At 42.4% G+C, this 72,089-nt stretch overlaps 5 protein-coding genes across 5 annotated transcripts in view; 2 read left to right on the top strand and 3 right to left on the bottom strand.

Moving 5' to 3' along the window:
* The first annotated feature begins 21,259 nt into the window (after positions 1-21,259).
* LOC308304519 (replication protein A 32 kDa subunit-B-like) lies at positions 21,260-23,805 on the top strand. Its single transcript, XM_080749130.1, has 5 exons — positions 21,260-21,350; positions 22,015-22,102; positions 22,665-22,759; positions 22,918-23,011; positions 23,716-23,805. Exons 1-5 carry the CDS (start codon positions 21,304-21,306, stop codon positions 23,728-23,730), a joined length of 339 nt encoding a protein of 112 aa, XP_080605256.1. The 5' UTR covers positions 21,260-21,303; the 3' UTR covers positions 23,731-23,805.
* A 6,937-nt stretch (positions 23,806-30,742) lies between these two features.
* On the bottom strand, positions 30,743-34,689 carry LOC308304169 (transport and Golgi organization protein 6 homolog; the record flags this gene model as incomplete). The annotated part of the gene is made up of 2 exons (XM_080748728.1): positions 30,743-33,934; positions 34,564-34,689. The coding sequence occupies 2 exons, from the start codon at positions 34,687-34,689 to the stop codon at positions 30,743-30,745; spliced, it is 3,318 nt and encodes a 1,105-aa protein (XP_080604854.1).
* A 215-nt stretch (positions 34,690-34,904) lies between these two features.
* On the top strand, positions 34,905-36,293 carry LOC308304168 (ruvB-like 2; the record flags this gene model as incomplete). The annotated part of the gene is made up of 1 exon (XM_080748727.1): positions 34,905-36,293. The coding sequence occupies one exon, from the start codon at positions 34,905-34,907 to the stop codon at positions 36,291-36,293; it is 1,389 nt and encodes a 462-aa protein (XP_080604853.1).
* A 3,031-nt stretch (positions 36,294-39,324) lies between these two features.
* tbl2 (transducin beta like 2) lies at positions 39,325-54,253 on the bottom strand. Its single transcript, XM_080749108.1, has 7 exons — positions 54,030-54,253; positions 49,594-49,709; positions 47,577-47,761; positions 45,840-45,991; positions 45,119-45,245; positions 42,853-43,005; positions 39,325-41,468 (listed from the first exon to the last, which is right to left on the bottom strand). The coding sequence occupies exons 1-7, from the start codon at positions 54,160-54,162 to the stop codon at positions 41,000-41,002; spliced, it is 1,335 nt and encodes a 444-aa protein (XP_080605234.1). The 5' UTR covers positions 54,163-54,253; the 3' UTR covers positions 39,325-40,999.
* Positions 54,254-63,896: 9,643 nt separating this feature from the next.
* The window catches only part of LOC308304260 (G protein-activated inward rectifier potassium channel 2-like), a gene marked incomplete at both ends in the record, with an annotated part of 9,798 nt that continues 1,605 nt past the window's right edge, over positions 63,897-72,089 (bottom strand). The window contains one exon of the mRNA XM_080748826.1: positions 63,897-64,237. Within this exon, the coding sequence (XP_080604952.1) occupies positions 63,897-64,237 (341 nt within the window). The remainder of the gene's footprint in view (positions 64,238-72,089) is intronic.

Here is a 72,089-nt window from a genome sequence, read left to right as displayed (position 1 = left end):
CGCTGTGACCCCTACTGTCTCACAGTGTTCCCCAGTCCCCGGGACCCTTACCTGCCCCCCGTTCCCGTCCTGTCTTTACAAGAGTTAACACTTGGTGCTGTTTAGGCATGTATTATTGCACCTATTATTAGCCCCAGGCTACGGCATGCGGCTCATGATATCTGAGCATCTGAACACATTTATGTCAATATCTGGTTATGGTTTCGCACTGGCTACCACAATACAAAATATATATGTAGGCTATTAGCCTATATGGGTCTATAAGATATGCTACACCTAAATAGCGGTTGTGTGAAACTGGCGAATATTATGGAGGACGAAAAATGACTTTATTCAAAATAAATAAATGAATAAATAAATGAATAAATAAATACAGAAATGCAAAAATAAATAAATGAATGTGTAAAGAAATGTAAAAATATATAATTAAATGTATATATTTATGTGAAAATGTATTTATTTATATATATATTTATGTATTTATTTATTTATTCATGTATTTATTTATATTTTTATTTATTTATTGATTTGTGTATATATTTATTTATTTATTTATTTGTGTATATATTTATTTTTTTATGTATTTGTTTGCATATTTCCTTATTTTTATATTTTTTTTCCTCATTTATTTATTTATTCTTTTATTTTTGTATTCTTTTATTTATTCTTTTATTTATTCCTGTATTTCTTGAACCATATGCTAATAGCCTTTCAGGCTTTAGCAATCAAACCCAGAGTGATCAAAGCCACACATGCCACAATAGCTATGAGGAGATTTCAGTTCCAGATTTCCATTCGCATTCGACTCTGGGGCCTCGGCCTCGGACCGCAGAGTGGCACACGCTCGGGGACCACCTCCAGGGACCCCTGGCGATATGATTGTGGACCTGGGGATAATACTTTGGAGAACTGGGCGGGCCACCGCTTCACTCCTATGCGACTTTGGGGCCTCGGCCTGGGACTGCAGAGTGGCACATGCTCGGGGACCACCTCCAGGGACCCCCGGAGCTCCAGGAATCCCCTGGTGCCGCCGCCAAACAAATGCTAAATTTACCAAATGACCTCCCCAACAGGGCTGCTCACGGGGAATTCCCAGGGACCACCGACTCCTGGTGCTCCTCCACTAGGGGCCGCAAGTCTAAATCTCCAAAAATTAATACATAAATACAACAATGAAATAAAGAAATAACAAAATGTTGCAGCAGTGATCCAAAAAAATACATGTTCTATAGATCTATGGAGTCATCCATATGTTTTACAGATCTACAGGACCATCCCCATGTTAGCAGATCTATGCAGTCATCATATGTTTTACAGATCTACAGGCACATCCTCATGTTCTATAGATCTATGGAGTCATCCATATGTTTTCAGATCTACAGGCCCATCCCCATGTTCTATAGATCTACAGTATGGAGTCATCCATATGTTTTCAGATCTACAGGCCCATGTTCTAAAGATCTACATGTATGGCCCCACATATTTTACAAATCTAAAGGCCCATCCCTATGTCTTTCAGTTCTATGATGTTCTATAGATCTATGGACCAAATATGATGCGTTGTGAGCTTGTTGTAGATCTGCTATTAACTAGAAAGGTGCCATTCTGGGAAATTGCAAGGGTGGTTGCACTGATGCAAGTCGCGAGGATTCCACTGGGAACTGAATTCCGTCTTTGCATTTCTATAATCTTACAATAAATGCGAGAAGTCTCTGCGTGCGTGCATGTCTGTATGTAATCCGCGTATCCCGTTCGTCCCACCGGCTTCAGATTCGGCACGCGCGTTCCACGCTGTGGCGCGGAGTGCAGTGCCGGGCCTCGACCCGACCCGATGCGCGGTTATCCGAAACCGGCGCAAAACGTTCGGAATCTCCTTATGCAGAGCTGATTGTTGAAATCAGGCTGTTCCGGAGGGAATCAGCTGACTCATTGTGACATCACTTCATAAAAGGCTCTGACATCACGTACGCCACATGAGTCAACAAAAAATCTCTGTGAGTGTGTATGTATGTAATCTGCGTATCTCAAGAACCTTTCGTCCCACCGGCATAAAATGGGCATAAAATGGATGCAGACAGATACAGATTTCTCCATATATGAGCATAAATGGACACAGGCAAACAGAAGGTCAAAACGGGTCCTACAGAGATCTCCATATATGGGCATAAATGGACACAGGCAATCAGATGGTCAAAACGGGTCCTACAGAGATCACCATATATGGGCATAAAATGGACGCAGACAGACAGATATCTCCATATATGGGCATAAAATGGACGCAGACAGACAGATATCTCCATATATGGGCATAAATGGACACAGGCAAACAGATGAGCATAAATGGACACAGGCAAGCAGATGGTCCAAACGGGTCCTACACAGATCTCCATATATGGTGCATAAAATGGACGCAGACAGACAGATATCTCCATATATGGGCATAAATGGACACACGCAAACAGATGGTCAAAACAGATCCTATGACAACAGGTATAATGGGGTTTGCATTAAAGGGCGGGGCATTCATTCCCTATTTACATTGTTCCCGAGTTGGCCAGGGCGCCGACTAGACGCTCGGCCGTCCAGAGCTTCTAGTTATATTAAACCAGTAAGACTCCCTAATCGGGAGATAAGCGACCGTTGGTCGCTTATCTCCACAAATAGGCCAAAAGTTTGTTTTACCAATTATCAAGACATACGGGCAGTTGACAGTTTGCCATGGTTACTCATTGAAGTTGAATCTCCATATATGGAGATAACCTACGCATCACACTAAGTCTGACCTCACCAGCCCATATTTGGGCATGAGCAACTTATGTATCCATATATGGAGATATGATGACATCACACAGTCCTCAGCCGATGATGTGGCGTGATGTCATACAATACACAAACGAGCCCTACAGTATAAAGGGGCAATTCTTGCCAGGAAAGAAGCATTTCTTCAACTCAGACCTTATCGCCAGGGTTGGCTTATAGCAGCTGTCGGTAGATAATGCCGGTCTTATATAAGGGTCATTTGTGTACGGTGTGATTTGCCATGGTTACTCATTGAAGTTGAATCTCCATATATGGAGATAACCTACGCATCACACTAAGTCTGACCTCACCAGCCCATATTTGGGCATGAGCAACTTATGTCTCCATATATGGAGATATGATGACATCACACAGTCCTCAGCCGATGATGTGGCGTGATGTCATACAATACACAAACGAGCCCAGATATGAGCAGGGCAAAGGTGTGACGTGTGACGTGTGACGTGACGGACGTGACGGACGGCCGGTGGAGGTTTTGATACTAAACTGCGACCTTACGGTCGCAATAATACTCTTATTGCGAGTTTTACAGGGATGGTCCTGTAAAACTACATTTCATGACTAAAATCCCCTATAACGATCTATAGATCTATAGGACATATGGGATGGGCCTTTAGATCTGTAAAATGTATGGATGGGACCATAGATCTTTAGAACATATTGATGGATCAATAGATCTGTAAAACATATGGATGGGACCATATACACTTATGGATTGACCCATAGATCTGTAGAACATGGGGATGGGCCTGTAGATATGTAAAACATATGGATTACTCCATAGATCTATAGAATGTATGGGTATATTTGTAGATCTGTATGATATAGGGATGGACCTAGGAATGCGCTCATAGATCTGTTAAACATATGTATGTGCCTGTAGATCTGTAGAACATAGGGATAGGCCTTTATATCTGTAAAACACATGGATGACTCCATAGATCTATAGAACAAGGGATGGGCCTGTAGATCTGTAAAACATATGGATGACTCCATAGATCTATAGAACATGGGGCTGGGCCTGTAGATCTGTAAAACATATGGATGACTCCATAGATCTATAGAACATGTATTTTTTTGGATCACTGCTGCAACATTTTGTTATTTCTTTATTTCATTGTTGTATTTATGTATTAATTTTTGGAGATTTAGACTTCCATAGGCAGTGGCCAATCCTGCAGTGGCGGGGGTCCTCCACTAGGGGTCGCGACCCCTAGTGGAGGAGCACCAGGAGTCGGTGGTCCCTGGGAATTCCCCATGAGCAGCCCTGTTGGGGTGGTCATTTGGTAATTTTTGCATTTTTTGGCAGCGGCGCCAGGGGGTCCCTGGGGGTCCCTGGAGCTCCGGGGGTCCCTGGAGGTGGTCCCCGAGCATGTGCCACTCTGCAGTCCCAGGCCGAGGCCCCAAAGTCGCATAGGAGTGAAGCGGTGGCCCGCCCAGTTCTCCAAAGCATTATCCCCAGGTCCACAATCATATCGCCAGGGGTCCCTGGAGGTGGTCCCCGAGCGTGTGCCACTCTGCGGTCCGAGGCCGAGGCCCCAGAGTCGAATGCGAATGGAAATCTGGAACTGAAATCTCCTCATAGCTATTGTGGCATGTGTGGCTTTGATCACTCTGGGTTTGATTGCTAAAGCCTGAAAGGCTATTAGCATATGGTTCAAGAAATACAGGAATAAATAAAAGAATAAATAAAAGAATACAAAAATAAAAGAATAAATAAATAAATGAGGAAAAAAATATAAAAATAAGGAAATATGCAAACAAATACACAAATAAATAAATAAATAAATATATACACAAATCAATAAATAAAAATATAAATAAATAAATGAATAAATAAATAAATACATAAATATATATATAAATAAATACATTTTCACATAAATATATACATTTAATTATATATTTTTACATTTCTTTACACATTTATGTATTTATTTTTGCATTTCTGTATTTATTTATTCATTTATTTATTCATTTATTTATTTTGAATAAAGTCATTTTTCGTCCTCCATATGTTTGATGGACACTTCACTGCGTCTGCGCATCGCGCATTTCTTGTTGATTGTATTTTCATTTCATGTATGCTTCACTGTTTGAGTACTGTACAAGTTTATTGATTGTTGTTTTATTATTTGTGTGAACCTATGTAGTTCTCACGGCATGTTTGGAGGAGAAGAGAGGAGGAGAAATAAAACTGCCCGTTTTCATAAAGAACCGACGCCGACCTGTGTTTGTCGTGAAGGGAGCTACAGTGAGAACTCACACCGCGGGTGACAACGCAACGAAGATCCAGCATTCAGCTAAGCAAAGCCCACAAAGTAGGTGTCGGCATAACGACAAGCAACGGTGATAGACTGTGTTAAAAGCGCAACGTTTCAAGCTAAAGCCAAGAAGTTCTCTGCCACAATCCTCAAGTTAAGGTGGTGTGAGAAGTGGTTAAACTTGGAAAGTGCAACAAGGACTCAGATCTATTTTCCCTGCTTAGTTTAGCCTTCACGTTTGGGACAATTCTAATGCGCTGGTAGACTAGTTGTCACATTGCATAAGGTTTAAGAAGAAAATCATATAAAGGTTAACAGAGTTTATAAGAGTTATAAAAAGAAGAGACATTCAAGTTGATATTAATGTGATATTGTGTTTCTAAACTAAAGGGTTTAAAGTCGTTTTGTATTTCATGATAAACAAGTTAAAGAGAAATTAATTGGTATTTTCAACAAGGTTTAAGAAGTTAAAGGACAACAAGCTCATTTTATTTTGATTTAAAGTAAAGGTTTAAAGGATAACTCATTTGGCTCTTAGTCACAACCTGGCTCTTAGGCCATGACAAATTGAGGAGGACACGAGGTAGTGGGTTTTAAAGTATAACAATAATTTATTAACAACTGGATTAAATCATATGTACAAGAGTTTGGAGGTGTGTTAGTCAGTAATCAGTAGTGTCAGCAATGCATGGATGTGTGGTAAGTGTAGTGTGGGGTGTTGTAAGGTGTGTAAACCAAGCATAAGGAGAAACAATAGGTGCTGTCGTCATGAGAGGGAGAGGAGGAATGAGGGTGCCATGCAGGCTTTTATAGGGCTCCAGGGAGTACTGGCCAGGTACTCCCAATGCCCCTATCAGCCACCTCATTGGCCGACACCCGAAGGCTCTGTGGGGAGAAGCAGAAGTACAGAGTTCCACCAGCTGAATTCCAATCCGAAGGGTTTGCACTTTGAAGTGCGCATTTGAAGGGCTATGACGTCACTGGTCACAGATCTACAAGCTCACAATGCGTCGCAACGCAACGCATTGTGAGCTTGTAGATTGCTATTTGGCGCGGCCCAGTGACGTCATAGCCCTTCAAATGCGCACTTCAAAGTGCAAACCCTTCGGATAGGAATTCAGCTATAGGCTAACACAATGCCCAGTGTGATCCATGCGTGATCCATGCGTGCTACCGCTGAACATGCTGCCTTAACATCCAAGTTGGACTGCACATCCGGTGGGCGGGATTCACAAACATGAAATGGCTTCAGTAAGTTAACATCACATAATAGGGTGGGTTACCTCCGCTGAGGAGTAAAAAACAAATAGTTTAAGTCAGACATTTTCTTAACCACTGTATGAGGATCTGTAAATTTGGCTTGAGATGGTGAGCCTGTGATGGGCAACAGTGCCAACACACGATCACCACGGCTGGAAACTCTCTGCTCAGTGCGGCCGTCTAAATAAGGTCTGTGCCAAAATCCATTTACATAGCCAATTAAGTTGCGACGAGGCTCTACCGCCTTCCACTGGTTACTCAAAATGACTAATGACTAATATAGTACAGTAAAGTACAGAAAGGTACTGTGTTTTTAGACATTCCGGAAGTTGCGGCCGCATAGGAAAACATTACTGCCTCCCCTGGTCACGTGGTATATACACAAGTTACACAACGGGGAAAACACAGAACCGGCTGATCTTTTGAGCGATATAAAGTCTTCATTTCACCCCAGTGCTTCGAGTTTCTTCCACGATAAAGAAGTAAAACGATTATATTTTAACAGAGGCCCGTCACTTTTTGGATAGAGTGTTGATCAAAGGTAAGAAGTGATCGCTAACGGCGGATCGTCGATCCAGCAACAGGATTCCGGCATGCAACCAGTTAGTAACATAAAAATAGACATCCCAATAAAAACCTGGCTAAAAATACTGGACTCTGTGATAGAACCAATTTCCCTCTATGGTTGCGAGATCTGGGGACCAGCCGCAAACCAAGACCTTGAAAAATGGGACAAACATCAAATAGAGACCTCAAATAGAATTCTCAGAATTCAGCGCACAACACAAAATAATGCATGCAGGGCAGAATTAGGACGATACCCTCTCATAATCAAAATAAAAAAGAGAGCATTCAAATTTTATAACCACTTAAAAGAAAGTGACCCAGATACACTTCATAACAAGGCACTCACACACAGAGAAACCCTAGAGAGATGCCCCCTCAGCCAACTGGTCCGGGAACTCTGTACACAAACACAAGCAGAGCCACCAGACAGACAATTCACTGGACTAAACCAAATTATAAAACAGCAGAAAGAAAGCTACCTGACACATTGGAGAGAAGCAACCCAAAAGCAGAGCAAACTAGAATGCTATTTGGCCCTAAACAGAGAATACACCATGGCAGAATACCTGAGCAAGGTGGCCGACCCAAAACAAAGAAAAAGCTTGACTAGGTACAGACTCAGTGAGCACAGTCTTGCAATCGAGAAAGGACGTCACAGGCATACCTGGCTCCCTAGAGAAGACAGACTTTGCACCCACTGCACACAAAATGAAGTGGAAACTGAGCTACACTTTCTAACCACCTGTCCGCTGTACCAAGACATCAGAGACACATACTTCCCACAGATCATAACCACCCAAGGAGAGTTTGAAAATATGACCAATGATGAAAAACTCCCATACCTGCTGGGTGAAGTAAAACAATGTGCAAACACAGCAGCAAGATTCGTGAGCTGCTGTGATAAGAGAAGGATATCAAATGGAACCCAACCACCTTAAAAACCATTGTATATATCCCTGCTCTGCCTGCACGTTACCGTGATGCATGAAAACTGTTTTCACCTGTACATATTTTGTTCTGATTGTATTGTATTGTGTACACTTCTGCTTTGGCAATGTAAACGTATGTTTTCTCATGCCAATAAAGCCCTTTGAATTGAATTGAATTGAATTGAATAGTAGGAACCCCATCTCGGAGCTGCGTAGCAGTGGAGTGAGGGGTTCCGAAAGGAGCTAAGAGGCACTGAGGTTCGAGGGAAAAACAGCAAACAATGAGACAAACACAGACACAAAGTTATTCTGTCTGTCTGTGTGTTGTAGGACCCCAATGGAAACAAGACCGAAACTAAAAGCAGTGCTCTTCCGAGCACAGGTCTCGGTGCTACTGTATAATAGGCCAATGTAAATAGGGGGCATATGTTCTTCAACTTAGACCTTTCATGGCAATCGGACGCTGCATGCATGATTTGAGGCATTGTGTTCCAAAAATGTGTTTTGCTAAAGTCTACCTGCTGGTGGCGCTATAACAGGCCAATGTGAAAAGGGTAGCATTTGTTCCTTGACATAGTGGGAATATGTGTGGCAAATTTCACCGTAATCGCAAGCTGCGTTGATGATTTGAGGCATTTTGTTCAAAAACGGAGCAATCCTGCAAACTTTGGAAGCTAATATTAGCCAATCAGGATGGGATATGAAATATCAGACGGATCAGACTTGATCACATGACTATAGCGATACTGTGTACTGATTTGTGTTATTTTTGGAGAAAATCTGAAGGAGTAATATCCAAAAATGTGTTTTACATAAGTCGGCCCAAAGGTGGCGCTATAAAAGGCTGATGTGAAAAATGCAGTGAAACGGTTTTTCCTTGGCCTCTAGGGAGTGCGTGTACAAAGTTTGACACTGATCGGTGGAGTTATAGGTAAAAACACAAATTGGCCTGTTATTGCGCCACCATGGGGCTGATTTGAACATTTTGACGTGGCATTTCTTCCTCTGCCTAGTGGGAATGTGTGTGTGCGATTTCATGATAATTGCACTTTGCGTTTGTGATTTGAGGCATTTTGTTCAAAACGGCTCAATCCTACAAACTTTGGAAGCCAATCTTAGCCAATCAGGATGGAATATGCAAAATCGGACAGATCCATGTCGTCACATCACATGACTGTCGTGATACTGCCTACCGATTTGTAGGATTTTTGGACAAAATCTGTAAGAGTAGTGTACAGAAATGTGTTTTGCGAACATCGGCCTCATAGTCGCGCTAGAACAGGCCCATTTGAAAAATGGCGGTCAGAGGTTCTGATTTGGCATCCAGGGAGTGTGTGTGCTCATTTTAGCAGCGACCGGGCCAACGGCGACTGAGATTAGGTGGTAACAAACTGCGAGGACGCACAGACGGACGAGGGGAAAACATACTCTCCCCCATGCCTTCGGCTGGTGGAGACAATTCACCCTTTGTTAGGCTCCTGGTTGGTCCCTGACTGACCAACCAGCAGGCTCTATCTGCCTTGTCCTGCCCTGGTTCCGCCTTTTTTATGTTGAATTAGCTAAAACATAATTTTTTGAGAAATAAAAACATTTAAAAGCATGCTGATTCACTATGCTGCCACTGAGCAGCTCCAATTGACTGAAACAAAGTTTGAAATTAGAATTGAGCACACAGAATAACAATATGAAGCAACTGAATTAACATGGCAGTGGATGGAATGTCCCACTGAATGTCCCTCCAAGACACAGCAACCAATGGGTGTGGAGAGGGGCAGGACAATGGGCGGGACTTGACAAAAGGTGAATTACTTTTTTTGGTGTAGGCTAAAGTGGTTGACTGTACTCGTGCTGTTTTACATTTCTGTCTAAATATTCAATCAATTAAAAGGTTATTACTTATTGTAGGCCTAAATCGCTCTAGATTAAGAGTGTCTGTTAAATGCCTAAATTGTAAACTGTAGTTCCAAAATGGAAATCATTTATAATAATGAAAAACGACATGGATAAATCGTAAACATTACAAACGGATATCATATGTAGGCTACTACCCATAGGACCAAGACTATCAGAGGTAGGCTGTTTTATCCAGTGAATGTTACTTGTAAAAATCGATAAAAGTAAAACACATGATCCAGGCTAAGTGCAATTGTGCGCGCTCATTAAAGAGGAAGACCACCCATTTTCAATATTGAACTATGTCATTAATATACCTTAGAGGAGTTGTGTGGAAATAGAAAAAAAGTTCCCCCTCTTCTGTGTTGCCTAGAACTGGAGGATTGATTTTGGGGTTTGTATTGTAAATTACAACTTGATGACATCACACATTGTACTTTACAATACAAACCCCAACATCAATCCTTCAGTTCTAGGCAACACATAAGGGGGGGAACTTTTTTTCTATTTCCACACAACTCCTCTAAGTTATATTAATGACATATTCCAATATTGAAAATGGGTGGTCTTCCCCTTTAAACTGTACTTTTATTGTGCTTTTCTGTTTGCAAACTGTATCAATTGCAAAATATATCTCCCATATGTTTAACCACAAGCTCTATATGCTCTTATATGCAAGGGTTTCTTTCCTAAATTGACTATAATAGTCAATTGACTTTTTAATATTAACAAAATGGATTGACTGCATTACTGATGATTATTTACCACTAACCTCATCATATCCCACAACACTATCGATGTTGGTGAAAAATAGAATTGATATTTCACTTTGTCAATATCACTCAGCCCTAATATCACCACCAATGTCTTGATTATGCTGGACGTGTACGGAATCGCGTGCAATATCCTGGAAAGATATCCCTTGAAAATAGTACCCTTGCATTGCCACTTGCCAGACATCACATTGTATCCGGATGAGGGTCTGGCAACGCGAGGCTATGAAAATAGAGGCAGGGAAGGTTGTCAAGGATTGACATGATAATGATGTCGGGGGGGGGGTCTAGTAGCCGATCTACAAGCTGACAAAGTGCGTTCATTCTCATTATCACAGGCCTGTGTAGTGTCACATCATGGCTGCCAACAGGCTGAAGGAAAATGACAAGAAGGTGAGTACGTTGGACTCTCTGTAACTTCCGCCACTATAAAGTTGATGTTTCTTAATACTGTTGCATTCCAGTGAATTACACTAACCTCACAAAGATTCCTTGCATGTCCAAAACGGGTGGAGAAGTGTAACCGTGCAAAACGTACCTGGTGATAATTCTGCTTCTCTCCATAGGTTCTGAGTTTGATAATGGGTTATCAAGGTGCTGAGGGCATCAGCATTGAAACCCTGAAGTTTAAACTTTATCCCATGGATATTCATCATGTCATATGGTAAGACCCGCTCCTCTCCTACATTATTATTATTGTTTTACATTTGGCACTGAATTAGTCAGCTCAGCTCACAGGAACCAGAAATGCCGTACAGCTGTCTCTATAAGGACACTGCTGGCTCAAGTTTAGTGAAGCTGTTTTCTCCCTTTTCTGTGAGAGAACTTAACAGATTCGTTTAGTTACACCTTTCCACTGAACCCAGTGAAGTTGCTGGTCAACGAGGGACACATCTGTTCCACCATCGACAAGATGCACTACGTATCCACACACTTCAAGTACCAACACAAGTCGTTGTCAACAGATGTGCACGATCATGTAATGAAATATAATCTTTTTACATGGCTGTGAACTTGGTTGTCTGCTGTACCCATCTCCTGTCCATACAATTTAGCTTTGTAACTATTTCTGGGGCAGTTATTGGAATACCTGTTGCCCCTACTAAATAAAGTAGTATATGTATATATATATAACTATGAAGCTGGTTCCTTCATGTTTAAAGATATACGTACCCAGTGCAATTCTTTATCATTGATACTGTCATTAGGCCTATGTAGTGTACCAATCTCACAGAGGGCAAAACATACCTGGCATTGGCGATAAAAAATAATTCAGATTCTCTCCCAAGGTGCTGAGTTGGATAACGTGCTTTCAAGATGCCGAGGCGGGCGTCAGCCTACAGGACATGAAGCAGGGACTGGAACCGTATGGCATGGGATTGTATGCCATCAGGTATGACCTTACCTCTTCACTTTTTTACCGAAGCAGCCGTTCGCACCGCCCCTTTGCGATGGTTCGCGCCACGCTCGGTCGTGCGTCGTCTCGTCTTTGCATTCACTTTGTATGTATCGTGCAGCTCGAACCATCCAGGTTTGGACACAGCTTAAGACTTTTGGTAAAGCTGATTGTGGTTTGATTTTGTTCACTTCCCTGTGAGTGCACTTTAGACACTTCAGATACACTCTATCTAAATAGTATGCATCTGCATCATCATCTTTCCTATGTCTTCTGACAGGATAGCAGTGCAGTTCCTGTTCAACGAAGGATACATCCATTACACAACAGATCCGGAACACTACAGGTCGACAGACATCATCAACCATGTAATGTTTTGTACTTTGTTTAACTTGGTTTCCTGCTGCACCTATCTGAAATATCTGTAAAGGATTCTTATTATTGGTGTCCTGGGTGTGGCATGTGCAAAATATACTTGGCAGTAACAATAATTCTGAATCGCTCCTAAGGTGCTGCGTTTGATAAAGTGTTGTCAAGATGCCAAGGGCATCAGCCTTCAGGACCTGAGCCAGGGTCTTTCCCAGTGTATGCATGGATGGATGAATATGTCTTTCCTCAGGTAAAACCCTCTCTTCTTCTTCATTAGTTTTGTTCCATTTTCTGTGAGAGCACTTCCAGAATGGCTTTGTTCAGGTACACACTATGATATCCGAATGTTATGCATTACATTTCCACTGTCCTTTTGACAGGCAAGCAGTAGAGTTCCTGCTCAATGAGGGACTCATCTTTTCCTCCATTGACGGGCGTCACTACAAATTGACAGACACCATCAGCAAAGTAATGCAAAGCATAATCAGTTCATAATCATAATCATTGGACTGTCCACTGTGCCTACTAAATCAATAAAGTTAACTTAATGTTCAACAATATTCCCCGGGACAATTCTTTGTCATTATATTTTGAGGAGAATATCTGGAATAACTGTAAATGTTACTGTAGCTCTCACCTTACAAAAACACACAACTAACATATGCTAAACATACCTGACATTAAAAACAATTCTGATTCTTTACTAAGGTGCTGAGTTTGATAAAGAGTTGTCACCAGCATGAGGGCATTACTCTACGGGACCTAAAGGAAAGACTAAAAGGCACGAGGTTGTCTGTCCTCAGGTAAGACTCCTCTCCGACTTATTTGAATTGTTTCAACATTGGACTCAGTTTTGCAGTTTAGTTCAGTAAAACACAATTTAAATATTATGCACCACCTTTGCACTGAACTCCCGACAGGCAAGCAGTGGAGTTCCTGTGCAACGAGGGACACATCTTTTCCGAAATCGATGGAAACGGCATATCGAGTGACATCACTTATCACCACATGTCAACAGACACCCACTTTGTATGTTATCGTATTGAAGTGTACTTTTCTATTTTCACATGACTGTAAACTTGGTTGTCTGCTGTACCCATCTCCTGTCTATTTCCATGTCATTCCTCCTGACTATTTCTTGTATGTGTAACACTACCAGGCAATGACATGAGTCCTGCTTCTCTCCTAAGGTGCTGATGGCGATAAGGATGGCTGGTGATGTTGAGGGCATCAGCCTTCAGGACCTGGAGGTGGAACGTGGGGAAACAAGTTTCCAAGACATCTGGTAAGACCCTTTGCTCTCCATCATTGTTATTATTATTTAATAATTAGTTTTTAATCTAGTTTTTAATCTATGAAAGTCGTGGTGGTTTTTGGCACTATGATTTTCTCTAAAGCCTTAATATCTGTCTTAAGGCCAAAACTTGCTTGAAACATACAGCAAATTCCTTGTGAAAATAGCCCATCTACAAACTCACAACTCTTTGGATATCAAAGCGTTGTGGGTTTTTAGTAGACATCACATTTCTCTATTGGTAAATTGTTTGTGAACCACTGATCTAGAGTAGTGTTAGTGAAACAGGGGGCTTAGTTTCATGGCCGAAGGCAAGAGTTTATGCTTTTCAACAGACCATCAGGCTGGCCAAAGCTCTAGCTCAATTGATAGTGTGGAAGCCAAGCCTGTAAGTCTGAAGGTGAAGGGTTCAATTCCTGTCCCTGGCCATGGGTTGAGGTGCAAATGAGTGGGGTTCCTATCCCCTAATTGCTCCCCTGCTTTAACCAGTGAAAAATAGCAGATATACAAGCTCACAGCGCGGCACCGAGTGCCGCGCTGCGAGCTTGTAGATCTGCTATTTTTGAAAAAAAGTCGTGAAAATGTGTGAAAATCTTTGAATATATGTATTTTCAAAGCGAACGTTTGTAACTCAAATTTTGCTTCCGGGTGGTCCCTGGAACTAGATATTCTGAGATGGGGGTCCGTGGCCAAATGCATATCATTTTGGGGGTCCTTCACATGAAAAATTATGAGAACCACTGACATAGTAGTCTCTCAAGAACAGACTAACTGAGCTCCAGTTAAGTGAAAGGGACCTTTTCTTTGACGATGGCTGGCCAGATTGCTGACACAGAAACATAGAAGGATTCAAAAGACACTTATAGAATCGGGTCAAAATTGAAATTTTCACGATTTTTCAAAAATAGCAGATCGGCACCGAGTGCTGCGCTGCGAGCTTGTATATCTGCTATTTTTCAATATTTAAAGCATAAAATATTGCGTCATAATGTGTTCAGGCCTAAATGGGTTATAAGGCCAATTAGAATACTACAATCCCTCTCTGTTGACTAGAAAGTAAAAACATTGCAAACTTTTGTCATGACTCTTGAAATCCACATTATAAGCAACAAATAACTCTCTTCATGTTCATGTTAATTGCAAGGGAGGCTTTGTCTCAATTTGTTCTGTTTCTATGGCTTATTGTGCATATCGCGTTTTGCATATTGCCAATCCTGTATTGCATTCCGTCGGCCCCATATCGCTGCTTGCAGCTATATATGTGTTTTGTGTTCTTTCTGTGAAGAGCACTTAGGTACACACTATCCAAATATTATACATCACATTTCCACTGAACTCTGACAGGAAAGCAGTGGAGTACCTGAGCAACGAGGGATACATCTATTCCACCATCGACCAGTATCACTACACGCCGACAGACATCATCAACAAAGTAATTTTTTTGGATCATATCGAAATGTACATCTAATTTCCACATGGCTGTTAACTTGGTCGGCCATAGTACTGATAAAATATGTGATTATTATACATGTTTCTTGATGCTAAACCAACCTCACGATGACAAGTCCTTGTAAGTGTGCTAACATTCCTGGCAATATCGATGATTCTGAATCTCTCCTATAAGGTGCTGAGTTTCACAAAGAGTTGTCAGGATATAGAGGGCATCAGCCAGGGCCTGGAGCAGAGATTTTTCGACGGGTGGCTTGACATGCCTGACATCGAGTAAGACCCTCTCCTCTCCTACATTTTGTTGTCTACACTAGTCTCTGAATGAGACGGCTCAGCTCACAGGAGCCCTGTAACCAGAAATGTCATGCAGCTGTCTCCATATATGGACAATGCTGAAGCAAGTTAGCTCCCTGGTCCCATGTGTCAGACAGGGCCATCAATACACAACTAGTAAATCTGATTGTGCTTGGTTTTGTTCTCTTTTCTGTGAGAGCACTTAATACTGCCATATTTTTTAATCAATTTACTCAGATTAATCGGATTACTGCCAAGCCTTGGGCGAGTATTGTCGTCCCTGACTGACGATGGACTGATCTTTTCCACCATTGACGAGTCTCACTACAAATTGACAGACACCATCAACAATGTAAGGTTTTGCATCTTTTCGAAATGTACTTTGTATTTTCACATGGCTGTATACTTGTTTGCCTGCTGTAGAAATGTATCTACACTACACCTACAATTTATCACAAATTTTGGCAAAAAATTAAGCTGGTTTCTTCAGGTTCAGCAATATTACACAGGACATTTGTTTTTGTATATATGATTAAAATATATGTAAATAATTGTTTCATAATACTGCAGTAAGGGCGAGTGCCAAAGTCCGGTACTATATTCGGATATATACCGGCCGGCCGGTACATTCGGCCGGCCGGCCGGTACATTCGGCCGGCTGGCCGAATATACCGGCCGGCCGAATATAGCACCGGCCGTCTGAATTTGCTAGCGGCCGTCCAAGGTACTACCGGCCGGACTTTGGCACTCGCCCTCTCTCTAATACTGTGACTGTCACTATCCAGTTTAATCAAAATGATATCAAATTAACAGACTAATTCCTCCTATGTGTAAAACTTACCTAATAAATATTTTGTTCTCTCTTAAGGTGCTGAGCTTGATAAAGAATTGTAACGTTTTTGAGGGCATCAGCCTTCAGGACCTGAAGCAAGGACTTAATGGCATAAGTATGCCCGCCGTCTGGTAAGACCCTATTGTATCTTCTTCTACATTATTCATATTTCTTCTTGAAAATGAGTCGGGTCCCTAACCAAAAATCTTATACAGCCGTCTATATACAGTCAATGCCGTAGCACAGAGTTCCCCGATTAGTTTTCCCCAAGGGCCGAATTATGTCTAGGGTACCTAGGCCGAGGGCCACGACATTGCAGGGGGCGATGGTGGCGTTCCCGCTACTCCAGCGACAGTTCAGATGTCGTCGTTGTCAGGTGAAAATCTTGTATGTCCAAAACCGTTCGTTTTGCATTTATCATTTTAAAAATGATTTAAAGTAGTGAAAACAGCCGATCTACAAGCACACAATGCCTCGCACCGCGAGGCGTTGTGTGCTTGTAGATCTGCTGTTTTCACTACTTTTGTGCGACGGCCTTTGCGAGGGCTTTACTTTGCGAAAGAACGTACACATTTGGAGACACGAGGTTTCCACCCGAGAATGATGATATACTAGTGTTGTTGCTGCTCTTTTACCACCATTATTACTGGGGTTGGTGGGGGCCAGACAGTAGCCCCCCGCAGGGCGCAAATGGCCCGCGGGCCGCCTATTGGGGAACCCTGCCGTAGCATAATGTTTGATCCATTAGTGATTTCGTAGACTTTTAGTAAAGCTGATTGTAATTATATTCTTTATGTACTATGCACTATTATGCATCACCTTTCCACTCTCCTCTGACAGGCAAGCAGTGGTGTTCCTGAAGGAGGAAGGATGCATCTATTCTACCATCAACCACCACTACAAGTGTTCTACACTTCAAGAAGTAAAGTAGTAATTTGTCACATACCAATAAGTAAAACAAGTTTTTGTTTTGTTTTGTGATAAAACTATGGGGGCACGGTGGTGTCAGGCAGTAACACTGTCGCCTCACAGCTGGAAGGTCCTGGGTTCGATTGCCACTGGGGATGCTGTGGGCGCTGGGTTATTACATTAGACAATTGACACTGAGTGAAAAAAATGGTTTACAAAAATTGCCGGATAAAACGTTTAGATAACATTATTCTTTATTTTTTACTCATTTGGTTGAAACCTTGCCAATACTGTATTTGGAGATGACCAGTGGTGTAATGGTGATTTATTTTTTGGTGGTATGGTATTGTAATTTTAAATTACTGGCCAAAGGCCAGAAATAAACTAGAAAAGCTGCGTGCTAACGCTACTGTATAAGACTTAAGTGAAGGACAGATACAGACCCACAGCCGATTTCTTAAGGTTCACTAATTTCACAGTTGTTTTTATTTTAATGTTTTGAGGAAAATATTTGTAAATAATTGTACACATTTCTTACTGTTGTTATCCAGGACAATGACATGGCTGCGAGCCCAAATGCTAAGGTGAGTGGAAACATCAGCACCTACATGAAGAAAAGAACTCCATTAACCAATAATGTTTGCTTGAGCTACTTGTAGGGCTAGCTAGGGATACCATAGACATTTATTAGATGCTGGGGTCACAATGATGAATCAGTTATTAGTTTCAACATAGGATGAATATAGAATTTTGATTGTACGACCTACGGTTCACGAGTTATAAGCTCAAATGTATAGTGGCCTGTTATAGCGCCACCATGAGGTAGATTTGCAAAGATTGATGCTCGATCAGTCTGGCCGTGTCCAAGATTAAATTTACACAGACCCACACATGGACGGACACACTTAGAAACGGATAATTACTGTAAATGTTTCTTAATACTGTCATTATCCAGTATAATGTACTCCCCCTCCTTATTTGTGAAAAACATTCCTGGCAATAAAATAATTCTTGTTCTCTCGTAAGGTGCTGAGTTTGATAAAGAGTTGTCAAGATGCTGAGGGCATCAGCCTTCAGAGCCTGGAGGAAAGGATAGGTGACATGAGTTTGCCTGTCATCTGGTGAGACCCTCTCCTCTCCTACATTATCTCTAAATGAGTTGTGTAAGCGCAAAATGACCCCTGTAACCAGAAATGTCATACAGTGGACTCTGTACGGACAGTGCTGGTGCAAGATGTTTGGTCCCCCCGGGAGCTATGTGTCCTAGCATAGCCAGCAGTATTACATTTCAGAACGGGTACACATTATTGTGTATCATTATTTTATGCTTTAACTATCGGTGCCGCGCTGCGAGCTTGTAGATGTGCTATTTTTAAAAATCTTGAAAATTGGAATTTTGACCCGATTCTATAAGTGTCTTTTGAATCCTTCTAAGAAACATAGGTTTGAAAAACCTATGTTTCTATGTCAGCAATCTGGCTAGCCATCGTCAAAGAAAAGGTCCTTTTCACTTAACTCTTCCCACGCTTTGAACGTTAACGTTCGCCCCATTTTTTACAGAACCTCGATGCCAATACGGCGCTCGTTCGGTTCGTTCGTCTGATGACTGTAAGCTGATGAGGGGTCGCGGGGCCGTCTACTGTAAACACATTTTCCGCGGTGATGGTGTAAAAAATCCATTATGCGTTAGATCAACGGAGAACAATTCACTTCCTTGTTGATTTCCTCCGGCTGTAAGGCTCTGTGGCCAGTGACTGGTCTTCTTCTTCTTCAACACATAACAGGCAAATTCACATTCATTCTCGCATGACGCCGCCCTCTGCTGCCTGGCAGACCAAAGTGCACTATTGCACAACCAAAAAAAATAAAAATAAATAAATAAATGTCTGTCTGTCTATCTACTATAACGTCGCAAAGGTAAGCCGCTTTTTGATGGCGCCAGACCCAATAAATAAATAAATAATCTGGCAGTAGGAGAGTTAACTGGAGCTCAGTTAGTCTGTTCTTGAGAGACTACTATGTCAGTGGTTCTCAAACTTTGTCACGGACCCCCATCTCAAAATATTTATTTCCAGGGACCCCCCAGAAGCAAAATTTGAGTTACAAACGTTCGCTTTGAAAAATATATTCAAAGATTTGCACACATTTTCATGACTTTTTCAAAAATAGCAGATCTACAAGCTTGCAGCGCGGCACTCGGTGCTGCGCTGGGAGCTTGTATATCTGCTATTTTTCACTGGTTAAAGCATTCATTAATTCTATGCCTAAATGGGTTAAAGATGATTGTGGTTGCTTTTGTTCCCCTTTTCAGTCAGAGATTGATTGAAGAATTTATTAGAAGTTTGCAATAGAAAAGAGTACAGTTTCATGACAAATCACTGGTACAAGGTCAACTAAAAGGAGATCCTAGAAAGCACTGGCTTATTTCCACAGGAACCACACTTTAAGTATCTCATATAACATTGAAAGATAGACGGATATAACGTAGTACTTTATCTAGGATAACATAAATTTCAAAAATCATCACATTTTCAAACATGTTTGGGGTCATTTTAACGTCTGCACAGGCTTTTGTGAGCACCTCAGACAGTTTGTAAGTTTATGAGTTTATGAGTTGATTCAGTATTTAGATATTTGATATTCATTTGATCTGACACACCCGCTTCCTTCCTATACAAATCTCCTTTTAGTAGACCTTGTACCAGTGAACTGTACCGTCATGAAACTGTACCCTCTCCTATGCAAACTTCTAATAAAGTCTTCAATCAATCAATCAAACTCCATTTTAACTATGTTAGACTACCGGTAATTGAATTTCATAAAGCCCTTTTAGAATTCTTTTGGGAAATTAATGGGACAAGTAATTGAAAAAACTCAGCCTCCTCACGCATTAGAAGGACAATATTAGTCACCAGAAGCAAGGACGAGTGTTTTCGATGAATCAATGGGTTTGTATAGAAAGGGGGCATGTCTGATTAAATGAATATCAAATATGTAAATAAATACTGCATCAAACAACACAAAAACCAGAGTAGACACTGAAATCACCCCAAACATGTTTGAAAGTGAAATATCTCTTTTAACGGCATTGTTAATGTACCGTATTTTCCGGACTATAAGGCGCACTTAAAAGCCTTTAATTTTCTCAAAAAACTACAGTGCGCCTTATAGTCCAGTGCGCCTTATATATGGATCATTCATTGACATTGACATTCCCTTTAGCACAACTCCATCTGTTGGATGCATAACGCAACGGTAGCGTCTATTATGTGCGCCTTATAGTCAGGTGCGCCTTATATATGAAAACAGTTTGAAAATAGACCATTCATTGACAGTGCGCCTTATAGTCAGGTGCGCCTTATAGTCCAGAAAATACTGTACACACTATCCTAATATTATATTATCACATTTCCACTGTCTTCTGACAGGCAAGCAATTGAGACCCTGAGCAACGAGGGATACATCTATTCCACCATCGACCAGTATCACTACACGTCCACAGACATCATCAACAATGTAATGTTTTTTTTTTTAAATCTTACAGTATTTAAATGCTTTTTGTATTTTAACATGGCTCTACCCATTTCCTGTCCAGGGGCTGTAGATAAACCTGGCTTTGTAACTAGTTCTGTTGTCTGGCTCTGTAGTCTTGAATAGCCAGACTCCACAATATCTGCAGCTAGCACTGTTACCAAAACAGTGGGTAACATTTTTGTGGGTCGTGAGCAAACAGCTTATTTCTCTTTTGGATCTCGGGATAAAAAGTTAAGAACCACTGCTCTATAGAGTCTGGAACTGTGACCCCTGAAAGCTGAGAAGGGAAACTGTCATCTGGTCGTGGATAGAAAAAAAAAAGTCTTTTTGAATTTCCATTTCTGCTCAGCAGCAAGCTGCCTATATGCTTCAACTAATTAGATTTACTGTAGAAAACATTTACGTGACTACAGCGAGACTACTAATTCTGGCACAGTTATTGAACTGTCCATTGTCCCTTCTAAATAAGTAAAGTATGCCATAGACTAAAACTGAAGCTTGTTCCTTCATGTTCAACAACAATATTCCACAGGGCAGATCCTTTTTTATACTTTGAAGAGTGTGAGTGTGTGTGTATGTGTGTTATACTCTCTTGGCTTAACCAGTGTAATGCACCAACCTCACAAAAAAAACAACAACATACATCTCAAATAAAATATTTCTGATTCTCAGGTGCTGGATAAGTTGGCGTATTCGCCGTATTGGACTGAAGGCATCTGCATGGTGGACCTGGCGATGCTTTGTGACATAAGTGTGCCTGTTATCAAGTAAGACCCTCACCCTCTCTCTCTTTTTCTCTTTCTCTCTCTTTCAGTTCTTCATTTTTTTGCATTTGGCTCACAGGACCCCTGTAACTAGGAATGCCATACAGCTGTCAATACCAGTGTTTCTCAACCACTGTGCCTGGGGACCTTTGGTGTGCCCCTGAGAAGGGTCAAGTGTGCCCCTTGAAACGGCTTGAAAGCCAGTATTGTATTTATCATTTTAAAAATGATTTCAACTAGTGAAAACAGCAGATCTACAAGCACACAACGCCTCGCACCACTAATGTTGTGCGACAGCCTTGTATGATGAAGCAGGGCTTTACTTTGCGAAGAAACGTACACATTTGAAACTTTGAGATACAAGGTTTCTTCCCGACAGTGACGATATTTACACCCCCGTATTATGTTGGTGTGCCCATGGATTCTAGGGACATGAAAAGTGTGCCCATGCAGAAAAAAGGTTGAGAAACACTGGCCTATACGACCAATGCTGGAGCAAGATGGTCCTCGGGGAGCTGTGTCCTAACAGAGCCAGCATTTTTAGTAGTAATAGAGCTAATAGTGGTTTGTTTTGTTCTCTTCACTGAGTGTGATAATTTAACAGTTTTCTTTAGGTACAGGGTTTAAATCATCTAAATAAATACATTTCCACTGTCCTCTTTGACAGACAAGCAGTAGGGTCCCTGGTTGACGATGGACTGATCTTTTCTCCCATTGACGGGTGGCTCTACAAATTGACAGACACCATGAACAAAGTAATGTTTTTAATTCTACTGAAATCTTCACATACCTGTAATCTTGGTTTTCTGCTGTGTACACATCTCATCTCCAGGGACTACAGATGTTGGACCGGGACATTGTGTTATACAATAATTCCTTGTATGTTAGTCTGGGCGTTTCGGGCAATATTTTGATGGAATCAGGGGTCACCTAGGGTTTTTTCATGATTCCAATGCAAGCATTTGTTTTGCACGAAAAACATTCCTTGGGCTAAAAACGCCCCCCACAAAACTATGTTTTAGTGATGGGTCATCACTTTTAACAGTTTTGTGGGGGAGGAAAAAAAGAAAGAAATGTTTTTCGTGCAAAACAAAGGCTTGCATTGGATTCAGAATCCCCTCACATGCTATGGAAAGCATATTCATTTGTTTTTGTTGTATTATTTTACTGTATAGTAAAGTCAATGAGACCTCAACTTTGATTGGCTCCCACAAGTTTCCCAAGACAAATCTGCGATGTACACGATTTTTGCCCAAAACGCTGGGACTATGTGCAACACATCCCTGGTGATAAAACTAATGACGATTCTTTCTTAAGGTGCTGAGTTTGATACGGAGTTCTCAAGATGTTTATGGCATCAGCCTTCAGGACATGAAGCAGAGACTCGATGGCATTAGTATGCCTGCCATCTGGTGAGAGCCTCTCCTCCATTTTTTCCCTTTATTTTCTGAATTATTAATATCACTTCACAGGAACCCTGTAACCACAGATGTCATACAACTCTATATAGGGACAATGCTGGAGCAGATCTCTGAATATTAAGCGTCATCTTTCCACTGTTCTCTGGCAGGCAAACAGTGTTGTATCTGAGAAAGGATAGATGCATCCTTGACACCATCGACATGGAACACTACATGTCAACAGATAACCTGACCCCCATGGAGGTAATGTGATTGGTGGGGAGTCATTTGTTACAAGTATCTTTTATTCCTTTATTGCGACCGTCAGGTTATGAAAAGTTCCACCGGCTGTCTGTCAGTCTGTCCGTCACATGTCACACTTTTGCCCTACTCATATCTCCGCCACCGTTGCCCCTATCCATGCCAAACTTTGCACACACACTCCTTGGCTGCCAAACCACAACCTCCACTCATTTCTCACATGGCCCTCTTCTAGCATCCTTAAGGCAGATTCTTGCAAAACACATTTTTGGGCATCAATTCCCTCCTGATTGGCTACCATTGCCTTCTAAAGTTTGTGTATGCAACCTGACGGTCGCTTATCTCCCGATTAGGGAGTCTTACTGGTCTACTTCACTATATGTGCCATTTACAATTGGAAATACTTTCTTTCCATTAAAGGCATATTAAAATCATTTTTAGTCTATGCAGAATACATTTATAGACACTGCAGAAATATAAATCAGTCCTGTTAGGCTTTCTGTGACACACAGGTCTCCCTCTATAATATATTGTGTAGTATAATGTAATATAGCAAGCTTACCATGCTTCGTTCAGCATTGTTACTCCCACAATAATTACTTACATTTTAAAATAGTTTTCATGGAAGTGTGAATATTCATTGCATTGGGTCAATCAAATGAAGCACCGTTCTGACACAGTGAATATGATTCCAACTCTCCTTACAGTTACTACTACTATGACCAGAATGTCCAGGATCACACCGGATGTCTTCAGAAAGCACATCTTGATGTCCTGAAGTGAGAACCGACTCCAGCCTCAAGCAACTGCAATGCAAGACACGCTTCACAACCAACAAATTGACTCTACATTCTCCTCATCTTTAAACTATAAATACATTTATGGGTGTACTACCGATGTTAATGGTCAACTTTCATGTGCATGTGTGTGCGTGTGTGTGCACGTGATTTCATCTAAAGATTTTACTTTTGGTTTTGTGATGTTTTATTTTGTTTGGATGTTTTGTTTAAAAAAAAGAAAGAAGGAGAACTGTTTTGTTTTGTTTCTCCTTCAATAAAAATCATCTATATATAAAAAAAAATATGTATGCATTTAATTTATCTGGACCACTTCATTCTCATCTCTGAATTGAAAGAGACCTCAAAGTAAATTCTCAAGCATGCATGTCCACAGTAAGGTTCAATTTTAAAGTGTGATTTTACTTTGAAATGTTTTGTAGTTTTGGAGATAATTAACTTTTAAAACCCACATCTGATCACTTTGGCCCCTCTCTGTTCCCTCATACTTTAACTTATAGACTTGATTCAAAATTCAAATGTATGGTTGAGATTTTTACTTTGAAATAATGTGTAGTTTTTGAAATATTTAACTTTAAGCGCCAAATGCATTGTCAATGGAAAAAGTACAAACTTTGGCAGGCTACTAGAGCTACAAACGTACACCTAGAAACACTGTTCAAATATGTTCAGCTTACTGTGGAAATGTTTGCCTGGAAATTAATATTTGCAATGTTTCATGGTTTTAGAGATATAGGGCTCTATTATGATCCAGGTCTTATGCCTTAACTTCATTGCCTTTTTTTTTACTATTTTGAAAATCATTTTTAAATACTTCAAATGCTGATCTACATCTGCACGTTGTGAGCTTGCAGATCAGCTATTTGAAATATTAAAAAAAATATGTCTATATAGTAAAAAAAAAAGGCAAAGACGTTAAGGCATAAGGCATAAGACCTGGATCATAATAGAGCCCATAGTCTAGAAGTCTAGAAGAATATAGTATAGAAAATTAACATGGGGCTCAATGGCAGATTTGTGCACCTCAAAAAAACACATACACCTAGAAACTCCATTCACACTTTTTATAATTCACCTAACTGCCGACACACATGCTTAAACGTTTTACTTTGAAATGTTTTGTAGATATTTTAACTTTTAAAACTTTAATCTGAAAACTTTGGCTGTTCCTACATACTTTAACCGAGCAACTTGATTCGCAATCCGAAAATTCCACCTTACTGTGGACATGCATGCTTGGGACTTTTACTTTGAAATAATTTGTAGTTTTTGAAATATTTAACTTTAAGCACCCAATGCATTGTCAATGACAATGGCCTTTTAAAGGAGAGAAAAATCAAGCCATCAGTGTCAGTTGAGATGCAAAGATGCTGATGCTGGGATTTGATACCATGACCTTCTGATAATGAGTCAAGAGCTTTTCCAACAGAGCTACCATAAGTCAGAATGTGTGAGTGCCCAATGCATTCATAAAGACATTTTGAGTCACCCATAGCTAACTGTTTCCGCAAGACTTTACTGTAGCATTATCTGCGGGACACTTCCGGTTAACAGCAGACATACAAGCTCACGTCGCGTTGCTGATGTAACCGTTGTGAGCTTGTAGATCACACTCGGCTGCGACACCGGAAATGCCGCTCACCTTCTGCACAATGCACGATGGGATGTTGGAAAGTTGTGGATAGGCCTATACTGTATGTTTGCATAGAAAATGCCAAAGTAGTGGATCATTGAACTCTGGGAAGACTGGGGTTTGAACATGGCACCTCTGAGACGAAGAACTATTAATCAGACCACTATGCCGCCTCTCAGGCTCTCTTGGCACATGTCTCTTATTAGAATAAATAGAAATAGAAATAGGAGAAAAAAGAAGGAAAAAAAACACTTCAAAACAGAGCTGTGCCCTGAGTTTCTGACGGGTAGTTAAGTGGTCTCAGGCTGGATTAACCATTGGGCCGTTTTGGCCGTTTCCAGGGGCCCTTGGCTCTCAGGGGCCCTTACGGGAACTGCGCTGCGTGGTCATTGACAATTTACTATTAAATGTTAATTAAAAATCAAATGTGTGGACCCGTCCTCTGTTGTCTACAGGTGCTTTCTTGGCCCATAGATGATCATCATGGCTTAAAATCCGAGCTGGGTAGTGCGCGTCGGGAGGGAGGGGGTTTATGGTGGAGGGTGGGGGGGGGGGGGCCCTAAAAAATTATCGTCCAGGGGCCCTCGCAGGGTTAATCCGTCCCTGATTGAACCACAGGATGACTAGGATTTGAACATACAGTATGTATTGCTGGGAGTTTTTGAATTTTGATTCAAGTCGCTATTAAGTTAAAGTATGAAGTGCCAAAGTTTTCAGATGTACGTTTTAAATATCTCCCAAACTACAAAACATTTCAGAGTAAAATCACACTTTAAAAATTGTACCTTGGGCATGCATGGGACTTGAACCTGTCTGAAACCTGTCTGTAGCAGGGTCATCCACTCAAGCAACCACACCATTGAGCCAAGGCACCTTTGGGCCCTCAATACGTATCTCCAGATACTTTTGACCTTTTCTCTTGTATCTTAGCCCTGAAAAGATAAAAGTTCTCAAGCAATGAACTGTAGGAGGACTGGGATATGAACATGGAGCCTCTGAACTGAGAGTCTGATCATTAGACCACTACACCATCTCTAACTGTAGATGCTTTATACAGTGCTTTTGAGTAATTGTTTTTCTTCTTTTTTTTCCCCTTGAAAAATACTCCAACATTGAACTGTACCCTATCACTCAGAATCTCAAGACTTGCGTCTCTTAGACCAAACCACCCCCAGGGCTTGACATCAACCTTTTGAAGCTCTTGTCCTCTGGACAAGTACATTCCCATTCCCCTTTTATTTTATTTTTAATAAAAAAAAAATAAGACTCCCTCCACTCCACAATCCATAGTCTGCATACAGCACAAAGTGCTAAGAGCATCACAGAACATGTGGAACCAAGAGCCGGGAAGGCTACATTTAAAGATGTATTAGTTGTCCCGGACAACAGGACAAGCCTTAATGTCATGCCCTGACACCAGTGATTGGCCTTGCAACATCATCCATTATGGCAGTTGCAAAGAGTTGCTTTGGTGCGGTTGACCTTAAACTGTTTTGTGGCAAGGAGTTGCATGGCGAATCATTGGTGCAAAAGTCCTGTCTAATTATTGACTTGAATGTGTTAGCTGTCTAGTTTTGTTCAGGCAATATTATTAGAGGTGTTCAGAAGAGAACCATGTGCAGTTACAGTAGCTTCCTCACTGGGAATACAGGAACATCGGAACTCTTCCTCCCTTGGTTCCACATGATGGTCTCCGTCATGCGTAATTGACGTCCCCTGTATGCCTATATATGGAGATCTGCCTGCTGTGTCACTTTTATGGAGATCCACGATGTCATTAATATGACATCATAGACCGGTGTGTTGTCCAAGTAATATATTGGACTATCTGTTGTCAGGGTACTTGAAGCCTCAGTATGACATCATTTTGTAGGCAGAGGAGAATTTCTGCCCCCAGTTTCCGTGAATCTTTTTACTATTTTTACTATTTACACATTTTTCTTCTCTTTGTTGTTGAAAGGAAAGTGTTAGAATTATACTTTAGTCGTTATTTTTTAGTCGTTGTTTTTTTAAATAGCGAGGGACAGAAAATGCTCTGGGGGCAGATTCTCTTCTGCCTACAAAATGATGTCACGGCTTAAAAGCCCCATAATGAACCATCTGATAGCATACATGACAACTGTTGTTGTTGTGTATGACGTCAGACATGAGCTCTCTGGACAGCCTAGATATAGAGTGAAGATGCTTTATCTACTTCTTCAGTCATTGTTACTTGTGAGGCAGAAAAGGGAGATAGAGATAGGCAGGCATAGCTAGACAGACAGATACTCAAGGCAGGCAGGAGGATAGTCAAGGCAGGCAGACAGTCAAGGCAGGCAGACGGACAGTCAAAGCAGGCAGACAGTCAAGGCAGAAAGGCAGGCAGGCAGACAGACGGACAGATGATGAGATCCCAGTTTTCCAAGACTCCGATGTTTTCCTGTTCAGAGTGTACGTATGCATTCACGTCTCAGAACTTCCTCCAGACGCACATGAGGAGCCACAATGACCTCTTCTGCCAAATGCAGACGAACGGACAGATCCTCTCAGCAGCCTGTCTGAAGGTTACCATCAGCTCTGTGACCGGAAAGAAACATGGAGACACAGACACTACAAGGTCTCACAGTCGCCATCAGCAGCATACCAAGACTTTAACTCAGCCAGGAGGAGGAGGAGGGAAGACACAACATCAGCCGACCCGCACCGGGAAGAAAACCCACGTCTGTAAGCAGTGCGACAAGTCCTTCACTCGCTTGAGCAACCTGAACAAACACCACCGTCTCCACACGGAGGAGATCCAGTGCAAGCAGTGCTTCAAGAGTTTCACAGAGTCACGAAGTCTCAAGAGACACCAGCGTGTCCACACGGGAGAGAAAGCGTACCACTGCGAGCAGTGTGACAAGAGTTTCGGCTATCTGGACACTCTGAAAAGACACCAGCGTCTCCACACCGGAGAAAAACCATACCACTGTCAACTGTGCGACATGCGCTTCACCGAGCTGAGTCACTTGAAGACTCACCAGCGCGTCCACACGGGAGAACGACCTTTCCAGTGCAAGCAGTGTGGCAAGCGTTTCAGCCTGTCCGGTCACCTCAAGGCCCACCATCGTACCCATACCGGAGAGAAACCATACCAGTGTACGCAGTGCGTCAAGAGTTTCAGTGAGTTAGGTAGTCTGAAGAGACATCGGCGCATCCACACAGGAGAGAGACCGTACCATTGCAAACAATGTGACAAGAGTTACAGTTTGTTGGATATGCTGAAAAGACACCAATGTCTCTGCGCTGTTGAAAAGCCTTTTCCTTGTAAACAGTGCGGTGAGAGTTTTACCCAGTTAAGTCACCTGGAGACTCACCAGCAGATCCACACTGGAGGAAATAAACCGTACCATTGTAAACAGAGTGACGAGAGTTTCAGTCGGTTAAATTCTCTGAACAAACAACAGTGTGTCTCCGTGGAGAAAACGCTTACCATTGTGGACAGCGTGGCAAGGGTTTCAAGTGATGGCAGCCTCTTGAAAACTGTTTCCACTTGAGTTTGTAATTCTCAGTGTTTACAGTGCGAGTTGCGTTCATAGTTTATATGTATTTAAAGGACCACGTCGCCCAGAAAAATGTATGAGGACGGATCTCAATATATGGAGATCTATGCTACACAGAAAGTAACTGACGTCAGGGACAGAACGGCCCATACAAGGAGATATGCATATGTGTCGTATTTGCACCGCTCACTTCGCACTGGTGCGATTTTTTATTTTATTAGTTAGCATGCTTGAGACTTTTACTTTGAAATAATTTGTAGTTTTTGAAATATTTAACTTTAAGTGCCCAATGCATTGTCAATGGAAAAAGTACAAACGTTGCCTTGCTACTAGAGCTACATAATTACAGCTAGAAACACCGTTCAAACTTTATCATGTTCAGTTTACTGTGGAAATGTTTGTCTGAAAATGAATATTTGAAATGTTTCATAGTTTTAGAGATAAACTCCTTTAAAAATTCGGAAAAGTTTACATTGGGCTCAATGGCAGATTTGTGCACCTCAAAAAAACACGTTCACCTATACTTTTTATAATTCACCTTACTGTGGACACACACTTTACTTTGAAATGTTTTGTAGTTTTGGAGATATTTAACTTTTAAAACTTAAATCTCAAAACCTGGCACCTCGCTGTTCCTTCATACTTTAACCTAGCAACTTAATTCAAAGATTACACCTTACTGTGGACATGCATGCTTGAGATTTGTACATTGAAATAATTTGTAGTTTATTAAATATTTTACTTTAAGCACCCAATGCATTGTCAATGACAATGGTCATTTAAAGGGGAGAACATTTGAAAAAACCATCAGTGTCAATCACTCAGATGCAGAGTTGTTGGTGCCAGGATTTGATTCCATGACCTTTTGATCATGAGTCAAGATCTATTCCAACTGAGCTACCCTGACCTAATCTATATCCCACAATTTTTGTAACCCATTTCTTTCACCCGGTGTCAATTGTCAAATGTAATCCTGGTGCGACACTCCCTCTGACAACCAGGGGAGCGGTGCTATTTATGAGTGAACTTCATTAAGCGTCCTGTATGCCCATGGCCCTATTTTCATCCATGCTAAACCCTACCCCTTAACTTCTTTGCCTTTTTTTTACTATTTTGAAAAAAAACATTTAAAAATACAAATAGATGATCTACATCGACATGTTGTGAGCTTGTAGACCAGCTATTTGAACTATTTAATTTTTTTTTTCTTTTCTAAATAGTAAAAAAAAGCAAAGAAGTTTAGGGGTTTAGGGTTTTTAGCATGGACGAAAATAGGGCCCCAGATGTACGCCACATTTCAGAGCCAGGACAACAAACTTTGAGCGCTTTCATTTAATTGTTTACACTGTAGCTCTGTTGGAGGCAAGCCGAACACTTTAATTTGTAACTGGATTGTCATAATAAGAAGCCATCTTTTTCAGAAAAGTGCACACAAGCCTGTCCATACTTTTACCGAAATCTTCTGTGAGTTGGACTTTCCGACGTGCATATTTCCGAACTCTCATTCGGTCTAATGCTTTTCAGAAGTCACGAGTGACGTCATTTTCTAGTCGAAACGGACCTTTAGACCGAAAAGGGCGGTTTCGGTCAAAGTATGGACAGGCCTTGACACTTTGGCACTTTGTCATCAGACTCACTTAACGCCCTGCCTTCTATCTATTTAAAGATAGAATTTTTACACAACCTTGCCGGTTAATTATAACTGTATATGCATAACCAGGCATTCTGCGCCAGGGGACAACTTTTGAGTAATAGGCCCATGGCACCTTTAACAGCTTGAACTCTATGGCAGAACAACAATTTTCTTTTCCAACTTTTGCTGGGGGAAGAGGAACTTCTTCATGACCTCATCAAGCTCCTCCAGTGCCAGCTGAGCGTGGAGCACGGTGACGTCATCGCGGTCCGACCGCACCGCCCACTTCAGCGCTCGGTACAGCTCCAGCAGAACATCGCCGAGAACCTGGGTGGTCTTGTCGCCGAGGCCTCGGATGAGCAGGGTGATGACGTGGACGGCGGCTCTCCTCACCTCCGCCTCCTCCTCTGTCCTTATCAGTGCGGTCAGACAGCAGCTCAGCTCCTGAGCTAGCGGCCCCAGGGCGTAGTTCAGCCTCTGGCACAGCTCTCCCAGGTTGGACAGACAGCTGGCTCGAACCGTCTGGTCCCCGTCCCTGGTCCCCCGTAGGAACACTCCGATCAGTGGACGTCCCAGGTGCGGCGCCAGCTCCCCCATGGCCCTGCTAGCCCTCATGAGGACCTCTCCAACTTTGAGTCGTGTTTCCAGGGAGCGCTCCTTGTCAGAGGAGGGGAGGGACGGGCCATGCTGGAAGGCTTCCAGGAGCCTCTGCAGGATCCTCTCAGGAAAAGAGTCGGCCAACACGGCCAAGCCTTGAATGGCAGACAGGTACACAAAGGAGTCTTGGTGCTCCAGGTTTTCCAAATAGATCACAAGGACTTTCTCCTGTGCCTGGACAGCCTCCAGGTCCCCCTCTTGCACCTTCCTCGTCAGTGCCCTGAGGGCCAGCGCTCTGGTTGGCACGTCAGGGTCACACGCCTCCAGCAACAGATCAGAAAAGGCCCTGGTGGAAGAAGTGACAGGGTCACTGGTGCCAGTCATCTCAACTCCTGTCTGGCGTCTTTCTGGTGCGAATCCTCCAGGGGGATTGGTGTGTCTCATCCGCCCAGGACTGAGCGGGTCCATCTGGGTCGGAGCGATGTCCGCAGCCTGAGAGTTTCCAGCGGCAGAACTGGCTTGAGTTCTTCTGACAGGGTTTCTGGAGCACTGTGCAGCTTGTCTTATTACATCCTCCGGCTTGTAGGCACCGTGCGTGGCGATAGCGGCTCGTAGGCTGGACGCCAGCTCCTGAACGACCACCTCGGGGTGTTTCTGGGACAGCTCCTCCAGCGGTGGGAGAAGCCTCTTCATGGAGGCATAGTCCTCAGCACCGAGCTGGGGCCCAGAAAGCAGCGTGGCCACCAGACCCATACCCATGCTGAGAGTCTGGCTCTCTACCGTCCTCTCAGTGGCAGCAGAGGGGGGCCGGTCCAGACCAACACAGCCCCTCTGAAGCAGGGAGACAATGAAGTCCACCATTTGCGTGGCCTTCCTCAGCAGCAGGGTGTGTGGCAGCGTGTCACAGACCACAGCCAACACCTGCAGCAGGGCCAGCCTTTGACCGCTCCCTGCGTCACGCCGCGACAGGTGCTGCTCCACCTCCAGCAGTGTCATGGCCGACACGTCCACTTGCTGTACCCGCTGCTCGTCCTCCTCCTCTGCCGTCCAGCTGGTCAGCTCCCGCAGCAGCTCCAGGAAGAAATCTCCAGGCAGGTCGCTGTCCTTGAGCTCAGCCAACAGCTGCATCAGACAATCCAGCCTCCACTGTTCCTCTGACAGACGCTCATACAACGCATCGTCCTCATCACTTGCGGTCTCTCTGAGAGTCAGCCTGGCTCCTCCCTCACTTCCGAGAGTGAAGTGGAACCCCGGGGCCACACAATACGTCTGCCCCCCCAGGCCAGAGAGCCGCCTCACGGCAGACAGCGCTTCCGAGTGCTCGGCGTGACCCATGTACCACAGCAAGATCTCTTGACAGGGGCCGCGTAGGTGGGAGACATTCCGCTTTGTGAAACAGAACAGTGTGAAGAAAACAGGAAGCACTTCCTCTAACGCCTTCAACATCAGACACGACGGGCTGTTCCCTACAACCCAGATCTTGTACACACCCTCCACGCAGAAGGTTAGCTCCGATTCATCAATGGTACCCTGAGAATCACCAGCAGGGGTGGTACACCGCTGGAGAGGACTGAGGAGAGGAGTTAGGAGGTACTGTTGGGCAAACTGTGGCTTGTCCTCCACCATGATGTCCACCACCCTAGTGGCCACCCGCTGGAACTGCAAGCCAGTGAGCTTGTCCTTCAAGTGTAGCAGATCTAGGACCTGAGGGCAGATCTGTCCGTAGTAGCTGTCTGGCGACACAGACTGCTGAGGGCAGGCTGCTAGGATTCTGGCCACACTGTCACATTTACTCCAGTCTGAGTCGCCACCTGGCCCTCCCTCCAGGATGGCTCTGACCACAGCCTGCACCCCGTTGGGCTGCATCAGCCGGTCAGACAACAGCTGACCACACAGACGTCTCAGCCAAGGGGGAGCTACTGCCGTACCAGACCTACAACTGGTGCCACTGGAACCGGCTGCTGGGACTGGTTGTTTTCGCCCACCTTGGAGGATCAGTAGTTCCTTGATAACAACAGGCTGGTAGACTTTACCAAGAAGGCTTTGTAGGTCCTCCCTGCATGCTTTGCGCTCTTCAATACTAGGCACATCCTCTTTTTCACTACTGCCTCTGTCTGACCAGTGCGGACAGTGACCCAGCTGACACAGAGCTGCCATGACGTCCCTGAGATGCCGCGTGAAAACCAGTGTGGCAAGAGACGACAGATCTGCCAACTGCAGCAGAACACACGTCGTGGTTAAGAGGCGGCGTTCCATTGCAGTCACCACATCACCATGTACTAACCTTTCCACCATCACCCCAAAAGAAGATCTGCAGCCAAGCGGCATGCCCACCCCTGAAGACAAGTAGGGGCTGAGCCCCAGGGAGACCACAAACTGGAGCGTTGCACTAATAGTCTTTTGTTGGATTACACTGAGAACATCTGGAGGTAAGGGTGGAGCCATCTCTGGGGTGCGCAGCCTTGCTGCCGAGGCTACAGTGTTTCCATTGAAGAGCGCCAACTGGACCGAGAGGTGTCTGGCTAATGTAAGAAGCAGGAGGAGACACTCTTGAACGAAATTCCATATAGCGTCTTCTGTGTCACTGGAGAACCACTTTGCCTCAGCCATAACCTCCTCCCTCAGCTTCCTCACCTCTTCAAGGCCCGTCTCACGTTGCAGCTGTTCCAACAACAGAGCCCGGTTGGCCCGTAGCGCTGCCATGAGTGCCTCCTGCTGTGAGGACGTGGCGTCACACGCAGTGGCCTCAAGAGGTGTCATCAGGACATTTAATGCGGAAAGAATTGCTGAAGTCATCTTGCATATACTTTAGATGTGAAAATAATGATGTGGACAATTACATCTCTGGACAATCTATACATATTTCAATGCAAACTAAGCATGCCAATAATAATTGCGTGTGATGCTGGAATTATTATCCTTACGTATGTCAACGTATACGTCATGCCGCATCAATGCCTACATCAGCCGAAGCATGCATCCAGGAGAAAGGTACTAGTCTCACTCACGGTGGATGCTTGGATACAGGTAAGGCATTTATGCATGCCGAGTTCTGTATATTTCTATATTTGTAAACACCTGACCAATCATGGAATAGTCTGGTCAAAGTGTCATGTGAAGTTCATCAATCCACCAATCCTCAAGCTTATCGGACATATGCCCTGGCCCCTGGTGATATTATGACATCACACTTTACGTTCATATCAGGTCGCACTTATTGATGGTGATGATGACTTCATCACCCGATTGATGACGTCACTCTGTGTCTTTCCAAGGGTTTTCCCGTTGGATGACGTCACTGTGTTTTTCCAAGGGATTTTTTATTTAGTTCTTCTGACAGGGTTTCTGGAACACTGTGCAGCTTGTCTTAATACATCCTTCAGCTTGTAGGCACTGTGCGTGGCAATAGCGGCTCGTAGGCTGGACACCAGCTCCTGAACGACCACATCAGGGTGTTTCTGGGACAGCTCCTCCAGCGGTGGGAGAAGCCTCTTCTTCATGGAGGCATAGTCCTCAGCACCGACACACACACAGATGTAGATTTCGCTAATTTATAGTTAGATTGACAGTGCCTCTCATCCAATCACAATGCCGGGTTGGAAATAGCACTGATGTCATGCCACCGCTATAAAAGTTTGCGTGGCTTGCTTTTTCAACATTGTTCAGTTACAATTAATTTAAAACTAAAATCGCTGTCGCCAGTATTTCAGCACGGATGGCAACAACAAAGATTCCGGAGGTTCGCGACATCACACGGATTGAAAGAATAGGTGCACATTCTCACATCCGTGGCCTTGGTTTGGACGATGCCTTGGAGGCAAGACAGGTGTCTCAGGGGATGGTCGGCCAGTTGGCCTCCCGTCGGGCAGCTGGCATCATCCTGGAGATGATCAAAGACGGCCACATTGCTGGCAGAGCTGTACTGATCGCTGGCCAACCTGGCACAGGAAAGACTGCCCTCGCCATGGGTATTGCCCAGTCACTTGGCCCCGATACCCCCTTCGTAGCGATGGCTGGCAGCGAAATCTTCTCCTTGGAGATGAGCAAGACGGAGGCACTCAGCCAAGCTTTTAGAAAAGCCATTGGAGTGAGGATAAAGGAGGAGACGGAGATGATCGAGGGAGAGGTAGTGGATATCCAGATTGATCGGCCAGCCACTGGAACAGGCGCCAAGTTGGGCGAAATGACCCTAAAGACAAGCGATATGGAGACCATCTACGACTTGGGCAACAAGATGATTGAGAGCCTCACTAAGGAGAAGATTCAGGCCGGAGATGTCATCACCATTGACAAAGCCACCGGCAGGATCAGCAAGCTGGGGCGTTCCTTCTCCCGAGCCCTAGACTATGACGCAATGGGTGCACAGACACAGTTTGTCCAGTGTCCACAGGGTGAGCTTCAGAAGAGGAAGGAGGTGGTCCATACGGTGACCCTCCATGAGGTGGACGTCGTCAACAGCCGCTCGCAGGGATTCCTCGCCCTCTTCTCCGGAGACACCGGAGAGATCAAGTCTGAAGTCCGCGAGCAGATCAACGCTAAGGTGTCCCAGTGGAGGGAAGAAGGCAAGGCGGAGATCATTCCAGGAGTGTTGTTTATCGACGAGGTCCACATGTTGGACATGGAGTGCTTCTCCTTCCTGAACCGCGCTCTGGAGACTGACCTTTCCCCCGTCCTCATCGTGGCCACCAACAGAGGCATCACTCGTATCCGTGGCACAAACTACCAGAGCGCTCACGGCATCCCCATGGACCTGCTTGACCGCCTGCTCATCATCGCCACCTCCCCGTACACGGAGAAAGAGACCCGGCAGATCCTCAAGATCCGCTGTGAGGAGGAGGACGTGGAGCTGAGTGAAGAGGCCCTCGCAGAGCTGACGAGTACAGGACTGAGGACGTCACTGCGCTATGCCATCCAGTTGATCAGCACTGCGGGACTGGTGTGTCGCAAACGCAGGGGGACACAGGTGCAGTTGGAGGACATCCAGAGAGTTAAACACCTGTTCCTGGATGAATCTAGATCTTCTGAGTACATGAAAGAGTATGAAAAGGACTTCCTCTTCAATGAAACACAAGTTACTAAAGTGGACACTTCACAATGTATTTGAAGAATTCATGTTGATGCAATGGGTTCTTCTTCATGGCTGGGAATCTGTCTCATTTAAATTCAGTCTTAATGAAGTTTGAATGGTATATGTATTTTTATAATTATTCCCACAGGAAACAGAATTTGAGCTGAAAGTGTGTAAAATGTAAAGAAATCAACGTTCTTTTGACCGATGACGGTGATTTGCTTGCATTTCAGTCCTACTTTCTTCATTTAAAAAGCTCTGTTTGATACATTCATTCATTAAACTTTGAACTTAATCACTGTAAATCAATGTCCTCTGGACATTCTTCTTAGAACAGTGGTTCTAAAAGTGGGGTCCAGGGACTCTCAGCGTTCCTTGAGGGGGGTCGAACAAACCTTAAATCAGAGTTATGAAATAAGAATATATATAAAGGTTTTCACTATAGGGTTGGGGTTATGATCGATAGCTGTTCTCCATGAAGGTGGTTCATAAACAATTTGGTCCTTCATTCAATGTAGGATATTTATTTTTGTTTAGTTTTTTTGTTTTGTATTCATTGTTATGCTTCTTGTCCATGAATAATCAACTGAAATTGTATCTATATATAGGGAACATGGAATGCACCATGTCTTCTGGAGAAGACCAAATAACACTGGAGATGAGAGGCTAAAAGCTTCAAACTCTCGGCTGAGTGTTGGCAGGCTCCATGCTTGGCAGGTCAAGTTTACGGTCACTGGTGCAAAAGACTGGGTGAGATTATTTATTGTTGTATACTTGTGTTGTATTCACCTGTTGTAATGTTAAAAATCACACCCAATGTGAAGTGAGCGGTGGTCGTGCTTCATCAATTGGTAATTGGTGATGTAATACAGGCTACACACACACGCACATTGCTATGGCAGAACGCTGAGGAAGAAGACTAGGATATAGGTCTAGGATGTAATTGGTGATGTAATATGGCTACGCACACACACATATTGCTATGGCATAACGCTGAGGAAAACACATTGCTATGGCAAAACGCTGAGGAAGAGTGGCTACAGATAATTGGTGATGTAATATGATGTAATATGGCTACACACACACACACACATATTGCTATGGCAAAACGCTGAGGAAAACACATTGCTATGGCAAAACGCTGAGGAAAAGTGGCTACAGACACACGCACAGCCACTCTTAGGAGCGGTTTACCACTGCTCAAAAATAATTATATATTTTGTACTAGTATTTTTTAGGTACAGATTTTGACCTGCTTGCTACTTTAATTTATACAAAACAAATGTCATTCATGTTTTCCCTTTTCTTTTGCCAATTTGTTTTTATGCTGATGTTTTTCAAAGTGTGTAAGCAAATAAATTAGTACTGTATCATAAAATGTCATACGCCTTGTATGAATGTTGTTTTGGTCCAAGGTGTGTCAGACCTCTGCTTGTATTTGCAAGCAGAGATCCTTCCACATATCTTATCCCACTCAATAGTGTCCTGCAATTGTTTGACAGTCACACAAACAACTCTTTGTAAGAATCAAGGTAGGGTTTCTCCCATGCTACAGGGTTACATAGATGATTCTTGTGACAACTACTTGCTCTAATAGGATTTAGATGCAAAGTGAATATCCAAAAGGTGGACTTGAACCAGGGGCCTTGTGCTTCTATGACGCCTCACGGCAACTACTTATTTGGCCTGGTTACTGGTTGGGATTTAGATGTTTGTATTTGTATCGAATACCAAATACATGTGACGTCATGCGGGTCCATCATCAGTGCTCACTTCACACAGGTGTGATTTTTAGATGTAGAGTGATCCTTGTGTTTATGAAATCTACAGCATAGCTCGGGTCCAGAGACTAGACCAGGATTTCTCTACCCCTACGAGGGCTCAACTTCAGTCAAAATAAACAAAACTACTTCGCTAGTCGCTACTCACCTAAACAAAGGTAGTTTTGCTTTCACCCACTCTGTAAAATACATTATTTTCGCACCCAACTCGAGCCACCAGACACAACCCGGAAATAAGCGGCGGTCGAGTTGGATGCGTTTTATTTAATGACAAAAATAATGTATTTTACAGAGTGGGTGAGAAGTTTCCCACCGCAGAGAATAGACTTTCAACAACGCAAAACTACCTTTGGTTAGGTGAGTAGCGAAGTAGTTTTGTTTATTTTGACTAAGTTGAGCCCTCGTAGGGGTACAGAAATCCAGGTCTAGTCTTTTAGCCAGCGGCCTGTCAGAGCTATCTGCACCACAGAAAATGTTGGACGGACCGACTGATTGACACTTGCTAATAGGCCATCTCAATGGCTAAAAACTAAAAAAACACTGCTGCCCGTTAGATGACAGTTGACTGGAGCAGTCGTAAACTAGTCACTAATTTGGGCAATGTATCATTCTAGGACAGGTGTGGGCAACTTTGATGATGGAGAGGGCCACTATATTTCCACCTTCACTCCAGAGGGCCACATTACATATTGCTACATCCTACTTTGTCGTTCTAGTGTCTCATACAAAAGAAGCAAAAATAGCAGATCTACAAGTTCAAAACGCATCGCGCTGCGATGCGTTTTGAGCTTGTAGATCGGCTATTTTTGCTTCTTTTGAATTGGAATCCTGAATTATTTTTTGTTGTTTTTTAATTGGAATCCCGAAATGAAACATTTTTATCAAATGCATTTCAAATGCATTTAGTTATATAGGCTACTCATGTAAACTTTTTGAACCTAAATACAACTACATTGGACATAAAAAAATAAATTGCAAATCTACTATACTAGACATTAAGCTACTAAAATTGACTGACGGAAATTAAAGCAGGTCATGTTTGGAATTATAACAGCTGAAATCAGTAATATATCAGTATTCCAGTATTAACCTGAGGGCCGCATTAAGTGAAGGTGGGGGCCGCATGTGGCCCCCGGGCCGCCAGTTGCCAATGTATGTTCTAGGATTAACGTGGAGTATGCACTGCAATATGAGTGGATGTTGTTGACATTACAATACAACGTAACCATAACTATTCATTTCAGACAATAATTGAAAATATTAAACCATAACCAGTGTCGTTCCATAAAAACAATTTTATTAATTGAAACCGCGTTTTGATCTCTGACCCCAGTCAGATCCAGGTCATTCAATGAAGAGGCTGGGGAGCCAGATGTGCAGATGTCAACCATGGTCAGTCACAGCAGGGGTTCTCAAAGTGCGGTCCAGGGATCCACAGGACCAGGGACGTGCTGGGCCCCTGATTCAGCCCGGGAAAAAATTGGACAGGCCCTCATTGCGTTCCGTTTCAGATCATGACAAGTGACAAGCCAGTGGGCCAATTACATGAGTTATATTTCGTCGTTGTCGGGTGGAAATGTCCAAAACCGTTTGTTTTGTATTTATCATTTTAAAAATGATTTAAGCTAGTGAAAACAGCCGATCTACAAGCACACAAGCTGTTTTCACTACTTTTGTGCAAAAGCCTTGCTTTACTTTAAAAAATGTACAAATTTGAAACTTGGAGATACGAGGTTTCTGCCCGACAGTGACGATTTACTTTGTTGGACATTCTTTGTATTTTTTCCTAATGGCCGGCCTGTTCGGGAAGGCCGTTCGGGAGTTGTCCCGCTTTTCCCAATGGCCAGCACATCCCCGCACAGAACCCCTTGAGGGGGTTCCAAATGGACCCTTGATGGTCTGTAACTCTTGTGTGTACAAATGGAACCAAATTGCATAGATGAAAATGTTTGTTTGACAAAGTCCTAATGTGAGATTTGTGAAACACTATGAAAGGAGCCCTCCACACTAGCAGATTCACAACACAATTAATGTAAAATTATGATGTAAAATAACACTGTTCCTGCTATTCTACATACTGCCAAATGTGAAATATCCGAGACTATCTTTATGGAAGATGCTTGTGAACATAGTGCTCTAGTTTGACCACTTCAAATTAGTCTGACCACTTCAAATGCTCAATCTTCAAAATATATTCAAAAACACCTATCTAGAGGCTCTCAGAGCTTAGCCCGATTATCAGACTTAGCGAGTCCATTTAGAGCAGTGGTTCCCAAACTTTTTAGCCTGTGACACAAAAGAGAAAGTAGACATTTACCCGGGGGACCCAAACTAGTGAAAACAGCAGATCTACAAGCTCACAAGAGAGCTTGTCGATCGGCTATTTTCACTACTTCTTAATTATCTTTTGAAATAAAATGATACATTTCAAAAGATTTTCATCTTTATTTTTTGTAGGAAAAGAAAATGGGATTTTTTTTTACTCAAGTTGTGACCCATGAAAATTGGTTCCGTGACCCACAAATGGGTCGCGACCCACTGTTTGGGAACCAGTGATTTAGAGAGTGGGCGGGGTCCATGGTCTGGAGCCAGGCTACTCAGAGCTTGTGGATCGGCTATTCTCGCTGCGCAACATGCTTTCATAGAAGACACGCTGGCGTCTATGGAATCCAAATGACTGAAATCAGTCGTGGCGACTGAGAACTTTATTCCATGCATTTGGTTCCATTGATACACTCAAGAGTTATGGGGGAAGTTATAATTAAAATGTTTGCGAACCATTGAGTCAAAGCAAGTGTGGCAATGTGGTCAGCTGTGGTTCGTCGTCGGCTGCAAGAGCCAACAACAAAACCGTTCAGGGGGGGGGGGGGGGGGGGGGAGACCTCGCGCCCGAAAAACGAACCACACTTTTCCACGACGGCATGTTGAGCTGTGAGAAGGGAGGGCGAGGTGGTCAAAGTCCTAACATTGGTCGTCCACGGCGGAAGACAGCACAGTGTCCAGTGCGTTCTGCGCGTCTTTGATCTGCTGCCGTAGTCGCTCTTTCATGGCCTCGTTCTGGGCCTTTTTCAGCAAGTCCTGCATGTCCCTGATGCACGCCCGGTAGCCCGGCGTGTTGTGGAGCACGCGGATGGCCCTGTCGCCGGTGCACACCAGGAAGCGTCCGTTCATGTCAAAGCGCAGGTCGGTGATCTCCTCGCTGTGGACGCTGCCGAGCTCCGCCTCCAGCGCGCCGCTGGCGCCGTTGTACATGGCCACGTGGCAGCCGTTGCTGATGGCCACCACGCGGCCGTCGGGGGACAGCGCCACCCGGCTGCCCTCGGAGGCATCGCAGGGCACCGTGTTCAGCACGTACGGGTCCTGCTGCTTCTTGTACTCCACGTTGGTGTTCCACAGCTTCCACGTGCCGTCTTTGGATACGGTGGCCATTCTGGGGGAGGCAGAAAGCAACTTAACTTCACAAACCTGAAGGGTCCATTTGGTTCCATTTGTATACTGTCAGAGTTACATACTTGTAAAGATCAATTTAGACCTCCCAAAAGGAGTTGTCTGTGTTTTATTGTGTGTCTAAAAAGGCCACAATATCTACTGGAAACACAAATATTTCCAAATGAATAGGCGATATCCCTATGCTGTCAATTCATTTTTTAAGGAAACTGACCAAATAACTAAGTCAGAGAAAACACTAAGTACTTTCATGCATTAGTAAAGGGTACAGCGATGATTCACTCTCATCATAAAGGACAGGGTTTACCATAACAAATGATTGTTTCATGGGTAGTGTTTCATGTGGAATAAAACGGTGTCAGACGTTACTGACACGCTGACACTGGCCAGACTTTTGGTCTATGTTGAAACCCCTCACTGCATTTTGAAGGTGTGTATGTGTGTAAAGGGGTTCATCCTAAGATGCCATCAGATCCAGTGTTATGGTAAATTTTGTGGAAGAAATACAAACACAGGGTACAGTACATAGAGTAGTTTCCCCCCACTATTTCCCCAACACTCCTCACAATATAATGGGATACAGGTTCAACATCTTTCCCCGGTAAAGCATCGGTGTCATTTTATACTTTGGCTATTCAAAAATAGCAGATATACAAGCTCATATCTTTTTGGACAAATTTGCTTCTGGGGGTCCCTGGAACAAAATATTTTGAGATTTGTTTCCGCGGCCAAAAACAGCATTTTGGGGGTCCTTGACATGAAAATGTTTGAGAACCACCAACAGCTTTCAGAAAACTGTTAGGAGTTAGAAGACATTTTTAGAATCGACCTCAAGATCTTAGCCTATAATTATGTAATGCTTTAGCTGTTGAAAAATAGCAGACATACAAGCTCACAGCGCGGCACCGAGTGCTGCGCTGTGAGCTTGTAGATCTGCTATTTTAGAAAAATCGTGAAAATGGGTGCAAATTTTTCAATATATATTTTTCAAAGCAAACTTTTGTGACTCAAATCTCTGCTTCTGGGGGGGTCCCTGGAACAACGTATTTTGAGATGGGGGTCTGCGGCCAAATAAGTGTAATTTTGGGGGTCCTTGACATGAAAAGGTTTGAGAACCACCGATTTAGAGGAAGGATTTAGAAGTCGGTTCAAAGATATTCAAAGACTTGCACACATTTTCACGATTCTTCTAAAATGGCAGATCTACAAGCTCACTGCGCGGCACTCGGTGCCGCGCAGTGAGCTTGTATATCTGCTATTTTTCAACAGTTAAAGCATAAAATAATGGTTAAAGTGGTTAAAATCTAACGCGACTTGGGCGCGTTCCAGGTCTTTGAGGGTTTTAATGGGTTAAGCACAGGCCGTACCTGTGTGAGTCATTGGAGAAGGCGAAGCTGTGAACCCCAGCTGAATGGCCCTTCAGGTCGAAGGCTCGCGTCACCTCTTTGAACTCGCCGCTCTTACCAAAGCACACTTCCCACACCTTCACGTCAGGAGTGAATCCACAGGAGGCTACAAATCTGAGGAAGCCAAAAAACAACACGCAAAAATAAACAACTGGGCCTTCAATCGTTGAACATGGAGTCGATGGGCTCCTGTTGCCATTCTTACGTTGGTGCTGTGCTTACGATTTAGAGCTGGGAAATGTATAAATATTGTATTGATATCGTGATATGAGACTAGATATCGTCTGCTCTTTTGGTTTGTTGTAATATTGTGAAATTGTTCACAATTGTGAAATGTTTCTTTTCTTTTACTGTTTGTAATCTCTTGAAGCCTTATTTTGAATAAAATAAATAGCATTTAAAAATGCAAATTATAGTCAGAAATTGCTCAAATGCCAGAGATCTACAAGCAGACAATGTGTCGCATCATGACAGGTTGCGATGAGCAACTTCTTGTGAGCTTACATATCTCCTTCATGTTTGTTATTATAAAAGGCTATAAAATGGTCAAATCTTGCATTGATACCATAACTAACCTTTTATTAGTATCCAAAGGTAGATCATCTCAGGCACCGGCAACAGTATCAGATAAAACCCAAAAGATACCCAACAACCCTAATTATAACAGAGCTTGTTATGAGTCTTCGTTTTGGCGGTGACCTACGGTATTACCTTTTTAATCATTCTGTTCACATAATCGTAATAAAATATGAATAAATTAAAGTAAATGTTATACTTTGCACAACAGAACGATCAATATGTGGATAAAGGAGCTAGGTGTCCTGCATCTGCAACAAAGTTCCTATTTCAGAAAATATGGTCACCCATTATAGAAGCGCTAGATGAGATGCAGTAATCAAACACAGTGCTTTGCTGCCCCCTAGGGACAGTTGTTGTCTCTGCTCAAATGTTTACCCTACTCCATAAAATGATGGACTGTGAAATAGTTTGTGTGGCCCTGCTGGTGCGTTTCGCCATCTGTCATGTCCTTTGTGTGTTTTTTAGTTTTTGTTCTGTTTAGTTTTGTTTTATTTTGTATTGTTTGGTTTTGTAATGTAAGTTAAAGGCCTAAATCACTTCTAAATCACCGCCCTAAATCACCGCCCTAAATCACTTCTGGGGTCTATTAGGCAGAAATGCTCCTGTTGTCCAGTTTCCCCAGCAGAACCCAGCAGCTCTCATAGCATAGAGTGGAGCATATAAGCCTATCGCTTTTATATTATTTGTTGTGGTCAAAAGTGATTTTATTTTTCATGAATGTGTTACTAGTTGTCATTACGAACACATCCATGCATTGGTTGACCCCACACATGCCATCACACTCTCATAAGTAATGTTTTGGGGTGAGCATTCAGCACAAGTGCCAATCAAAGTGACTGCACAGGCCAATCACAGGGCATCTTTTCCGGGACTTAGCAAGACACATAAAAGCATAACATCTTTTTAGCAGAGTGTGATGGCGTGTGTGGCAACCAAGGCATGGTTGTGTTTGTATTGACAACTAGTAACACATTCATGAAAAATAAAATCACTTTTGACCACAACAAATAGTATAAAAGCGATAGGCTTATAGGCTCCACTCTATGCTATGAGAGCTGCTGGGTTCCGCTGGGTTCTGCTGGGGAAACTGGACAACAGGGGCATTTCTGCCTAATAGACCCCATGGACAGTCTTTTTGGATCAATATAAGTAGGAAAATGAGCCTAGAAGTGATTTAGGGCGGAGTTGTCCTTTAATGTAATGTTTGTACTCGGGTTGTCTTATTCTTGTATATCGTCGCTGTCGGGTGGAAACCTCGTATCTCCAAGTTTCAAATGTGTATGTTATTTCGCAATAAAGCCCTGCTTCATCATACAAGGCCGTCGCACAAAAGTAGCGAAAACAGCAGATCTACAAGCACACAACGCCTCGCGGTGCGAGGCGTTGTGTGCTTGTAGATCGGCTGTTTTCACTAGTTTAAAATCATTTTTAAAATGATAAATGCAAAACGAACGGTTTTGAACATACAAGGTTTGCACCCGACAACGACGATATTTTACTGTCTGTTTGTCTTGTTTAATGTTTTGTTACATCTGTACAATTTGTGATCATTTTACACTTGATATTCCTGTACTTATATATTCCTGTAAAAAAAAGAGAGAAGGAAAATCGACAATTAACAGATGTTAAAACAAATGAACAAACTGACCTTCCACATGGAGAGATGGCAGCGTAGGCGTTGTTCATCTGGTTGGTGTTAATGGTGGCCAGGACGTCTCCTTTAAGGTCCCAGATGTAAATGGTGGTGTCAGTGGAGGCACTCATGATGAACTTGCCTAAGGGAACAGGAGACATTACCCTCGGTTTACAACCATTTCAAGCAATTGCATTAGACCGAATGGGAATCGTATTTGACTTTTCTGCAATACTGCAAATATGGGTTCATGTTCACCAGGAAATTGCAATAGAAATGGAAAGATCTTTTTTTAATCAAACAGACTAAATCATAGAATAGATGATGCCAAGATAACTTTGCAGCTGTTCTTTTTATCTAATATTTTTCCCCTTTTATTTCCTTTTGTTTGAAATAAATAAATGAAAAATTAAATAAAATAGAAAGAACTCAGCAGATAATCATCTCCATGGGACTTGTTTAAGCCCAATAATCTACAGTGAAAGGTGAGGTCACTTTCTGACATGACCTCGACGATTTAGTTTCATCTCTTTGAAACGTCATTATAAAGCTTAGAAGACTTTGCCATCATTATCTACTATCTATCATGTTAGCCATATAGTTTATTAGAAATCAGTGGTGTGTGCTCACTAGGTCAACGGTGCTTAACAGTTTGACTGATCAATGTCAAATAATCTCACAGGCACAATCAAACTGGATTTTCTTTGATAATCTTTCAAAAGATTATCTTTTATACCCGTCTCTGCGATGCCAATGTTGAGGATGGGGGCCTTGTGCTTTAGAGGGAAGTCGTCAGGAGAAGCTTTGAAGGAGAAGGAACCGTCTTCCTTCTTGAGCATCTTGAAGACTCGGATGGTGTCGCCGTTGGCCAGCCATGTAATGAAGGCCCTGCGTTTAGTGAGAAGGAGACATCAATGTGACTGAACGCAGAAACTAGATGGTCAAAAATTACTGCATTTTGTTGATCAGGCACTGGTGATCTAACAGTACCTAGAGTAACATCCGTTTTGCCCATTAAAAGCGGGTCATTCAAAAATAGAAGATCGACAAGCTCATATCACGTCACTTTGTGCTGCGCTGCAAGCTTGTAGATCTGCTATTTTTGAAAAATCATGAAATATGTGCAAATCTTTGAATATATTTTACATTTATTGACAGCGATAAAATTATGGGGGTCCCTGGAACTTTTGAGATGGGTGTCGGCGGCAAAAAGCATTGACATGAAAAGGTTTGAGCACCACTGATATAGCAACATTTATTTCTTTTTCTTTTTCAGAAAACTAGGATTCTTTTTTTTTCTTTTAATTGGTCTCTCAGGTCTTAATGGGTTAATCTGATGAACAGTGGGTCAACAGTGGGTGGAGTGGGGTTATACTTGTACTTTGGACATCATAAGCTGTTCTCTACATCAGGGGTTCCCAAACTCTTTTGTCTCAGGGCACCCCATAAATATTTTTTAAATCCGAGGCATCCCTACATTATAATTTTCACTCCCAGCACCTTATATTTATAGCATATCGTCGTTGTCGGGTGGAAACCATGTATGTCCAAAACCGTTCGTTTTGTATTTATCATCTATAAAATGTACTTATGCGAGGCGATGTGTGCTTGTAGATCGGCTGTTTTCACTCGTTTTGTGCAACGGTCTTGTATGATGAAGCAGCGCAAAAGACGTACACATTTGAAACTTGGAGATACGAGGTTTCTGCCGTCGCGGCACCCCAGGGTGCCCCGTCACCCACTTTGAAAACCCCTGCTGTACATAGTGTTTGCTTTCATTGAAATGTCGAGTATAAAATAGGAAATGTGCTTGAATGCATTAGTGGGAGAAATATGTGAAAAAGGTGTTCACTTCCGGCAGAAAGCGTGAAAATTTGCACCTAGGGGTATTTTTGTGCGCTGAATTCAAAAATTGACGGTCCCAAGCACTTTTCTCAAATTCACTTTTCTCTAATTCACTTACCATACAGGGAAAAAAGACACTAGAAAAATCTTCTTTAAGTAGCATGTGAGGGGTCTATCTAGGGGGGTTTCATGATTCTGAATCCATTCCAAGCATTTGTTTTGCACAAAAAACATTCCTTGGGCAAGAAATGGACCCCACACAACTATGGTTTAGTGATGAGTCATCACTTTTCACAGTTGTGTAGGGTCCATTTTTAGCCCAAGGAATGTTTTTCGTGCAAAACAAATGCTTGCAATGGATTCAGAATCATGAAAACCCCCTAGATAGACCCCTCACATGCTATTTAAAGAAGATTTCTTTTTCCCCTAGTATGGTAAGTGAATTAGAGCCACCAGATCCCATGGGAAAAGTGCTTGGGACCGTCAATTTTTGAATGCGGCGCACAAAAATACCCCTAGGTGCAAATGTTCACGCTTTCTGCCGGAAGTGAACACATTAGCCTATTTTTGTTACATATTTCTCCCACTACATCTCATAGGCGTGGTTGTGTTGTGTGAGAGGCAAGACCTGGAGTCGGGGCTGAAGCGGACCAGCGTGGCGTGGTCCAGCTCCACGTTGGCTCGGAGACACTTGTGCTCCCGGTCCAGGAAGTCCTTGGTACTCCAGATCCTGATGGTCCGGTCGTCCGAGCACGAGGCCAGATACTTCCCGTTGCTGCTGAAGTCCAGGCACGTCACGTTGCCACTGTGGCCCTATGGGAAAACACGGAACACACACACACACACCATTGATTAGGGCTGTCACAATTATGACATAATCGTCTAATTGTGATTATTTGACATTATCGCAATTATCTTGTCATAATCGTCATAATCGTGAATGTTGAAAAATTTTCGAAATAGCGGAAATAGCCGATCTACAAGCTCACAACGCGTCGCATCTCCACTATCAAAGTTATTTTTTAAGTAGTAAGTTGTCAAATATGTCAGTAATTTCTTTGTATATTTAGGTTATCTACCATGTACAACTTCAAAGCCTAAAAGCCAAACAGAAATGTAATTATCAACGACAAAAACACAATTAAATCGTTAATCGCCAATTATTTGAGTGACAATTAATCGTCATGTAAAATGTCATATCGTGACAGCCCTACACACACACACCATTGATTTAGTGGCTTTTATCATCGCCAGTGTGAACTGTGAACGCAGCATCAGTGTAGTTCGCAGGGGTTAAAGCCAACGACTTATTTTCAGACCATGTCCCAATATGTGATTTTTGAAACCTGTGCACGTGCAGCGCACACCGATATTTGGGGTGTTTCCCTGAAGTTCTGAAATGCCTTCACTGAATGTGTGTGTGTGCCAATCCATGCTTCATTTTATAGAAGTATCCCCCCAGTTCATATTTGAACTGGGGGACCCCCCCCACCCTGACAAACACTGAGCACAGAGTTGTGAGGCATTCAGTTCAGTTTGATTCAGTTCCACAGATAAATATTTTGAAAATAGATAGCAGATCTACAAGCTCACAACGCCTCGGGTTGCGCAGTGTTGTGTGCTTGCAGATCGTCTCTTTTCAAGTTTTGCCTCTTTCTTATATCATTTAATAATTTGACCAATGTTTTGACAATTTTTTACATAAAATAGTTTGTTGATTACCTTTGATGCAGTAATGGTCTTTTTTTGTCATTAAACTGTTTAACAGCGAGCGAACAGCGGGTCTCAGCCGTCGACTCTGGGCGATGAAAATCTCCTAGTGGGCGTTCCTGCTTTCATTAACATATGTCGATGATTCGCTCGATTATTGGCTATCGCCGGACAAAGTCATCCAGCGGGAGCACATAACCCCAGTTTTAGCAGCACTGCACTGGCTCTCTGTCAATTTTAGAATTGATTTTAAGATTTTATTCACTTACAAATCCCTGAACAGCCTTATACCTGTCAGAACGTGTGGAACTCTATGTCCCAAATAGAGCACTGAGGTCAGCCAACCAGCTGCTCTTAGAAGTTCCAAATCGTCCCAATGGGCTGAGAAGTAGGGGCGATCGCGCCTTTGCCTCAGCCGCCCCTAGGCTCTGGAACAGCCTGCCCTTCTCTATTAGAAGTGCAAACGCCATTGAGTCGGTTTTGCTTTTCTGTTTCTGATGTGTAAATTGTGTCTTTATTGTTTTTAACATTGCCGTTGTTGACACTAATGTTGGTGATGGTTTTATGATCTGTTGTACAGCACTTTGGTCAATTTCGATTGAGTAAATGTGCTTTATAAATAAAGGTTGATTTGATTTGATTTGAAAAGATAAAATATGAATACGTTTTTGAACGACGTTTCTTAGTCCACTTTTCAACTATCGCCTCTTCGCCTGCTATCGCCAGTAGTTGCCAGGTCCCATAGAAAAAATAACCCTTCCGGAAAACACGCCCGCTCTTAAAATGCACCGTTAAAAGTCCTTGAATTGTCTCTTCACTGTCATCTGGGGACCCCCCAAAAGAATCTTGTGGGGACACCCCTGGGGTCTCGAGACACATGTTAAGAACCACACTGTACTAAAAAGGTCAAGGTGCAACGTTGCATTCCAGATTACCTTCAAGGCGGCTGCCAGCAGAGGATGGCTGAAGGTGTGTTGTTGGGGCTTCTCTTTACGGGGCCTCTGCTTCTCCTGTTTCACTTTCTTGGAGGCGGGGGACCTTTTTTCTTCAGCTGCAGGAGAACACAACATAGTAAAACGAACAATGCATGGCAACAGTGCGCTGTGAGACTCGGGACAAAACGTTGAGGGTATTACTACTGCATAGCTGGTTGAAAAATACAATATCACAATATTTTTCCAAGCTGTATCTAGGGCTGTCACAATTATTACATAATCGTCTAATCGTGATTATTTGACATAATCGTGATTATTTTTCATAATCGTCATAATCGTTTTCATGTCAAAAATAGTGGAAATAGCAGATCTACAAGCTCACAGCGCGTCGCATTGCGACGCGTTGTGAGCTTGTAGATCGGCTATTTCCACTATCAGTGTTCTTTTTTAAGTATAAAGTTGTCAAATATGTCAAGTAATTTCTTTGTATATTTAGCTTATGTGTCATATCTACCATGTGTAACTTCAAAGCCTAAAAGCCAAACAGAAATGTAATTGTCAACGACAAAAACACAATTAAATCGTTAATCGCCAATTATTTGAGTGACAATTAATCGTCATGTAAAATGTCACATTGTGACAGCCCTATGCATGGCAACAGAGCGTTGTGAGACTCGGGACAAAACGTTGAGGGTGTTACTACTGCATAGCTGGTTGAAAAATACAATATCACAATATTTTTCCAAGCTGTATCACACGACACAGACACACGATCTTATCACGACTCTGTTTCATGTTGGTTTTTTAAGGTTATTTTTCAAGTTGCTTAACAGTACAACCACCTACAAGGTAACAAAAACTAAAAGGAAAAGGAGTAACAGACCATTTAGACCAGTGGTCCTGACTCTCTGGGTTCCTTTTTGGGAGGTCTAAATTTGACCCTTACAAGTATGCATCTCTGACAGCAGAGGTGTGTTCTAGACTTTTTTGGGGGGCATACTATAATCTATGATCCGCGGCTATTCGTGGTGGCCAGGGCATACGCCAGTGCATCATGCCTATCAAATACGCTACTTACTACTAAAGGTTCACGAGGGCAGACGCTATTCATATTTTTATTTCCGACAGCAGACGCTGTATACGTGCGTTACAGGTAGAACACAGCACGGTCTGACAGTATACAAATGAAACCAAATGGATTTCATTTGTATACCGTCAGAATTAAGGGGAGACCTTGACATTGTAAAGTTTGAGAACTACTGATTTAGACCAAAATGTAGGTTTAAATGAATTCTGCAATGAATCTCTGTAATAACAATTCAACAGAATCTTTTATATGGCTCCCTCATTGTATCACAATATATATACGGTATCTCTGAAAAGGCATATCGTGGAGACATTGTATCGTCTCAATAATATTTATCACCATATCGCCCCTACTGTGTAGCACTAGCAAACATAAAGCCAGTCCTAATAATAAATAACACATTGGGAGTTCTTATTCCTTGAAACTGGGTGAGAAGAAACCGGTTGGGAATCACTGAAATGACAGCCTCTATCACTCAAGTTGCATCGAGGAGGCCATGTAATGATCATCTTGGCATGACACCAAAAACAATAAAGTCTGCACACTGGATCATCATGTTCCAAAGTTTAAAATGTATTGGTTCCTGGTTTAGCTTACACCAGTGGTTCTCAAAGTGGATTCCAGGGACTCTGTGGGTTCCTTTAGTTACAAGTCTGTAACTCTGGCAGTGTACAAATGGTACCAAGGGGTTAATTTGGTTACATTTGTACACTGTCAGAGTTAAGGGATGTTTATGTATTCTTTTTACTTCAATATTGCCCAGTGAAAGCTAACTGTTGGAATGGTCAGTGTTCTGTGTGGCCAGAGATGCTGAAACAGGGGGATGGGACTTGAGACAAGACTGTGTTCTATCCGTCTGTCATTCAATGTTATATGAGCTACTTCAATGGTTTCCTGTGGAAATAAGCCAAGTGCTTTCCTAGAATCTCCTTTTAGTTGACCTTGTACCAGTGAACTGTACCGTCATGAAACTGTACTTTTTTCTATGCAAACTTCTAATAAAGTCTTCAATCAATCAATCATTTTGACTGCTGAATTGTACAAAGTGGTGGTGGTGGGGGGGGGGGGGGGGGGGGTGCACTGTGCACATGGGGTGACTGATCACTGCCTGCCTCCTGTGAATTGTTTTATTTTTATTTTTGTTTATTTTAGTTTTATTTCGTTCATATCACACAGACCTTGAAATGTGAACGTTTGAGAAACACCGGTTTACACCATTGGACGTGACGTGCTCAGCCTTACCGGCTCTTCATCAGACAATCAGGTACACAGTCAGTCCCACAAGCAGTAAGCATCTATTCTACATACAGCATACAGCACATGTTGTGCTGAGTCAACTGACCAGCTGGCATTCTGGCACCCATCACACCATCAATCATCAATAATGCAGCGCAATGCTCATCATGAGACTGACAACAGGTTGAATACCCAGTTTGCACATGTGAAAATAACCTGTTTTCTTTCTTTCTTTTTTGTATCCAAGCAACTGGCACACATGACAGAACATCATGCTTGACATAAAAAGTCAAATGAACAAGACGAAAAGCACTCTTACTAAAGTGTTGACCTACGGTTAGTCTTGGATCAAGACGGTCATCGGTCAAATGAAATGACATGACAGTCTTGCATCAAAGCAAACCTACGGTATACTATAACTTTAAGGGTGCATCTCTAAAAAATGTGTGTGTGTGTGTGTGTGTGTGTGTGTGTGTGTGTGTGTGTGTGTGTGTGTGTGTGTGTGTGTGTGTGTGTGTGTGTGTGTGAATCTGTGAATGAAACATACATGGACCCACAGCCACATTTTAAATCCAAATTACAACTCATGTTGTCATAAGTAATAGGCCTATTAAGTATTATTTGCCAATTATTTGGGGCCTATACTTGCAACATCCAGTGGGCCCCGGCCCCACAGGTTGAGACTTGCAATAGGACACCTCAGTTTACCACAACGTAACTGGTACGTAAGTAATGTCCAAGGAAGTAAAAAAACAGTCATCATGAATGGCCCTCAGTGCAGTTAGGCCATTCATGATCTCACTAGATCATGATCACTAGATCAACCATGATTATGTAATCTAGACCACAAGATGGTATAAGCCAGTGGTTCTCAAAGTGGATTCCAGGGACTCTGTGGGTTCCTTTAGGGGGGCCAATTGACCAATACGAGTGTGTAACTCCGGGACCACCATACCCATGTTCCCCAGGTTCTATTTATCCCCACTTACCACCTAAACCTAACCTTAACCTAAGTCAACTCAAACAAAGGGTCAAACTCGTTCTTCTGCTATACCACACAAATGTGGAACGCCTTACCGAAGGCCTTAAAGGAGTGTGGATCACTAGCATCCTTTAAAATCGCCCTGAAAAACCACTTACAGGCAGCAGCCGTTCGTAACTGGTAAAAACATAGCCCAGCCCTACCCTCCACTGACCCTTCTTTGTATTTACCTACTGTATGTTTTTATTCTTTTAAAATGTTTTCCCCTTTTTTCCTGACTATATCTACTGCATAGTACTGAGTTCTATCCGTCTGTCATTCAATGTTATATGAGATACTTCAATGGTTTCCTATGGAAATAAGCTTAGTCTTTTCTAGGATCTCCTTTTAGTAGACCTTGTAGGCTTGTACCAGTAAACTGTACTGTCATGAAACTGTACCTTTTCCTATGCAAACTTCTAATAAAGTCTTCAATCAATCAATCAATCAATCAAAACCCTAACCTCAGTCAAACTAACACTGGTGAATGCTAACCTGCCGACGCTGGTGAATGTTAACCTGGGAAGTGGGGAACACAGAAGACAGAGCCTAGGGAACATAGGGAGGGTCCCTTTGGTTCCACTTGTACACTGTCAGAGTTAAGGGGAGACCTTGACATTTGAAAGTTTGAGAAACACGGTAATAGCTATGTATGACAGCAACGCTACCATACATATCTTGATACTTACTCCATAGTAACTATCATGGAGTATAAATAAATGATACCCTGGTGGTGGCATCACATGACGTTCATTCAGTTCTTGGAGGCCGATTCATACGACTGTATGTCGCTTGCAGAAAATAGCAGAGTGCGATGCGTTGATGGGCTTGTAGGTCTGCTATTTTCTGTGCGCTACACCAGTGTTTCTCTAAGTGGATTCCAGGGACTCTGTGGGTGCCTTTATGGGGTCTAAATTGACCCATGCAAGTCTGTAACTCTTAACAGCATACAAATGGAACCAAATGGACCCGTTAGGGTCCATTTGTATGCTGTTAAGAGTTAAGGGGAGACCTTGAAATGTGAAAGTTTGAGAAACACTGCTGCTATACCGCCGTGCAACAACACAGATCCATGAATGAAGCTTGTTTTACCCGTAGCCTCAGCTGTCATCTGCTGTGTGTGTGCTGCTTGGATGTCCTCCTTCTGCCTGCCCACCGTGGTGGCCACCAGGATGACCAGCGCTCCTATGATGACGGTCAGTGTGAGGAGGGCCACGATCTCCATGTTGGAGCCCTGCTTTCACTGTTGTGCCACGTTGGTGTTTTATAAATGCTAACACTGCTGCAGCCTATAGCCTTAGCTTCCAGTGAATGAAGTGTTGGTGAACGACTGCGCATGTTCATCATGTTGCGTGTGTGCAAAAGAGTCCGAAAGGGAACTTGTGATTGGCCGTCGTGCTGCCGTTTGTTAAAGAAAACCAGAGCAGTATAATCAGAGAGTGGTGTCACCGCGGGGTCAGAAACAGCGCTGGTCACGTGGTTCATTGTCACTTTACACCTCATAGACTTCAATGCATTTTGTAAACTTCCGGTTCGCCGTTTGTCACTATACGCCAATAGATGTGTGCGTAGAAGACCTGGCCCCATGAAGTGAACGGGAGTGACGCAACTCTCCATTCTAGGGCTCTGAAGAAAACGCCATTACCCAGAAGACAACACTGTCTGCAACGGTGGTGTGTTGGGAACGCTAGACTTTATGCATTACTGCCGCCCAGTGGTTGAGAGTTTCATAAAAAGAAGACTTTCTCATATTAAAGGGCGACTTCACCACTTTTCTATCTATCTTCTTAGGGCCATACCTACTCCACTTTTAGAGCCGAATGTATTTTTTGTTTTGGTTTGGGGAGTCACAAAACAGCCGAAATAATGACGGTACCTGCCCCCCTGAACCTCTGAATGACGTCATAGCCTATTGTAGTTTGGACAGAGCCGAATCTATTTCGATTCGGCTAAAAGTGGAGTAGGCCTATGAATAAGCCTTATTCACGGCCCGCCCACTCAGCAAATTTCTCAGCATCCCCCGGGTGCTGACATCAATTTAGAAGGGGAAACTATAACAGAAATAGCTGGACTTAAAGCCAACAAATCATTATTTCGAACGGTAAAGTAAATTATAATGCTTTGTGCCTTTTACTATCTTGTGTTCTTGATCATGCTAGCCGTATTTTATACTTTACTATTCGGAAATTGCATTAAATTTGCGATTTCTGTGTTAACTCTATAGGCTATAGTAGGATTTCCCCCTTCAAAATGTGCTTTCAGCACCCGGGGGATGCTGAGTGGGCGGGCCGTGAATAAGGCTAATCTGTCCTTAGGAGGGCTGTAGGCAGTTCAGAAACCCACCTACCAGTCATAATGCGAATTTGCCTAACAACGATGTAACTGATAGGCGGGTTTCTGAACTGCCCACAGCTAGGCCTCCTTAAAGGGCTATCCATGCTGTCTCCGACCACCAGACTTTTCGTTGGAGAGTTACGACTTTCCGACGTGCAGCTTTCCGAACTCTAATTCGGGTTAGGGGTAATTTTACAAAAATACTTTTTTTGTCGTAGGAATGCGACAAATACAAAAAAAAATTATTGAACTGAAGTCTCCATGCCATGGCGTGAGTAATCAATAGAAAAATTAATTATTTTGGGGTTGAACTACTCCTTTAAGGACTCCCAAATTATTTGGCCGTGGACGGTGGTTTCATGTATCCCACAAAATATTCCCAAATAGCTTTTGTGATCTTGTAGATCGGCTATTTGGATATAGCCTCGCGTTTGAGAACCACTGTAATGGACTCACTGACTATTTATGAATCACTGAGGAGTGAATCATAGGATTCATTTATGGCTGTCAAATGATTAACATTTTTAATCTGATTAATCACAGCTTAATAATTCATCAGTCATGATTCATTACCATTCGTACCTAAAATATGTCCAATTATTTTCTCTGTAGGCTATGCCTATGTGTGAACGGACAGATAAGTGATTCTCTCTCATGTCTCTCTCGCACTTTCACTTGTGTGATTTGAGCCCATCATACGTAAACAGCACAGCATTTTCTTCTTATTTAACAGCAGGGGCGTCAATTGGGTATGGCAGGGGTATGCAGCTGCCATACCCTGGGTCCAGGGGGGAAAATAAAAGTTACTTTTAAATATAAATCCATGAATGTCTCTTTGTCTATCTGTGCTGTTATTATGTTGTTAGTCTCGCGAGGCCAGACTGCCTCCGCGATTTGGGCAAATGCTCCCGGCATACAGTCTGGCAAATGGAAATAGAAACGATGAGTGCGAGATAAAGCGGATGTGACGCAACCGCTCCCTTGGTGCAGTAGCAATAACATGTCCTACTGGAAGCGTTAAGTCTCCTTTCAATATTTCTGGGGGCGTTATTTCGTCTTTCTCTGGTGTTATTGGTGTTACCTCCATGATGTTTTCAATCGTTTTCTTAAACTATACACCCATAACAAGAATAGGCCGCTCGAATGACTTTGTCTGAGCTATTGTGTTTCTGTTATGTTTCCAATGGGACTACAGTTCAGTGCAGCACTGGCTACTTCCGATACTCGCCGTTCAGGAGCTGCCGTTCCAGACTCTATATATCATTCGGAGATTGTGGAATAGTTGTTTGGCTACGCGAGACTATTATGTTGTTAAATTACAGTAAAATAACTACAAATGCAAAATGTTACAAAAAAAAGGTATTATAATTATATTCTCCACACTTGTATTCTCCCCATTTTGACAAAATGGTATAATCCCAGGTTCTGCAGGTCAGCTGCACAGGTGCAATTCATTATTGTTAATTGTGGCACCTTTACTAACATGCCAAGTTTAGCTGCGCTTGAACAACCATTCCAGGCTGCCATAGCCCAAGATACCATAGAAACAGGTGGAAAAAATAAAATGTACTTAAAATGTATCATGCCTGTTGCTAATAATCGGGGGATATCTTTAGAAATAGTGTCAAATCCTGGAATAAATTCCTTACCAAAAAAAATCTTCACCAATGTGTTTGTAAAGGTGTCTAGTAACACATCTCACAAAGACTGAAATTCAGTTTCCCTAGGAAAATCTTTGACAGCAACCAAAAACATTCCTTGGGCTAGAAATGGACCCCCATACCACTGTGAAAAGTGATGACTCATCACTAAACCATCATTTTATGGGCTGTTTTTAACCCAATTAATGTTTTTTTGTGCAAAACAAATGCTTGCAATGGATTCAGAATAATTAAAAACACCTAGTTAGACCCCTCACATCCCACTTAAAGCATATTTTTTTGGGAGTGATTTTTTCCCTTATAGTATAGTGTATAGAATAGTGAGTGAATGAGACCCAGAATTACCCTAGCTGTCAAAGATGTTCCTAGGGAAACTGCATTTCAGTCTTTGTTAGATAGTGTATGTTACTAGACACCTTTACAAACACATTGGTGAAGAAATGTTTTGGTAAGGAATTTATTCCAGGACTTTTTAAGATATCCCCCGATTATAAGGTACTAGCCCTTACCCGTTCAAAGATATGAGCTCCAAAATGATGTGCAGTGTGTGGGTTATGGGATGTGCACTGTGCATACAGTATATGAGGGATGGAAAGTAACTTTAACTGGTGCTTGCATGATAATATGTAGGAGCATCAATGTAAGAAATACCCGTTTCGTTTAATGGCTACCCCCCCCCCCCCCCCCAGCCCGCCCACCCGCCCACCCGCCTGCGCACACACCCGCCTGCCTGCACACACACACACACACACACACACACACACACACACACACACACACACACACACACACACACACACACACACACACACACACACACACAGAGAGAACTGGTTAAACATGTTGCCTCATGCTAGATGCAGAATAGATGTGCCTCATGCTAGATGCAGAATAGATATAGATACAGCATAAACATGCTAATATACAGCATACGATTTGTGAAAGTGACAAACGGCCTTCACAGTTATGTCAGGTGTGTTCATATGCTGATGGTGATGCGATTTCAGATCAATTGCTCCAGCCACCGAGGAGAAACGCTGTGACAGACAGACACTCACTCACTCAGACATTCGCAAAATTATAGTATAGATGGCATCATGACTACTGTAGTATCTTGCACGCGCACGACACCAGTCATGTTGCCATACCTTAGCTTTTTCTGAACTGACGCCACTGTTTAACAGAATGATAATACGAAATTAAATGACACACAGATTATGGCATTCCTTTTTTTCTTTTATTAATCCTGATACCTAAGTAGCCCAAATAAATCACTGCAGGTGGGAGTTGCAGGTGTTATTGCACAAAGCCACCGCACATAACAAGAGAAAGAGCTCTGCAAGATAGTTGAAGGGACTGTTTTAGGAACGGAATGTAAACACACTAAACAGATTTTGTTGTACACATGTTGAAAACACAACTAAAGATTTCTCAGAGAGTGCAAAGAATCATTAAAGCCCAGAGCAATAGCAGTACACGCCTCTCAGGTGCAAGTTAAAAGCAGGAATAAAATCCCCCAGCTAAATGAATGATATGTGAGGAACCGAACCAAGTGGACCCTTACAAGACTGTAACTCGGAGAGTTTATGGGTGTCTGTGGCCTTAATGCATACCAAACTGGGGATCCTTGAAATTAAAAAGTTTGAGAACCACTGGTGTGTGGAGGGAGAAAATGAATGGACCAAAGACAAGGGCAGGGGTCATCGACTCATCGCCATGCAGGCTTGTGGTAGAGATTTTTGTCAAAATTATATTTTTGACATGATGGACGTATATGAAAGGACAATAATGTTAGCAGAAACACATAAAGAGCTGTAGCCGTAAATGACATTTACAGGTCTGTAACTCTTCAGGAGCACTGTCCTAGTGGACTCCTAATGTGCCGTAGTGTCATAGTAATACATATTCTGAAGAAAACCTGGAGGCTGACATTCAGTAGCCTAATTGGGTCTTATGATCGAAATAACAACAATGTTGAAAAACTAAAATGTCGAATTTGACACAGACAAGACCAAGCCTTGCCACGGACACATTTGTCTGTGTCCGGACACATTAGCCCCTTTTCCACTATAAGGCGGAACTTTCCAGAACCTGAACCAATCTTTTTGGTTCTGGTTTTTTAGGTCCCGCTCTTGATGTAGTTCTAAACTTGAGTTCTGGGCGGCGCTGCTGCTCTTTTTTGGGACCTTCCTGGTTAGGTCTGGTTATATGGAAACGTAAGCAGAACTTGGTCCCAGAACTTCACAGGTTCTTGAAAGTTCTTGGTTCTGGAAAGTTCTGGTTCTAGTTCTGGTTCGGCCCAGTAATGGAAAAAGGGGCTAATGATGACCCCTGTTTGATCCGAACAAAGTATGCAGGGCTGAAATGCTTTTAACATGCCTCCAGGAGGATGGGACAGTAACCAGAGCTAAAAACTCCAGGTGTAAATGAACCCAAGATGCCAATCAGCATGCCACATCGTAATAATGTAATTAATGTAATTATCGTGATTAATTAGTAATAAATCCATAGACAATGAATAGAGAAGTAAGCATTCGTATGCCATCTGACTAGGAAAGTGTGCGCGGAGCGGTAAAAATGTGACAGAATGCTAAAGTTCATAGAACGTGAACAAGATGGCAGTGGCACAGCTGAAAAAAACAGTAACGTCACAAAATGTGTCAAGAGTGTTTTACGGGGGCACGATAGACCCAGGCCAGAGTGTTAGCTGTCCTTCTCAATGGAGTAAACCTAATGAAAACGTGTGTTATTATGCAAGGAACAATGTGCACACAGATGAACAATTGCGCCTCTTTACCACCTACAGTAGCATAGCAACGAGAAAGAGTATGTCGCTGCAGTATCTCCATCTTTCAACTTTTTTGTGGTTTATGCCCTACACTTCATCGTGTGGCACAAATGTGGTGAAAGTAGCAGATCTACAAGCGCACAACATGTCCCATCGATGCTAGTTTCACTACTTTTGGCCTTTTTTCGTCTGTATAGATAACTACATTGGGTCAATACGAACACAGGTTCTGTCCCCCTCTATTTCCTGAAAAGTCACCATTTTGGACATACAAGGTTTCCACCCGACATGCAGTGACGATATGTAATATGACTAAATAATATGCAGACATTATTATGCTGATATGATACTGTATGCTTGCAGCTGCAAAGAAACATGAACTCCTGAAGACATTATTACCTCCACCAGGCCAAAGGTAAAGGGTCGGATAATGTTTTTTTCACCCCTGTTGTGTGTCTGTCTGTGTGTTTGTTTGTCCGCGGCTGTGTGTGTATAAGTATACATACATGAATGATACAGTCATACAGTATCTGTTCCAATGAACTTGTGAACCTCTCAGATAAACCACCAGGGAACCCAAATGGAACATTACAGGTCTGCACCCTCTCGGTTGGGATCCCCAAAGATAAGAAATTGTTCCATTTGAGTTATAGACCCGTATATGGGTCCATTTGGACCCCTGGTGGGCCTCGGACCGGACATTGAGAAACAGTGCATCTAGTAATGGAACGCTGTGACACGCTCCTGGTGTGGTTAATAACACATGCATGTGAACTAAGACAAGATACCTCCCTGAAAGTTCCATTTGGTCATTCTTAATACTTAAGTATTCAAATAGCGCACGCTTTGATTATGGATTAATTGTGATTTTCTTTTCACTTGTATATTTTTTTAAATAATTATAATTACTGATATATTCTCAAAACAAGAGTTTTAGGCACACATAATAAGCAAACACAGAATAAAACACTATCAATTGAGTAATATGAAATTAGATAAAAACCTAAGTAAAAAAAAATGATGTAAAGATAAATAAAATAAAGTTGAATAAGAAAAGTGTGAGCTAGTGTTATATTTGGGATGGAGTTTCAGTATGTCACCACAGCACGTAAAGCCGATATTCAGAATCTGAGATGCGAGATTAGTTTACAGTCAGCCAATTGACACCTAAACCTTGTTCTATATCGACTGAAAACATTCTCACCCTGCTTTTAACATTCTATCAGTGACCTAAATCTCTCAACCTCCTTGGTATGAAATGGTATGAAAAGATGAACTAAGCATTTATAACCAAGAAAATAAAAATGTCCTGATTTGTCCTCATGTTATCTGATAACAATTTTATAATTATTATACTAAATATTACTGCAATTTTAATGATCACAAATGGTATCTTTATGATAAATGATTTTTGCACTGGATCAAAATAATGTCCCAGCCTTTTCAACTAATGTTTGTTTGTTGATGTTACACACCCATAAGGGACCATTGGAACCACCTCAAGGAACCACAAGGGTCCCTGAAACACCAATGTGAGACCCACCGGTTAGTCAAGTCGCTTGTGTAATTTAGTTCAATTTTTCGGGGGATTATGAAAACTATATATTTTTGGAAACTTCAGAGCATAACAAATCAGAAAATCCATGATTCCATAGGGGAATTTTTTACAGCTGCTGAAAGTGTGTGTCTCATTCACTTACTATACACTATACTATAAAGGAAAAAATTTACTCTGAAAAGTGATGACTAATCATACGTTTTTAGCACAAGGAATGTTTTTCATGCAAAACAAATGCTTGCATTGGATTCAGAATCATTAAAAAACCCTAGTTTCACCCCTCACATGCTACTTAAAGCAGATTTTTTGGGGAATATTGTTTTCCTTTATAGTATAGTGTTAGGGTTAGAGTTAACCCTAACACTAGTAAGTGAATGAAACAAAGCCATCCAGGATGTCAATGAATCATGACCATGAAACCTTTTCTGTGAAAAGAAAAGTTAAAAATTGCTAAGCAAAGGGTATATTTATTAAATGTAGTATATCAAATAATTAAATATAAAAATATGTTTTTATATAGGATCAAAGGTTTTATGGTCATGATTCACTGAGATCCTGGATGGTTTAGTTCTAGGCTTAACATAACTGTTATAAATATTTTTGTAAAAGTCTATGGAGAAAATGAATGGGAGATTTCTTTTGGCATCAGTAAACCACTTCCGCTGCGATGCTAGTATATAGCATCCAGAGATTGTGGATTGTCTGGCTAGGCGACACTATATCGTTGGTAACAGTCTATGAAGGAAGTAGGGAAGAGGCCCAATTTCCTTTCAATATGGCTGCTGTGCATAGAGCCTATTCCTTTTGTTGCGAGTTGCGTCTCTGAACCAGTATCCTCATGTTCAATATCTGTAATAAACTCTAATGCAGGGCTCTTCAACGTTTTCAGGCCAAGAACCCCATAGTCGAGAGATGAAGCAGGGACCCCCACAACCTTTCAGATATTTAACCACTTGAACCATCATAGTTAATAAACTTGACCTTTCACTCTGTACTTAGTCTGCTCTCTTTCCCCTCTATACCAAACCTCTTTGACGAAAATAGCCGATCTACAAGCTCACAACGCCTCGCAGCGCGAGGCGTTGTGAGCTTGTAGATCTGCTATTTTTGGCTTCTATCACACACAGATTTGGAGGCCCCCATGCATGCAGTAACTCTGAGGGCCCCCTAGGGACCCCCTGTTGAAGACCCTTGCTCTAATGCAAGTACATCAATGTGGCTGAGCATGCAGCTATACAGTTTCTTGCATAGGCAACTAACACATTAAGGTGATTTCAGAAAGGTTGACGGCAACTGCTTCTCCCAATGTGCACAAGTTAGAGAATACAGTCTTTAAAGGGCTTGCCCTGAAATCGATAGCAATTAAGGTTGCTAACGACAGACTTCAGACAGAGATTGGTGGCATTTGTTATTGTGCTTGTTGTATATCGTCACTGTCGGGCAGAAACCTCGTATCTCCAAGTTTCAAATTTTACGTTTCTTCGTAAAGTAAAGCCCTGCTTCATCATACAAGACTGTCGCACAAAACTAGTGAAAATAGCAGATCTACAAGCACACAACACCTGACGATGCGAGGTACTGTGTGCTTGTAAATCGCCTAATTTCACTATAGTTTAAATCATTTTTAAAACGATAAATACAAAACGAACGGTTTTGGACATACAAGGTTTCCACTGACAACGACGATATGCTGCCTTATTCAGCCAAATTCCCCAAACACCTTTGTTGCACAGCTCCTGTGTTGTGGCAGTATGGTGTTTATCGCATGGAAATATAACTTGGCATACGCAACACACACCTCAAGGCTACCGGAGAGCGGCAGGTCTTTTCAGGGAAATGGTTTCATACACGTGCTGCTGTGTTGGAGAAACTGACAGGGATTGGGGGGAAATGTCAATGCCATTGGTCAAGCTTGCATCTATTAGAGCATTAGTTATACAGTTGTCTTATAACTGTTAACAATATTTTTGTCTATACACAATACTGAACAAATTAAACGCCGCTAATGTTCACACAAGCTTACACATTTCTGAAAAGTTCTAATAACATAAGGCATAGAATATGAGAACATACCGTATGTACACAGCGGATCTAAGTTAATTGGTATCAAACGTCTTGTCCAATATTCACACTCCTGCAACCATATCATTTGTTAGAATATGTACAAAAATACAAATGCAAATGGAAATTTTCATTATACATACATACAGTGTGTATATATAATATATGTGTATATATATATATATATATATATATATATATATATGTGTACACACACACACTGTACATATATGTACACACGCTGTATATACAGTATAACTTTGACTAATAAAAAAACAACAATAGGGATTGATATCATAAAGAGGGTTATTTTGGAACATGCAGTTGACTTCGTACATGTCTAACTATGTGGTAAATGTCACTTTCTTTTTTTTTTTTTTTGCAGGCCATCTTGGTCTTTACTCCAGACTGAACCGCCACGCTCTACCTGCGTCCTCAGGCCGGGGACCCGGAAGCCCCGGCTCGGCATATACCCTGAAGAAGAGACATTAAACGCCATGTCTCACAAATGGACCACGAAACCTTCACCTTCTCCTCAGTTCTCCAATGTGTGCTCACTACACTTTCGACTCACTCTCCATGTTAGCAATGTCTCCGTTCCTCTCGCTCTGCTCCTCCGTGGGGCCACTCTCCTCTTGGCTGGGGACTTTGTCCTCCTCGGGGAGGCCCTGCTGGCTCAGCTTGCTGGCCAGGGACCAGGTGAGGGGCAGGCGGGCGCGGTGGGACATGTCGTGCAGCTCCCGGGCGCTGCAGCTGGGCGTGTTGGTCTCGTAAATGTCATGGAAGCTGTTGTAGTCCACCTCGTAGAAGCCGTCCTCCAGCGTGAGCACGGGCGTGAAGCGGTGGCCCCACTTGATCTCGCTGGTCACGTAGGAGCTCCGGGCCTGGCACGTCATACCTGCAGCACCACACACCAAACACATCACCGTGCAAATCAAAACTATTAGAACACTTTGAATTTGTCTTTAACCCATTATGATTCTAAAAATCAAACCTCAGTTGGAAGTGGAGCGTTGAATTTGAGCAGCTATACAATGTGTGTGTGTGTGACGTGCGTGTGTCTAGGCTACTCAACAGTAGTGGTCTTCTGTTCCTTTTTTTATAGTTTAAAAATCTGGCCACGCACCGCTGTACTAATGAAACATAACTCCGGCCATGCACAATTGTACTAATGAAACATAACTCCGGCCACACACCGTTGTACTAATGAAACATAACTCCGGCCACACACCGTTGTACTAATGAAACATAACTCCGGCCACGCACCGTTGTACTAATGAAACATAACTCCGGCCACGCACCATTGTACTAATAAAACATAACTCCAGCCAACGCACCGTTGTACTAATGAAACATAACTCCGGCCAACGCACCGTTGTACTAATAAAACATAACTCCGGCCACGCACCATTATTATACTAAAGAAACATAGCATGCATAGTGTGTGTGTGTGTGTGTGCGTGTGTGTGTGTGTGTGTGTGTGTGTGTGTGTGTGTGTGTGTGTGTGTGTGTGTGTGTGTGTGTGTGTGTGTGTGTGTGTGTTTGTGTGTGCTTGTGTGTGTGTGTGTGTGTGTGTGTGTGTGTGTGTGTGTGTGTGTGTGTGTGTGTGTGTGTGTGTGTGTGTGTGTGTGTGTCTCGGCTCCTCTACAGCACCACTTGGTGACCCAGGCCTGCATTGCAGCTATTTGTACTCTACAGACAGGATTGAGGACAGCATAGGCGAAAATGCCGCGGGGGTCGGGGTGGACGTGATCACTCCGTCCCCCCCCCCAGTCACTCCCAGAAGTCCCCCCCGTCCCCTCCAGTCAGGGACCTATAGTGGTCTAAATTCTGAAATCATGCACTAAACACGATCAAAGCGATTTACGATGCTTTTTGAATGATTTATAGATGCTATTATATGAGAACACCCCTCTGTTTTCCTGCAAAATGGTTTGGTCTGTGTTGCCAAGTTCTTAGAAACAGGTTTTCATATAGCTGGCTGCTTGTTTCTCTCACAAAATCTGGCAAAATGTCTACGGTCTACAGATTTTCGTTTGCTGCTAGTGCTAGGAAATGAAAGTTAACTTAAGAAACCACAGGAGACTGCTGCTACAGCTGAAACTCAATAAAAAACAATATTTATAACTTTGGTTCTGCCATTTCAAAGAGTTAATAAGGAATGCCGCCACCCTGGACAAGGAAAGGATTACTTTGTTGTTTTTGTTCCCACCCTGGCGTTCTTTTACACTCATAATCACTGACCATCGCGTGGTGGCCACATCAACCAAATGATCCTCTCGACTCTCCCTCATATTAAAGTGGTCTCTTTGTATTTAATTCTTCTCATAATATGTTTTTGAAATTTTACATGCAATACACTCTTACACACTTAGATCAATAACATTGATTGAAAACAACTGCAACTTGAAAGACCTCTGTAGAGTGCATACCTCCGCCAACACAATGCGGTTCTCAAGATATGAGATATGAGATGTTTACAACTGCGATATGAATGATTATGTAATTTTGGTGCATGTGTGTTACCAGTGGTGGAAAGAAACTAAGTACATATACTACATGTATTTTGTCTATTTGAAAATAGCCAATCTACAAGCTCACACATTTTTAACTAGTGAAATGGGGACATTCTGCACACTGATACTCACTTTTGGTACTTTAAGTACATTGTGATGCCACTTTTGCATCACACTTTTGTACTCAAGTACATTTTGAATTCCAGACTTTTCCTTGAAAGAGTGCCTATCTTCATTGCAGTATTGATACGTTTAATTAAGTAAAACGTGTGAGAACTTTTTTCATCACTTTTTTCATCACAAAATGAGATACAACTAGAGACCATCCTTTCGATGGGATCCCACCAGCCACGGTGCCAAATCGGTGCGTATGGTGCAATGGAAAACATGAAAAGACTTCTGGTGAAACAGGTGAACAGCGTCATAGCATATCAAAAATATGCCTAACCATCCTCACATGCGTTAAGGTGGGTTATTGTCCTTTATAGTGTTATCATTTGTATTTGACTATGTGTGATGATGGGAAATGAACCTCTTGAACCCCATTGCCCCCGCTGGCGGGGGCAAAAGGTGTTGACCTCTGAACAGCTGTCAATAAATGTCAATAAATCAATAGAGACCAAATCAAACAAAAATGTCTTTGTTGATTATTGTTACAGTGGTCCTACAGCATAGTAATCAGCTGCCATTGTACTTTTCATCCATACATTACTCATATTACAGTGTTATTACTACTTCTTGTTACTCGTTTTTATCATTTTTCACCCTATACTTTAACATTACTAATATTACAGCACTACTCTCACTAAAACATCTGTAGAGTTTATATAGTTTGGAATATATTCATACAATTTTGCCTATCAATTGATGACACCTTGGTGAACAATTTCTCTATTAACTATATATGTTTTCAATGAGGTCTTGAGGCTCATTCACTATATTTAGAAGGCAAAATTTCCATAGGCGGAGGTCTTTTTCAATCATCTTTTCCTTGGTAAATGATCACAGCAGGACAATTTGGTGAGAGAAATGTGATGTTTTACACTGCATTTGTGAATTTTCAGGGGTTAGCTGACATTTGGTGAGTCAAGAATAGCCACAATCATTGTAGTTTTGTGTCCACAACTGTTCCAATTTGGGCATACATTTTAGGCGGATTTTTCCCCTGGACCCCCCTGGGGCTTGGGATTTATTTGCTATGCATTCATTTATCCATCTACTTGTGTGTGTGTGTGTTTTAGTGCGACATAGGGCATTAATGACTTGTGATTTTTGCAAGTCGACTCGACTCAGTAAAAAGATGAGTTGAAGTCGACTTTATCGCTTGATAACGTCATCATTAAACGATAGGGGAGGGGAGAAGGAACGAGGGACAAACCCCGAAAATGACTTAGCTCTGGACTAGCCTATAGCGATCCTTTCTCCCTTAATAAGGCTTTTGTTTTGATGTAAATATTGCAGATTAGTTAATTAATGGCTGAGTGAAAACTCCCTGTGCTAGTGTGCTTCATTCCATTGACAAAACACAGTTGGAAAAGGAGAGAATCCTGTCCTTGACAATAAGCAATCCTACGGTTTGAATGTTGTACACACGCACACATGGAGAAAAAATAATGATGATTTTTTTTTCCCATCATGGTGGGAGTCAACTTGTGTAATGAAGTCGACTGAGTCGACTTGTCGACTTTTTGGTTAGTGCCCTAGCACTGTGAGTCTGTGACATCATGTAATGAATGATATATATGTGTAGATTTAGTAGGCTAGGCAGCACTCTCCCTTCTTCCCTTTGTATTCGATTGCCTTGTAGATGTGTGCTTTACACATAACATGATCGTGCCTTTAGGTGTGGATTTTGCAGTTAGAGAGTATTCCTTTTGAAAGTAGATCCTCCCTAGTCACATCAACATCCTTATCCACACACAAATGAATAGCCTGTGAAACAATGAGTCATGTCATCTCTCCGTATCAGATCCTTCCTTTTATAGCACACTGCAGTCCAGAGTTCCTCAGATGCCTTCTTTGCCCACTTGCGGAAAGACCAAACTATATTTTGGATTCCTTTCTAAAACATCCTTACTTGAGAATTGAATGGAATTGAATACACTCGCATTCTGTACAGTACATAATGTAGGTGCAGTGGTGGAAAAACTACTTCAATAAAAGTATCAAGTATCATACTGCATTGTAGAAATACTCTGGCACAGTCACGCCTCACTTCTACCTATGAGGACGGATCCTTATTTCAATGCAGATTTCTACAAAGAAACGCTCCATTCCCATTGAAATGCACTGGCAGAATCGCATCTGGTGTACAAAATGATTGGCATCAAAATATACTTCAAGTAATATATATAATATAATATAACATAACATAACATAATATAATATAATATAATATAATATAATATAATATAATATAATATAATATAATATAATATAACAATACTAGTAAGACGCCTCAGGGCGACATGCGCCAATTTTTGGCCATCTGGCCAGTGATTATACCGAACCAGTTACCCATACTCTATATGGAGACCCCTGCATGATAGTCAAGAATGTGATGTCAGAACATGCCCATATATGGGCTTTACCAAATATGGCCATTCCCAGATGCCCTTAATATTGATGACATCGGGACAGGGATCTTCATATATGGGCATAAAACGGAAAAGGACGTAATTAATTTGCAAGTTTGACTCATGATGACATCAGCGACCTCCATATACAGTATGGGCATAAAAGGGACATCGAGCGTGCCAAGGGCAAAAAAAACGTGCCCTTGGCGAATATGGGTCTGGCCCCGCTCAATTGTGAATCAATTTCCTCTCCCCCAAAATTTGGGGGACCAATCAGGGCCCAGCATTGGTCTGATCTAACCAATCGTGTCCAGAGCCATTTTTTTAACCCACCCCTTGGAAATGAAAATTCTGCTCGCGAGTCCAGACTAATAGCCGATACACAGTGAGGAATTAGTATGAGCAACGCCAGGCTATTTCTTTTCAGCCTTTTCAGCCTTGTTTACATTCTGAAAGCTTTCGCTGTCGCTTCACGGAACTATTCCAGCACCGCCGTGTACATTGTTTAGATACTGTGCTGTTTGCTTGTGCACATATTATATAGCATGTTGTTTGTTTAGACAGATGCTCGGTTTGATGTTTATCTGGTATCCTAGTTACTTACTAGCAATTACACTTGTTTTCTTAGCATATATATATACTTGACCATTTGACCTGATAAACGTTCATGCCATTTACGGATAAGAGCATCTGCTAAACGCTTGAATTGTGTATTCATCACAATGATGAACCGACAACAGTGTGACAGAGCAGCCTCTGTCAATCTAATTCTACAGTTCACAAATATACATTCATTCATTGTCTGTTATGCTTATATTATGTATAACGTGTAGATTCTCAGTCCCACAGAAGGTGCACATTCTGCTGTGACTGGAAACGAATGTGATTTTGTTATCTGTTCATCAGATGCTGTATGGGGATGCTGCTTGAAGCCTAGCTGTCTATTTTCCTTTGAAGCCCAACTGTGGTGCTGATAATAGATTGCAAGTAATGAGGCTGACAGACACCTAGTCTCTAAGTTGCCTTATTCTGAGTTGCATTATTTAGTATTTTGTATTTCACTTACCGGTATGTTATCCAGGCCTGGAGTTACATAAATATTGTTATTTTCACCTTCAAGCCTGCCTCATGTCCATTAATAGAATTATTGAATGCTTTAACCAGTGAAAAATAGCAGATATACAAGCTCACAGTGCCGCGCTGCGAGCTTGTAGATCTGCTGTTTTTTGAAAAAGTCGTGAAAATGTGTGCAAATCTTTGAATATATGTATTTTCAAAGCGAACGTTTGTAACTCAAACTTTGCTTCTGGGTGGTCCCTGGAACTAAATATTTTGAGATGGGGGTCCGTGGCCAAATACACATAATTCTGGGGGTCCTTCACATGAAAAGGTTTGAGAACCACTGAAATAGTAGTCTCTCAAGAACAGACTAACTGAGCTCCATTTAAGTGAAAAGGACCTTTTCTTTGACGATGGCTGGCCAGACTGCTGACATAGAAACATAGGTTTTTCAAAAAACCTTAGAAGGATTCACGCTTATAGAATCGGTTCAAAATTCTAATTTTCACGATTTTTCAAAAATAGCAGATCTACAAGCTCGCAGCACGGCACTCGGTGCCGCGCTGTGAGCTTGTATATCTGCTAATTTTCAATAGTTAAAGCATAAAATAATAATACGCAATAATGTGTACCCGTTCTAAATGGGTTAATGACATTTTTATGGGTTTCCACAGACTTTTAAGCCTCTCTACAATCCCACTTGGTGATAAATGGTGGCAGTGGTGACAAACAGTTTTTGGACAACAATGATTGGACAAGACTGGTGCTATATTTGTTTTGACAAGACGAACCACTTGCATTTTTAGACTTTTTATTTGATGAGATTTAAGGAGACTAGACTGCCTGTTCTCAAAAAGGGATTAAAATAATGTAATTTAAAAGCCTTCGCTTGTGATTTGTTCCGCAGTAAAGTCATTGAAGCTGAACCACTGCTTCTGTGGTTTTCTGTGGACAAAACTGTCTGCTGTTCGCTGTTGCATGTTGTAATGGTTTTGTATAGTTTGCACAACCACAAGCACACCTGCCCTCATCTATTGATAATGAAATGTGATCTTATTTGCATCTCGTTCATTATTATGCCTATTGGGCAGCTGGTGATCTAACAAAGGGCCTGGCTCTGTGTGGTGTTGCCACACACGATAGCCAATGCTATATCGTTGTTGTCGGGTGTAAACCTTGTATGTCCAAAACCGTTCGTTTTGTATTTATCATTTTCAAAATGATTTAAACAAGTGAAATTAGCCGATCTACAAGCACACAACGCCTCATTGTGCGAGGCGTTGTGTGCTTGTAGATCGGCTATTTTCACTAGTTTTGTGCGACAGTTTTGTATGTTTTGATCAGGGCTTTACTTGCCCGACAGTGACGATATACGTATACGGTATACTGCCTCCATCCACATTCATTGAATACATTTCAACATTTGTTTTCTTTTATGCTATTCAATGACTCAACTCAATTACTTGTGAGATCAAGATCATCAAACTATAATCTCCTGTAAAAGTGCATACACAAAAAATCCCTGTATAAATTTAGCTCTGAGACTGAGGGTAACAGTTTAAGTCTTTAACTCGTACTCTTAATTTGTTCAATTAACAAATATATAAAAAACTATGTGTCTGATACTTTTTCTTGCTGGCACTTATGTATAGCAAAAGCCATTCAATGTAATCCTGTTCTGATAGTGCCATAGTCTCCATTTACTAGTTTGGTGTTGCTGACCTAGCAAAATATGCTTGGCCAAGAGTATGGGAAAACACAGGCATGGCATCACGCACACACGCACGCACGCACGCACGCACGCACGCACGCACGCACGCACACGCACTCACACATGCTGCAAGTTGACAGAAGAAGCAAAGTGGCTCTCTGCCACCACAGAAAAATGCTTGGTGGCAGTGAATAGAGAGGCCACCTGGCCATCAGAAGGTCACCGGTTCACCACCCCGCTCGAAGTGTCCCTGAGCAAGACACCTGACCACGAACTGTCTGCTCCCCCTGGGTGCTCAACATAACCATCTGAGCAGCCATCAGCTGGTGAAGCTGAAATAGACTTTCCCCCACAGGACTAACAATTAGGGTTGGGATACTTTCAGATTATTATTATTTTTTTTTATGACTTTATTTGATAGGATAGTAGACTGACAGGAAATGGGGAGAGAGATGGGGAATGAAATGTGGCGAAGGTCGTCCAGATCGGGAATCGAACCGGCGACGCCACCAGGCATCATAGCCTAGTATGTGGTATGTGCCCGGACCACTAGGCCAGCGGGAGCCCTCCTTTCGCATTAACGATTCCCTCTCAACGGTCTGATTCCAAAATGAATCAAATGATTCCAAATGGTCTGTATACTCTGAGAGTGTACAAACAGGACCCGCAATGGGTCCATTTGGTTCCATTTGTACACTCTCAGAGTTATGGTGGTCCTTGAAATTAAAAAGTTTGAGAACCACCGGTATTGTAATTGTATAGCAGACTGAAGTCCACAGACCAGCTCTGACAGAGTGATAAAAACCTGGCTCCAGAAACAGTTCCAAATGTGTTGGAACCCATTCCTGGTTCCTCAATGTTGGATCCGGTTCCCCCGGTTCCGGATCC

This window comes from Nannobrachium achirus (genome assembly GCF_963921795.1).
Source record: "Nannobrachium achirus genome assembly, chromosome: 19".
NCBI classification, from domain to species: domain Eukaryota; kingdom Metazoa; phylum Chordata; class Actinopteri; order Myctophiformes; family Myctophidae; genus Nannobrachium; species Nannobrachium achirus.
This window is presented reverse-complemented; position numbering and strand designations above follow the sequence as displayed.

What these genes read in the sequence shown, in the direction of transcription:
- LOC308304519 (XM_080749130.1), top strand. Translation starts at nt 21,304, where the DNA reads ATGGTGGACCTGGCGATGCTTTGTGACATAAGTGTGCCTGTTATCAA. An exon ending in TGACAGACACCATGAACAAA is followed by an intron (nt 22,103 to 22,664) that starts GTAATGTTTTTA and finishes TTCTTTCTTAAG; the next exon opens with GTGCTGAGTTTGATACGGAG. An exon ending in ATTAGTATGCCTGCCATCTG is followed by an intron (nt 22,760 to 22,917) that starts GTGAGAGCCTCT and finishes GTTCTCTGGCAG; the next exon opens with GCAAACAGTGTTGTATCTGA.
- tbl2 (XM_080749108.1), bottom strand. Translation starts at nt 54,162, where the DNA reads ATGGAGATCGTGGCCCTCCTCACACTGACCGTCATCATAGGAGCGCTG. An exon ending in CGCTTCAGCCCCGACTCCAG is followed by an intron (nt 45,992 to 47,576) that starts GTCTTGCCTCTC and finishes CACTAAACGCAG; the next exon opens with GGCCTTCATTACATGGCTGG. An exon ending in GCCATCTCTCCATGTGGAAG is followed by an intron (nt 43,006 to 45,118) that starts GTCAGTTTGTTC and finishes TGGCTTCCTCAG; the next exon opens with ATTTGTAGCCTCCTGTGGAT.